Genomic DNA, 66,759 nt, shown 5'->3' with positions numbered 1-66,759 from the left:
GTCCATGGGCTGAGTTCCGTTTCCATCACGAGCACCTGAGGTGACTAGCAGGGGCGATGGCCAGCTGCCGCTTTCCCTTTCACAGGCGGCCCTGACGTGCTGCCTCCATTTTTCAGCCCCGGGATTATCAAGTAGCAAGCATAGCAAAATCTTGACACGAAGTCTTGAGGACTGGAACATCTTCCTTTCCTTGTTAGGATGTAACTTACCACACTGGGCAGAAGCCTGCTTTTGTAGTGGCAGTCAGCCATGACCATTTTTTCCCAGAAGAAGAAACCCCACCTCACAAAGGACCAAAGTGTAGGCCTGCTGGCAGGACTGTCCACAGGTCCCCAGACATGTTCCATTGCTTCAGTTCTTTACCTAAAGTCAGTTACAGATGGGTTCAATTCTTAAGAGGAGTGAATCCTAGTAACTGGCCTGAATTCAAGACAAATTTAAGAAAATGAGCCAGGGTGAGCTTGGGTTATTGGCACCAGTGCAGGACCATGCCCTACAATGACATCGAGTCCCACCAAGGCTGCCGGACTGGACTTTGAATCCAGCAACTCAGAGAATCCCACTTGGAAGTGCTTCCTTGGTGTCTAATGTGTACACTACTACCTTATTGGATTCATCTAATTTCTAACATGTTATCCTGGGATGCAACATTTTTATTTAACTCAGGTTAACTGGGGTCTCCACAGCCTCTCACAGGGACACTACTGGCACCTCAATCAGCATTATTTGATAGATACCTGATACTGGAATGGTCAGGATGTTTCCTCTATCCACTGCACCTGCTATCCATTAAAGCTAGATCAGACAATGTAGATATTTCACTTTAGCACAACTCTACAGGAATCCAAGCCAAGCCAGTTAGCTGAACCAGTATAGACTGGTGGAGTACACCGATGATGACAGGCAGGCAGTCGCACTGACAGCTGGTGTTACTGGAAGTCGACTGACATCTTGAAGATCACTTCTAGACATTTTAACTTTACTTTTCACACACAGCTGGAGTTCTACAGATAACACATCATGTAACTGAAGGGCAGTTTGAGTATTGTTATCTCTTACAAGCTTTAGTTACTAGTTTGACCAGCCTACCAACCAGACCATTCCATCCAACAACAGCAGAATACATATTATTCTTGCATATTATATCTCAACACTTCTTTCCATTTTTCTAAGTCTCAACGCATATTTTTGGTTTCCTTTGGCTACTTGTACCCTGTCTACAGCTTCAGCTTTAGAACAGGGTGGGTGGAAGGGGAGCCTGACTTACTATGGACAGATAATGTTGCCGGACTCATGCCTGTGGCGTTGCCAGCCTGTTCCCGAATGCCACCACTCTCAGAATGGAGCGTTTCCCACAGAGACAGGCATACCTGCTCCGCCCTATTCCAGAGTCACCCAGTTGTCAATTATACAGAAATTTCAATGGTTGGATGACCTCTGAGCATTTTAATATGTCTTATCTCTCCTGAAGGAATTTGGATTTAAGTGAACACTTAAAGTGATGAATTCGTTTTCTAATCACCTTCCTGGTTCTGCTCCCCAAAGGACTTGAGGGTGCAAAGGACCTTGCTTTTCTCTATCTGGTGTTCCATTCTTAACCAGTGGTTTCATTGCCCAGACCTGAGGTATAAGAATTTTCACCATTCAGTGTATGACCAAATACCTATTGAATATTTTACCTATTAGAATTAGGAGTTGAAATGTTGACTATGCCTCAGTATATACTTTAACTATTTAAGTACACAAGTTATTAATTTTTAATAGATTTTTTTACAGCAGTTTTAAGTTCACATCAAAATTCAGCAAAAAGCACCATGTCATTGCGTCTGCACTTGAGGTTCCCCCACCGTCAACATCAGTGAGCCTGTACTGCACGCCACTATCCCCCAGCACTGTCATCTGAAGTCTGTAGTTTACCTTAATCATACTTTGCATGATTTAAATCTTTTTAAACTTATTGAGACATTACCTAATATGTGGGGTATCCTAGAGAATATTCCATGTACTCTTGAGAAGCATATGTATTCTGCTGTTGTTGGATGGAATGGTCTGGTTGGTAGGCTGGTCAAGGCCTCTGTTGCCTTATTGGGCTTATCATAAACACATTATTGAAGAATTACAAATCAGTAAGAAAAGCACTAAGCAACAATAAAAATATAGATGAAAGAACTTTATAAAAGAAATGCAAATGAACAATAGACTTGGGAGGAAAAGTCCATTTCACTGCCAAAGAGATGCAAATGTAAAATAAGATACCACTTATTTTTGCCTATCATGTTGACAAAAAAATTTTTTAAGTGATTTACTCAGTGAATGCCATGATAGAAACTGGTATAATGTTTCTAGGAAGTAATTTAGTAACATTTGTCAAAAGCCTAGAAAGTTTCATATTACTTTACCAAGTAGTTCCACTCCTATGAATATATTCTAGAAGATACAGAAGTAAACAAATGTGAACAAAGATTTACATATAACAACATTTATTGTAGCAGTATTAATCCTGAAAATTTTGAATGTAAATTCTCCAACCATAAGATGAATACTTCAGTAAATTTTGGTACAAAGCAGATGAGAAATGGCTAGTCAAATGATTTAAAAAACTTTAATGACAGAAAATTGCTTATTACTAATTGAGCTCAACTTATTGAAACGTGGCCTACAATAAAAAATACAGAAAATAAATGCTGACAAGGATGTGGAGAAATTGGCACCCTCTTACGTTGGTGGTGGGAATGTAAAATTGTTCAACAGTTGAGGAAAACAGTTTGGCAGTTCCTCAAAGAGTTAAACATACAAATACCATAAAACTCAGCAGTTCCATTCCTGAGTGTACCCAAGACAAATGAAAACATACATCCACACAGAAACTTGTACACGAATGTTTATAGCACTATTATTCATGAAAGCCAAAAGGTGGGAAAAGACAAACAGAAGAATGGACACCGAATGGAGTATTATTCAGCCATAAAATGGACAAAGTACTGGTACATGCTACAATGTCCACGAGTCTCAAAACATAAGTGAAAGAAATCAAGCATGAAAGGTCACATATTTTATTGTTTTATAGGAAATCTCCAGAATAAGGTAAATCCGTGGAGACAGCCAATTAGTTGTTGCCAGGGGCTGGGTGAAATGCGATGGGAGTGCTTACTTTCAGGGTTAATAGCTGTTCTTCCAGAGTGAGAAAGTTTTTCAACCAGAGAGAGGTGATCATTTGCACAACACTATGAATGTACTAAATAACACTGAATTGTTCATATTTTAAAATAGTTAATTGTATGTTATGTGAATTTCCCTCAAAAACAAAAGCCCCAAGCAACGTAATTAAACACTTTCTGCTTTCTGACCCCACCTTCTCGCAAGAAAGAGAGAGCGTGGTAAACACCTCTCCAAGAAAACTGCCCCAAGCTGATGCTCTCCAACACAATGGTAGGTAGCCTTTGCAGCAGCAGAATGAAGTTAAATCAATGGGAAGATGTTAACCTGCTTTGTGGATGCCCACAGGCGTGAACCCTGTTGTGCGTTCGGTAACAGCACAAACCTCAGATTTAAAGTTTAGCCTGTCCGTTTCCAAGGCAAACCATGCAATATCACGGTAATCCAAGTCTATGTCTCGACCAGTAACGCTGAAGAAGCTGAAGTTGAACAGTTCTATGAAGACCTACAAGACCTTCTAGAACTAACACCCAAAAAAGATGTCCTTTTCATTATAGAGGACTGGAATACAAAAGTAGGAAGTCAAGAAACACCTGGAGTAACAGGCATATTTGGCCTTGGAGTACAGAATGAAGCAGGGCAAAGGCCAATAGAGTTCTTCCAAGAGAACACACTAGTCATAGCAAACACCCTCTTCCAACAACACAAGAGAAGACTCTCTACATGGACATCACCAGATGGTCAACACCAAAATCAGATTGATTTTATTCTTTGCAGCCACAGATGGAGAGGCTCTATACGGTCAGCAAAAACAAGACAGGGAGCTGACTGTGGCTCAGATCATGAACTCCTCACTGCCAAATTCAGACTGAAATTGAAGAAAGTGGAGAAAACCACTAGACCATTCAGGTATGACCTAAATCAAATCCCTTATACTATACAGTGGAAGTGAGAAATATAAGGGACTAGATCTGATAGATGAGAATCTGATGAACTGTGGATGGAGGTTCGTAACATTGTACAGGAGACAGGAATCAAGACCATCCCCAAGAAAAAGAAATGCAAAAAAGCAAAATGGCTGTTTGAGGAGGACTTACAAATAGCTGTGGAAAGAAGGGAAGCAAAAAGCAAAGGAGAAAAGGAAGGATATACCCATTTGAAAGCAGAGTTCCAAATAATAGCAAGGAGAAATAAGAAAGCCTTCCTCAGCGATCAATGCAAAGAAATAGAGGAAAACAATAGAATGGGAAAGACTAGAGATCTCTTCAAGAAAATTAGAGATATCAAGGGAACATTTTATGCAAAGATGAGCTCAATAAAGGACAGAAATGGTATGGACCTAACAGAAGCAGAAGATATTAAGAAGAGATGGCAAGAATACACAGAAGAACTGGACAAAAAAGATCTTCATGACCCAGATAATCACAATGGTGTGATTACTCACCTAGAGCCAGACATCCTGGAATGTGAAGTCAAGTGGGCCTTAGGAAGCATCACTATGAACAAAGCTAGAGAAGGTGATGGAATTCCAGTTGAGCTATTTCAAATCCTACAAGATGATGCTGTGAAAGTGCTGCACTCAACATGCCAGCAAATTTGGAAAACTCAGCAGTGGCCACAGGACTGGAAAAGGTCAGTTTTCATTCCAATCCCAAAGAAAGGCAATGCCAAAGAATGCTCAAACTACCGCACAATTGCAGTCATCTCACACACTAGTAAAGTAATGCTCAAAATTCTCCAAGCCAGGCTTCAGCAATATGTGAACCGTGAACTCCTAGATGTTCAAGCTGGTTTTAGAAAAGGCAGAGGAACCAGAGATCAAACTGCCAACATCTGCTGGATCATGGAAAAAGCAAGAGAGTTCTAGAAAAACATCTACTTCTGCTTTATCGACTAGGCCAAAGCCTTTGACTGTGTGGATCACAACTGGAAAATTCTGAAAGAGATGGGAATACCAGACCACCTGACCTGTCTCTTGAGAAACCTGTATGCAGGTCAGGAAGCAACAGTTAGAACTGGACATGGAACAACAGACTGGTTCCAAATAGGAAAAGGAGTATGTCAAGGCTGTATATTGTCACCCTGCGTATTTAAGTTATATGCAGAGTACATCATGAGAAATGCTGGGCTGGATAAAACACAAGCTGGAATCAAGATTTCCGGGAGAAATATCAATAACCTCAGATATGTAGATGACACCACCCTTATGGCAGAAAGTGAAGAAGAGCTAAAAAGCCTCTTGATGAAAGAGGAGAGTGAAAAAGTTGGCTTAAAGCTCAACATTCAGAAAATTAAGATCATGGCATCCAGTCGCATCATTTCATGGCAAATAGATGGGCAAACAGTGGAAACAGTGGCTGACTATTTTTCTGGGCTCCAAAATCACTGCAGATGGTGATTGCAGCCATGAAATTAAAAAGATGCTTACTCCTTTGAAGGAAATTTATGACCAACCTAGACAGCGTATTAAAAAGCAGAGACATTACTTTGCCAACAAAGGTCCGATTAGTCAAGGCTATGGTTTTTCCAGTGGTCATGTATGGATGTGAGAATTGGACTATAAAGAAAGCTGAGCGCCAAAGAATTGGTGCTTTTGAACTGTGGTGTTGGAGAAGACTCTTGAGAGTTCCTTGGACTGCAAGGAGGTCCAACCAGTCCATCCTAAAGGAGATCAGTCCTGGGTGTTCATTGGAAGGACTGATGTTGAAGCTGAAACCCCAATCCTTTGGCCACCTGATGCGAAGAGCTGACTCATTAGAAAAGACACTGATACTGGGAAAGTTTGAGGGCAGGAGGAGAAGGGGACGACAGAGGATGAGATGGTTGGACGGCATCACCGACTCAATGGACGTGGGTTTGGGTGGACTCCGGGAGTTGGTGATGGACAGGGAGGCCTGGCGTGCTGCGGTTCATGGGGTCGCAAAGAGTCGGTCACTACTGAGCGACTCAACTGAACTGAGCTGAGGGACCCCACAAAATGTCGGAGTCGCCAGGGGCTTGAAACCCTCGTCTGACCTAGATTCGCCTGGAGCGGCTGTGAGCCGGGGTAGCTCAGGCGGTGGTCGCAGAGCAGGCAGTGGAGATCGGGTCTCCCCACACACCCACCCAGGCGTACAGAAAGCCGAGCCGCACACAGGAAATAGGTTCTAGGTGCGTTTCTTTGTTTTAAAACCCCGGGAGCTTCTGGTGGGCAAAGGATTGTGGGCTGGCACGCCAGGCCCCTGGAAAGAGACGCAGGTGTGAGGAGGGCAGGGGCGGGGGTCTAGGGGAGGCAAGCGGCCCGACTGCCCGCCGGGCTCCGGGCCGCGTCCAGCGTCGCTAAGCCCTCGGCGTCTCGCGCCGTCCGCCCCTGGGCCGCCCCGCTCGCCTCCAGCAGCTCCGTGGTTTGTATCTTTCTTGCTCATAGAACGGATCCCGACAAACATGGGTTAATTGACTGAATGAATGTCCTTCCTATCAGGAGGAAAGTAGGACTATATTGGCGCCCGCGGAGACAGCGGAGGGAAACGAGGAGCGGAAATAGAGAACGTAAGCCTTCGGCTTTGCAAACCCCGCAGGCGCCTGGCGAGAGTAGAGCAAGTGGGCATGCTGGCCAGGCTGGAGAAATCAGAAGTCAGGGTCGTGGGCCGGGTCTCTAAGCGTCCGCAGTCCTGTAGAAGCCACCGCGGGTGGAGTGTCGGGGGCTATCGTTTTGTAAAAAGCACGGAAACGGAAGGGACCTGTGTGGTCCGTGTTGCCTTGGTCCAGGTTGGAAAGCGGGTCTTTTGGCAGCGTCCTTTGCTCGCATTTCTGCTTCCGGGTTCCTCTGTTCTGTGCAGCCTGGAGGAGCTTCTTTAGGAGGTGGGCGCTAGGCCTCCTCGAAGCTTTTGAGACCCTGGAGTGTGGCCTTGGTAAGTATTAGAGGTACAGCAGCAGCCGCCGCTAGCAGCGGGGCCTTCGATAGCTCAGTTGGTAGAGCGGAGGACTGTAGTGAGTGAGCTGTGGCAATCCTTAGGTCGCTGGTTCGATTCCGGCTCGAAGGACTTCGTACGATCTTTTTAACCTTCTCTTCTTCGCAAGAGAAAAACTTACCTAGAAACCCACTGAGTTTGCGCACTGCCGGAGTTCCTTGAAAGATGTATGCGGTAAACACTCGAGGTACGGTTATGCTATCTTGTGGGTTACATGCAAAGGAGTGCTAATCTGTGCTTTTAAATAAGGTTTATTATTGCTTATGTATAATTATTATATGCCTGCTTTAAAAAATCCGGTCCGCGGTCCCACTGCACTCAGTGCTAAGCCAAATGAATTTCCCCAACCGCGGCGGGTTCACTGGTCAGCGGACACCGCAGAACAACCTGTAAGGCAAAAGGAAAGCAGCCAAAAGCAGCTGGGGGATTAGCTCAAATGGTAGAGCGCTCGCTTAGCATGCGAGAGGTAGCGGGATCGATGCCCGCATCCTCCACTCGGTTTTTGCCCCATGCGTTGGAAGACTTCCCCAACTGCGAGTGGCTGAACCTTGTGGGTGTTTTGTAATACACAAAGGAGTACGGTAGGCAATGATCAGCTTCACACGCGGTCCTTTTTTTTGCAGGTGAGTCTTTTTCAGGGTCCTTTTTGATCCCTGCCTTTTTCTCCTCCCGGTAGCAAGGCCGTTAACCGTCTTACGAGAAGACACGGGTGGAATCCTCCAGCCGCGCCTGCAGGTCGAGCCCGCAAACAGCACCGGCTCAGGTACCCGCTAAACGTGCGAGGGAACCCCGGTGTACTGACCAATGGCAGCGTGCCTTACTGGGCGGGTAGCCAGCTGTGCCCGCGGCCAATAGGCGTGAGACTTCTTGTTTCCTGGCAGAGCGGGGTCCCGGCACCGCGGCGCTCCGGTTTTGTTTGGGTCCTGGGTGGAGGGCCCGGGTGCCGGGGCCCAGGTGGCGCCTTGCTAGCGGGAGAGGGAGCGGGATCACCGGCCGGGAGAGAGGTGAGGGGCTCTGCGTGGAGTGCGGGCCCTGGCCCCGCCCCCTTCTCAGCGCTCGGCGGCCCGCAGCCCCTCTGGAAGCCCACCCGGCTGGGCCACCCCGCCCCTCGCCCAGGCTGGTCCTGCCCCGCCTCCACTCCTGTGGCCTCACTTCTGACCCCTACGTCCTTCCTTGTTAGCCTCCCTCGAGTGTGAGTCCGCCCCTACCCATCCCAAGCCAACAAGCCGGGGCAAGCTCGGTCCTGGTGTGAGGGTCCTTCGGAGTCGTGGGTCGAGAAGCCATCCCCCGTCCCCAAGTAGGTCTCTATGGGCCACTTGTCTAGAGATACTCAGAATACCCATTACTGACCCACAACTACCAGGGTATCTTTTTCAGGGGCCTCGGTGCTTAGGGGGGCGGTGTGGAATAGACTCGTACCCTTAGGGGGATTAAGCTGCAGTCTCCATGTGAGCAGGTAGCCTTCTGCCCAGTTAACTTTGGCTTGGCAAAGGCCACATGTCTAGTTTTCTTTCATAATTAATAGGCATGGGGTAATAAAAAAAAGAACCAGCCCTTCCAGGGCTCAGGGAGCAGCAGAAAAATGCCAGGTCAGTACTTGTGAAAGCAGAGGAGTGGAGAGAGAGAGCTGTCCATCTCAAGTTAGAAACTTGGTTCTCTCCCTCCTGCTCTTCTCCAGAGCAGGGAGCCAGTCTAGGAACTGGAGGTCCAGAATGGCCCATCTTTCAAGCTGGCGTTATGTTGTAGTTGGTGTATCATGGCTAGATTTGGGCAGTTGGACCTCTCTATTTTCTCTCATCTTTGGGCTGCAAAGAAGCTTAGAGTCTAGTGTTTCTCGACATACTTAAGTCATTGAGTATTTCATTTTGGAATAGCCACACTGTGGTAAAATAGGGTCCTTTGAAGTCAGTTATAACCCTTAGTGTGGGGACTGAATATTGCTTATTCTTGGCCTTTGCTGGAGGTCCACATGTACCTTTTTTAAAGGGGAAGAGAGACTCTTCTTATGGTACTCCCTTAGAGGAGCTCTCATTTACCCAGAGATACCCAAAGAATACGTTTTCATTTTTCTTCCCTCTCCTCCCTACCCCACGTTTTTCCCAGCTCTCAGGGCCTGAGTGGTGCAGGAGGATGCTTTCCCAGCCCCACCATGGAGCTGCGCTGTGGGGGATTGCTGTTCAGTTCTCGCTTTGATTCAGGGAACCTAGCCCACGTGGAGAAGGTAGAATCTGTGTCTAATGATGGGGAAGGAGTAGTGGGTGGGGCATCAGCCTCCACCAGCAGCATTGCCTCTTCCCCTGACTATGAATTCAATGTGTGGACCCGACCAGACTGTGCTGAAACGGAATTTGAGAATGGGAACAGGTAAGAAAAAAGTAATGGAGGGTGGAAGAAGGAAGAGAAGGGGCCCTGCGTCTTCTGTTAGCCCTTTGAGAGTTCATGCCAGCACACCACCCTTCCTCTCCCACCCCATCCCCCTCCTCATTCTCTACCCAGTAGCCCTTTCCCAGTTTGGCTTGCTCCAGTCCCCACCTCCACCCCCCACCCCCCCACATAGCCCCTCTCCAACCCTCCTGTGTAGAATGATGTGTCTCTCCTACTCTGGCCCTCAGGTCATGGTTCTACTTCAGCGTCCGAGGAGGAACTCCAGGGAAACTCATCAAGATCAATATCATGAACATGAACAAGCAAAGCAAGCTGTATTCCCAGGGCATGGCTCCCTTTGTGCGTACACTGCCCACTCGGCCACGCTGGGAACGCATTCGAGACCGGCCCACCTTTGAGGTAAATTTTCCATGAGGAGGAAAGACAGACTTGGGTCCCTCTGGTGCCAGCTGGAGTCCATGATAAGCCCCTGCCTCGGGAAGCCCAGAAGGAGCTGGTTGTCATGGGGTGTCGCAGAGGGAGGGGTGTTGGTAAAAGTGATGGGGGTGTGAGGTCAGCTCCTGGTGGTCAACCCAGTAGGCTCTTAGTTCTGACACCAATGGCGTGTTGCCCCTCCCTCTTCCTCCTCTGCTCCTCAGATGACAGAGACGCAGTTTGTGTTATCCTTCATTCATCGTTTCGTGGAAGGCCGTGGGGCCACCACCTTCTTCGCCTTCTGCTACCCGTTCTCCTACAGTGACTGCCAGGATTTGCTAAGCCAGCTAGACCAGCGCTTTCTGGAGAACAGCCCTACCCACAGCAGGTGCCAACCCCATTCTTTTCCTGTCACGTAGTCCTGGACCACAGAGCACCTCTGCTACTCCTGGAGTTTGCCCTCAGAGCCCTGACCCCAAACCTCATCTGTTCTTTCCTCTGTACAGCATGTGGGACTTCGGGTGCCCCTGACAGATGTTTCTGTGTGACCTTGACCTTGGCATCCCACCATCCACTCATCACCTGCCTACTTCAAGTCTCTTAATATCCCAGGTCCCATCAGTCACCCAGAATTTAGCCAGCACTGCCACTGCGCAGCACACATTTGTTTTTTCCTGCCCCAAGAGAGGCCACCTCTCTGTGTCTATGCAAAGTAGTCTACCTTAGGGCACCATTAACTGGGGAATAAAACTTTAACTTCATCTTGTCCTGTTCCCTGCATTCTGACAATGTAGCTGCTGCTAAGTTTCTTCAGTCGTATCTGACTGTGCAACCCCATAGACGGCAGCCCACCAGGCTCCCCTGTCCCTGGGATCCACCAGGCAAGAATACTGGAGTGGGTTGCCATTTTCTTCTCCCCTGACAATGTAGACCCAACCCAAATCCTCAGGCTCATTTAACACTGTAGGGACTAGAGGGACTAGAAGGCCCCAAAGGTTAGGGTGAAGGACCAGATCCTACAAATCCTGGGCTGGTGACCATGCCCACTGGTTGGTAGGACTTCAGGGACTTCTGGCTTAATAACTTTCACACCTACAGCCCCCTGGATACCATCTATTACCACCGGGAGACCCTCTGCTATTCTCTGGATGGACTTCGTGTAGATCTACTGACGATCAGTTCCTGCCATGGGCTTCGAGAAGATCGAGAGCCCCGTCTAGAGCAGCTATTTCCTGATGCCAGCACCCCCCGACCATTCTGTTTCACAGGCAAGAGAGTGAGTAGAAATAGCATAAAGGTAGTACCCTGGCCTTGGCCCAGCCCCAGGCACCACTGGTAGGTTGAGGCCGTATTATCCCTCGGCCCCGTGGACACGACCTCAGCCTACTTTATCAGGCAGGTGTGACAGCTCCTATTCCAGTTGCATACTCAGCCAGCTGGAAATCCAAGGGCTGTTTCCACCTTGTCCCACCGCCATCCCCACATGGTTACCCTGGAATATAGAGCAAATGACCTAATAACTGCTCTCCTCTTCACCTCAGATATTCTTCTTAAGCAGTAGGGTACATCCTGGGGAGACTCCATCTAGCTTTGTCTTCAACGGTTTTCTGGACTTCATTCTTCGACCTGACGACCCCCGGGCCCAAACCCTACGTCGCCTGTTTGTCTTTAAGCTGATTCCCATGTTGAACCCTGATGGGGTTGTCCGGGGTCACTACCGGTAAGAGGCGTGCCCAGCCACGTGGATTGTTCCCAGTCCTGTTATAACCTGCATCTCAGTGGCAGCTGTTAGCCTCATATGTAGTGTCTGTGTTCCCAGTCCTCTTGCACCCTAACACAGGCAAGTCCCTGTGATCATCCAGTGAGACGAGAACAAATACGATCCCATCCAGTGGCACTTTCTAGGGGAGTAAAGCCAGCATATCCATAGGTGCATCTGGTAGAGGGAGCTGTCTTTTAGATTTCTGTAGGAACGATAACAGCTGACCAGGGAGAGGGCCAGCGTCAGTTGTCTTTCCTGTTGCAGCTTCAGCCTCTTGTTTCATAAGTCAGTTTCCTTTCCATCTGCCACGTGTCTCCTTCGCTGGCCCAGCCCTCAAGCCCCTGCTTTGGTCCTTGTCTCCCTACAGCACAGACTCGCGTGGAGTGAATCTGAACCGCCAGTACCTGAAGCCTGATGCAGTCCTGCACCCGGCCATCTATGGGGCTAAAGCTGTGCTTCTCTACCACCACGTGCATTCCCGGCTGAACTCCCAGAGTCCCTCAGAGCACCAGCACAGTTCCCATCTCCCTCCTGATGCTCCCCTCTCTGACCCTGAGAAAGCCAACAGTCTCCAAAACAGAGCTCACCTTGGGCGCTCATCCAGCGGGGATAAACCTGAGGCGTGGACACAGACTGAGGTAGCCGAGCAGAAGCCCAACAGCGTGTGGATTACATCACAGGAGTCAGCTGAGGTGGAGCAGCCGGCCCCCGATGCCATCCCCCCCAGAGAGAGCGGTGTTGCTTACTACGTGGACCTGCACGGACATGCTTCCAAAAGGGGCTGCTTCATGTATGGAAACAGCTTTAGTGACGAGAACACCCAGGTGGGAATCTGCAGAACGTCATGTGAGTGTGGGGAGTGTTGCAAGTCAGGAGATGAAGTTCAGGCCGTGAGCAGAGGGAATAAGGGCCTTCTGGCAGGAAGGCCTGGGGCTGGCAAGAGGCAGCTTATTCTGAGCGAGCTCCAGGGGCCAAGAAGGGGCAGCACCTCATTGTGTTACATCATGACCTCTGAAAGGTCAAGCTACTAGCATCATAGTTTTTCTAGAGTTTGGAACACCAGGGGAGAAGGAGAATTTTATATTATCGGAGAGAAGGGCTTAAAAAGAGGTAGACTCATACCTTCCCAACACCTAGAAATATTGTCAAACATTCAGTGAGGATGTAAGCAATGCTGACTACTGCTGATGGTTCTGAAGGTGTCTGTCTGCTGTGTGAAGGCACATGACCCCACACTAGGCATCTCTTCCTTGCCCCATCCTTTCTTTCTTTCTGTCTCTCCTTCTGAGTTGCCTTTTTCCTCACCCAAACAGGTGGAAAATATGCTGTATCCAAAGCTCATCTCCTTGAACTCAGCCCACTTTGACTTCCAGGGCTGCAATTTCTCAGAGAAGAACATGTATGCCCGAGACCGCAGAGATGGCCAGTCTAAAGAGGGAAGCGGCCGGGTTGCAATCTACAAAGCCTCAGGGATAATCCACAGGTTGGGTGGAAACTGAGATACAGTGGATGAAATAGCTGCCCAAAGAAAACAATAACCCAGTGTAGGGTGTGTGAGGGGCAGGGGATGGATGAAGTCTTCCCAAAGGACAGATTCACAGTTTGTGTGGTTGTCTTTAGTCTGGGACACTACCTTTTGGGGGACCTTTCTTCTGTGAAGTGCCAGAGTCAGTTGCTAGTTGCTGGGGATCAGCCCTTTCTACTTGTGCACACTCTACCCCAGCTGATTATCTCGTAGACCACCTAGTCTGTCCCCCATGGTTCTGTCCAGATTCTGTCTGATAAAGGTCTCCATGTCTTAGCTACACACTTGAATGCAACTACAACACTGGACGCTCAGTAAACAGCATCCCTGCCGCCTGCCATGACAACGGGCGTGCCAGCCCCCCTCCCCCGCCGGCCTTCCCTTCCAGATACACTGTGGAACTGTTTGAGCAGGTACGAATGCAGGGGATGAGTGGGGAAAGGGAAACCTCAAAGTCTGGAAAGGCCTTCACCTCTGCCACCTGACTCTCAGGTCCTCTGTGGCAAGGCTCACCACTGTCGCCGTCTCACCTCTCACCCATGGTCGTGGTTTTCCTCAGTTAATAGGCACCAGGCCTCTGACTGTAAAGGTATCAAGGGAATGAATGGGCACTACTCTGATCCTCAGCCCTGCCATAGAGACTCTCCTAGCACAGCTGAGTCACATTCTTTGCCTGTGAGCTTATCTTCCCCCTTCTATTGGATTAGTTCCCTCATGAGTTCAAAGCACCCCCTCTACAGAGGTCCTGATGATCCCGGTGTCCTGGGGCACATGACAGGAACAGAAAGAACTGTGGGTTACAGAAGACATCCCAGTGCCTTCTCCTGCTGGTAGAACTCCTGCCTGGGGCTATCCTGAAAGCCCACCTGCCCCTGCTCATAATGACGAGGGCCCCAGATGGGCAGCAATTTAGGGGACAGCCCTAAATCCACTTTGCGGTAAATAGCCTGAGCACCACAGTTGACATAGTCATTGAGCAAATGTGAGGCCGGCCTCTCCTTCCCTTCCAGTGGGCTGTGCATCCCAAGCCAATACAGCACCCATGTATGGAAACAGCTTCCTGGGTTGGAAGACCAAGACACTGAGCCAAATTGGACTCCCTACAGGTGGGACGAGCTATGGCCATTGCAGCTCTGGACATGGCGGAGTGCAACCCGTGGCCCCGAATCGTGCTGTCGGAGCATAGCAGCCTAACAAACCTCCGGGCCTGGATGCTGAAACACGTGCGCAGCAGCCGAGGCCTGAGCACCACTGTGAACATGAGCATCAGCAAGAAGAGAGGCTCTCGAACTCCACCCAGAAGTAACAAGTAAGACAAGCAGCGGGGCGGGAGAGGCTGGGGCACTGGAACAGGGCTCTAGAGCAAAGAGTTCCAAGGAATTTGTGTGATTCCCAACCAAAAGAACCATGTGGTGAATGTTTCCAGGGTGAATGCAGATGAGGAAGGTTACTGCATTTTTCGGAGAATGGGATCCTCTTCCCATTTATGTAGCACTACATACTTCCAAGATGTTGGAAAAGCAGCTTAGGGGATTTCCTCTTCCAGAGCCCTGCACAAAATCAAGCAGAACTAGGGTGGGGGTCCCCAGGGGTGGGTCTCACCTTCCTGTAGTTGTGAATGTCTTAGGGGCCCAGGGCAGCATCAGGGTGACAATGGGGACCTCACTGGGAGTTAAAGCTGCCCAGGGCCAGCCCACATGGCTCTTAGTGTATTCTCAGCAGGAGTGTGCACGTGTGAACAAGGGCCCCAGGCAGCCTGAGATGCCCCACGTTAGATTCCTTATCCGTGGACACAGATTCCTCCCTGCCACCTCGGAATGAGTCCCTGAGACTTTTCACCACAGAGGTGATGCTGTACTGGGCATCAGACCAGGGAGGACGATGCAAGACAACCTCCTGGCCCAGGATTAACTGGTGTCTGCTTCTTGCAGCGGACTGTCTGTTTCCTGCTCTGAAAACACCTTGAGCCGTGCACGAAGTTTTAGTACTGGCACAAGTGCTGGTGGTAGCAGCAGCAGCCAACAAAATTCTCCACAGATGAAGAACTCCCCCAGCTTTCCTTTTCATGGCAGCCGGCCTGCGGGGCTGCCAGGCCTGGGCTCTAGCACCCAAAAGGTCAGCCACCGGGTGCTGGGCCCCGTCAGAGGTAAGCTAGTCTGGGAGCCCCTGCAACAGGTGTTCGGTTGTTTGGGGCATTGCTGGGGGAAGTGAGAGCTTGAAGATGCACACTCGGCCTGGGACCAAGGGGTGAATCAATAAAATTAGTTTGTAGCAGAATCTGCAGCCTCTTCTGCGACCTTGGTGTTCCCTGCGGCACAAGCTCCAGACGGTACTGTGTGGCAGAGACGGGAGCCTGGGGTCTTGGGTTTCAGCAACTCCTGGGAGGCAGGAAGTGCCCAAGGAAGAATCACTGGCTAGAGCAGGGTCACGCTGAGACATGGAGCCTCCACGTCAAGGACAGTGTTGGTCTGTCTTGGGAGCAGGAAGGATAAGTTTCCTCACAGTCAGTCACAGCACCATGCAGAGATGGTGAATCCTACCCAGGGTCTCTACAGCTGAACTTGTTCCTGGCTTCAGAGCCTTTTCAGAAAGTGTTGGAAGGATGCCAGCTTTTCCAAAGAAAAGGGAACTACAGACAGCTTCTGTACTAGGCTCACAATTCAGTCCCTTCCAGCGGTGGCCACAGTCCCTCAACTGTGCCTCTAGGTTTGGCCAATAAGACCCTGCTTGACCAGAAATAGGTGGGCCTTTAAGGAAAAAGAAGAGGAAGGGACTTCAGAGCTGTTCCTTGGGAGTGACCTGGACTGGAGTAGGGCGACTGTTACAGTGCTATTCCCGGAAAAAGCAGTAGATCAGAAATCAACATTGTATGTGGCTTCTGGGCTACAGCAGTCTGGCCAGAGTATAGAGGTTTATACACTAGAAACTGAGCTTTGCTGGTCTTCAAGCTGCACTTGTCCTTGTCAGCACTTCACAGCTGCTCAGCTTGCAACAAAACTTTTGGTGCAGAGCAGAAACATGCCCTGGCGTCAGTGGCTGTGGAAATGACCACTGATTAGAGCAGCCACAGGAGCGAGAGCAGTGGTCCTCGCCAGCTTTGACCAATAAGATGTTGTCCCTGGCAGACCCCATAGTTACCTCTGCTTAGGTTCCAAGCCCCACTCAGAGTCTGTCTTCATTGAGAAAGGACACTTTTGTACACTGTTTGAGTATTAAAGCAGTAATAATGCCTTATGTTTAAATAGCGTTAAACAGTGAACAAAATAGTACCGCGTGTTTATTTCATTTAATCCTTACAAGGACCCTGAAGATAGGTGGTATTTCCATTTTTCTAATGAGGAAGCTGAGGGTGCTGAAGGTTAACTGGTCCAAGGTTGCACAGCTATTAAGTGGCAGTTATTCAAACTTATGTCTTTTTGCATTCTGGCATACTTGAGTTTCCTATCTTAAATTTGGATACTTTTTCTTCTTTTAATTTCTTTTGCTCTTAACTCATAGAAGGAATATGAACCCTAAATCTTCTTCCCTGACTACAAAAGGGAAACAGTAAAGAGCCTTTTCTAGATCATCACTGGAGGATTCTAGGCAGTTTTTAGTCAATATTTTATTAACATCTTCCCTACGCCACCCACCCCACCCCCATCCCAATGTAGAGTGCTGTATTAAGCTCCTTGAGTGAGAAACATATTCTGCTTCTTTGTTACTTCCCCCAAATAACTAATAGAAAATAGGCACAGTCAGTACAAAGTAACTGCTCTAGTGGACTGACTCGAAACTTCATAAGGGACACAGGGCTGTAAACACAGCAGAAAAGCGCACTGTAAGCAAGGAATGCGGGGAGCCACTGTTGTGGATAAACACAAGAGTAATCACCCAGAGGATGATCAGTTGAGAAGTGGTTTTGAGGAATGGGTGTGGTTTATGGTTTAATAGGAACATCCAGAGATGAGAGTGATAGCCAGGAGTGCTATGTGTAGAGAGGACGACAAGCAGGCACACTAGCTGATTCGAAGAGCAAACCCTTCCCTATGGAATCAGGAAGAAAGGTGGGAGGAAGAAGCCGAAATGTCTTGAGAACAAAAGATTATGTGTTAACAAAGACCTATGGCAGTGACTGTGTCTCTCATGATGGGAACAAAAGATCTGCTTAAGCGAGCTGTCTGAACTCTCTATAGAAATCAGGCAGGGATGGGAGAAGGGGTCCTTGCAGTGGTTTATACCTGAGACAAGTGCCTGTATCAGGGTCTGTGAAGGTATATAATAGAAACAAGTGGAGGGATTCACTGGTGGTGGAAGAGAAAGACTAAAGAGCTTCATGGTTACAAGCTAAAGGAGTATGTCATGACATTAAGACATTGTCTGAAGAAGAGTGTTGTTTATCTATTTTAGACATGCTTGGATGTCACAAGCTAGCTATATGGAGATGTCCTACAGGCAGAAAAAGGCTTCCCTAGTGGCTCAGCTGGTAAAGAATCTGCCCACAATGCAGGAGACCTGGGTTTGGAAGATCCCTGGAGAAGGGAATGGCTACCCACTCCAGTATTCTGGCCTGCAGAATTCCATGGGCTATATATAGTCCATGGGGTCGCAGAGTCGGACACATTGAGTGTCTTTCACAGGCAGAAAAAGGGCCAAAATGCAGAAAGGTGACATCAGGGTTGTATCTAAGAGTCCTCCACATTCAGGTGCAGGTGAAACCAAGTGAGAAGCTATATTCCCCCAGGTAAATTAGCAGCAGCAGCAGCAAATGAGCTTAGAAGCAGAAAGAGAGCTGGTCTGAGAATCAGGACACCCTGTGGACTTGCATAAATATTTGTAGGAACAAGAAACTATCTCTGAATTCAGGAGGTCAGGAAGATTCCTAATAATGCCAGACAGGAATACTGTAAGGAGCTGAAAGAGCAGACCCAGAGATCTTGACTCCTGTGTTCTCCTGAGCATTTCCTGGTGCTCCAGTTTTTGCCACTTCCATCTCAAAGTCCTTGATAAGACTCCAGGATGGGAGACTGGCCTTGGCTTGGGATAGGGACCTCTGATGCATACTGTGGTACTGGACTTGGCATCTTCAACTCACCTTGGGAAAACTTCATTTTGTCCTGTGCTGTAGCTTTGTGACATCTCCTGGTTCCACACACCTGGCTCTGGGCCCTCACCACATCTAGGCATCTTTTGTCTTCCAGGATAAGAAAATCATGATCCTCATCTCTCTGAGGTCTAACTAAAAAGCATCTGTGAATACACCTTCCAAATCCCCAAGCTGGGATTGCTGAAGGTTTTTGTTTTTGACTTACGAACTTATTTTTAAGAAAATTCCCACTAATGCATAAAAAATATCCCATGTAACTGTAGGTTAGTTAATGGCACTCCTTTATTGGCTAGAACAGAACATGAGGTTGGGCTATCTAGAAAACTTCAGACAAGATTTAGGTATCCCAGCCAGCAGCTTAAGGCAGGGCCTCAGGGAACTAACTACTCTGGCTGGGTCTGTCCTCAGAGGCTGGGGGATGACATTTTAGAAGCCCAAAAGTAGCCAACTTGGGGTGAATAGAAATGTTGCAGGGACAGGAGGCCGAAAGAGCCTGAGTAGGCCTTGCCTCCCAGCACCCCCCTGGCTATAGTGCCAGAATCACTGGGGAATAGCCAATGTCATTGCTAAAGTGGGCAGTTTAGTGGTGTGAAAGCAGACGCAGACAGTTCAGAGGGCCTGCTGGGTAGAGGGCGGAGAATAAACGGGCTCCTCCTCCTGTTGGCTATGCATTCATGAAAACAAGCCTGGTGGGGCTGGGGGTGGAGAGAGACACCAGCGAGGTGCCCAGGACACATGACTGAAGAAGGCACTTGCTCTCAGGATCAGGCAAAGACCTGGACCTCCCTAAACTGCACCCGAGGCGCTCCCCTTCCGGCCTACACAGCAGGCTACTGGTGAAAAGACCAGGCAGGGGCTTAAGAGTAAAGCAGGGAGCCTTCAGCCATCAGCCTACCACGGCCACTCTAATCCATCCCAGCTCTGGCACTTAAAGCTGAGATTACCAGAACTCTTTCCTGGCCTCCGAGATGCCTTGTCTCAGCTGGCTGGCAGCTTCTGGTGGAGCACCTTAAGGCCAATGATGAGTCGAGGTTCCTTTGAGAACTGAGTCAAAGGACACAGGAAGCCTCCAGGCCTCCAGCTCCATCACCACTTTTACCTTTTCGCATGAAAACAAAAGTTTCATGTTAAATAGCCATATGCCCTTAGACTAAAACTTATCTGATGGCAGGAAATGTTTCCTAACACATCTGTTTATTCTCTTATCCCCTGGCAACATGCTTGGCACTTATTAAATGATTTCCAAATATTTGTTGAACAAATAAAAGGCAAGAAGCTGGGAGGTGAATGGAGGCTTCCCTGCCTATCCACCCCTCAAAGGGCATTATTCAGGTCTGTGATCGTCCTAGGGATCCAGTGAGACCTGAGTGCTACTTGGAGGGACAGTTCTAAAGATGTCTGGGGAAAGTGGGGATGATGCCGGACCTAGGCAAAGGGTACACAACTGCTCCAGAATTGTGAGCCCTCAGAATATCCATTCTGACTCACACAGTGGTGAGATGCAGTCTAGCTCTGCGTCTCGGGCCTCTGCCCAGGACTGACCTGCTGCTCCCAGATGGAACCTTGGGGCTGATGACCATGCTGCACCCTCTTGAAACTAGTCACAGATATACAGCTGGTCCCATCATCACTTGTGCTCAGCCTTAAGCTGCCGTTTCTATAGTTTAGAACCAAGAAGAGTTGGAGCTCTTCCCTTTAATTCTTGTCACAATGAGACTAGATAAGCATGGATGACACCAGGGCCCAGAAGTCAAAACACGAGAAGCTGGGCTGTGTGCTTACACTGCCAAATTTACAAGCAGGCCCTGCCACATCTTAAGACAGGCTTTTAAGTGCTACCTTTAAATGCCTCCCATTTTTCAGATCAGGCCTCTCTCCTAAACCAAACTTGTCTCCTATCCTGAAACTCTCTTTAGCGGCAGGATTCCAGGTATGTATCCTTAATATCTTTCCCTTGATCCCTACATTTCACTTGGCATTTTTTATATTGTTTGCCCATTTTGCTTTGTATCTTCTTGAGTGTCACTTGGTTCCTTACTGGAACCTACAAACATCCCAGAGGCCTTCACTCTCTCGCTTGCACTCTTTTATCCTTTCTTGGGGTAGGGTGAAGCTTCATCCCCTAACACGGTTCCAGCATCCTTCTGTGTCAGATCATCTATCTCCTGCTGTTTCTCCCTCTGTCATGAAGTTCGTTATCTGAAGTGACCCGAGTGCACTGTCTCTTGACGTCCCTGTTTTAACTGAAGCCATTACCAAGGTCTAGGCTCTGCAGCATCTCTGAGTCTTTGGTGGTGGATAATGTTTCAAGTTATTTAACTGTGGCCATGAGTCCCTGACTTTGGTTGTTTTGCTGGCATCACTGTGCCAACTCTTACTAGCTCCCTAAGGTCTGGTGGTTTTGACTCCTGTCTGTGGTCTTATACTCTAATTAGAACCCAGCATCTTGGCAACCTCCTCAAAGCTAGAGTAGCTTCCTTCTGAGATCTCTCCCTTTCTTCTTGTCCTTTTTCATACAAGTATCAGTTTTTTAAAATTTGGTTTGGGAATGTTCCAGAAGTACCCTTGTCACTGCTAGTGTAGACAAGATAAAACTCCTGTTACCTACTTACTTTTTACATGAGACTTTTTACATGTAACACATGTTGCTTTGTCAGAAGTCAGCTGGCATCCTGTAACCAGCATCAAATTCAGCTCCATCGAAGTTAATGGCTCATTTGGTTTGAGAACATTTGGTACCTGCTGTTACCCTATGATGAGGAGGGACCTGCCATGCCTGAGCACCTCCCTGCCCTTTCTCATCACCACCTACCCAACTGGGATCCCACCTTTCAGAATCTGTAGCAGTGAGGCTCTAGCCACAAAGAAGGGACCAAGAGAGCTGCCCCATAAGAGTATAACCATATGCCCTTAGACAGGGATTGTTGAGTCAGCCCATGGTCTGCAGTGGGTGTCTGCTATCCAAGCAAACAAAATGTTTAAAGTCTTTGTTTTTCCAGGCAGTACTTTACAGGCCCTGAGATATAGTGTTGGAAACATAGTGTTGGAAAAGACCAGGTCCCTACCCTCAAGAAACTCAAAGTTTCAATTAGAATATTAGCTAACATTTATTGAGCGCTTACTATGTGCCAGGCACTGTTATAAGTACTTTACATATACTAACATTTAGTTAAGGAGACAGAAACCATAAACAGTTACTCGCCAAGGGAAAGAAAGAAAAGTGAAAGTGAAGTCACTCAGTCGTGTCTGACTCTTTGCGACCCCATGGACTGTAGCCTACTAGCTCCTCCATCTACGGGATTTTCCAGGCAAGAATACTGGAGTGGGTTGCTGTTTCCTTCACCCGAGGGAACAAAGAACAATTAAAGAAAAGAGAACAGTTAATTTTACTCTTAATGGTCAGGGAGGCTTTCATAAAGGTGACATTTGAGATGGGACATGTAAGATGTCCAGAGTTCACTGGAAGAAGAAACAGGCATTGCAGAGGAACAGCATAGCCAGTAGCCATAGAGGCTATAGCAGAGGATCAAGTCAGCATCCTACTGAGGGTGTGTAAACTGGACCTAAAGTAGGTGGGGCTTTGAATGCCATGTTCAAACATTTGAACTTTATCCTGTAAAAGACCTTCAATATCTCCCCCTTGTCTGAGCCAAAATGATTTTTAATCAGGTCTGTATTTTAGAATAATAATTTCTGGCACCTGTGTGAAGGATGGATTATAAAAGGGAATAGACTCAAGCTAGGGAGGCCAGTGGAGAATATTTTTTTAAAAGCCTGGATGAGAGATAAAGATTGTATCTGGACACTAATGGCAAAGGTGAATAAAGAGGGAATTCAAGAGAAGGCAGTGGATGAACTGTCCAGTTTTGGGTTAAATACAAATCTAAATGTGAAGGAGTCGAAAGATGAAATGAAAGTTTCTAGCAGATTTTTCACCAAGATAGGGAGAAGGAAAGGAAGCAAGGGATGAGACACTGGGTCATGAGACACTGCTAGGTAGAAACAACCAGTAGACAGAACTGCAGCTCAGGAAAAAAGGGCGAGAGGGAGACTTAGGAGTTTTGACCACATAGAGCAGGAGAGGATAAAATGGTGACGGATACTGGCATTTAGGGACAGGAGAAGTAGTTGAAAAGGTGCATTTAGAGGGAGGAGAAAAAGCCAAGCTCAGTAACTTAAGAATGAACTGGTATGAGTAGGCTAGTTAGCTACAGAGGTAAAGCAGGACGAGGGCTGGATGAACAAGGAGAGCTGGAGTAAGTGATGAGGTCTTTCTACCCATCTTAGATTTACTTCAGAAGAGGGATGCTGGTGTGATAACAAGCTGGAAAACAGGCATCTGCTGACAAGGGAAAGCCAGTGGGGAAGTGGAATGACAATATCTCACTTATTTGCCCTTTTATCTGCTTGTGTCCCTTCCACTCAGAGCCCCGAAGCCAGGATAGGAGACGGCGGCAGCAGCCAGTGACCCATCGCCCTACTTCAAGCAGCCTGGCCCCATCCCCAACTCCTGCTAGTTCTAACCTAGCCTCTTCACACATGGGCTCCTGCCTACTGCCCAACTCACTCAGCATATCAGGTCTGTACTTACTGCCACTGAAATCTGGGTTGGTCAACCTCCTTCCTTCTCTACCTCCCAGGGTGTAGGCCAGAGTCCTGACTAGGCTTGAAGAAACCCCTCCAGCTCTGCTGCCATATGACCTGCACCTCCTTCTTGACTTCATGTTATGCAGGCCACTCCAGACCAGGGCCGTCAGTTATTCTCCTGGATTATCCTAAATCCCTAAACTAACATCCATGTCCTTGTACAGGAAGCTGGCATTCTATGAATGTCTTTGTATAATAAAATAAGTTAGCACTTACTGAGCGTTTACTATGTGGCAGGCACTGCTCTAAGCACATTATCTCATTTAATCTTATTTTTACAGTTGAACCTGAGGACTTTTCCTACCTGCTATTTATTCATACTCCCTGACTCCAGGAGCTGGGCAACATTAGACGAAATTGAAGAATGAAAACAGCATAGACCTTTTCACCCATCATCACCACACATACTATGGGATCGTGTCATTCACATAGAGAGCCTAGACCATCTGCTTTCCTTTTAAGTTCTAGACCCAGCCATGTAACGGACTGGATGGGAATGATTTCTAAGACTCCAGTCTGACATCTTCTGCCTCCCTCAAGGCCTGCTACTCCCAACCTGTTAACTCTCTTCGGTGGGTAGCCCTGAATCCACCGGTCTTGGTGCTGCTTGATCGTTAAATGCTTACACACACAACTGGGATAACACTAACAAATTCAAAGCAGCTCAGCTTGAGTGGGTTCTGAGTCAAGCCCCAAGTTGCCATTCCACCCCTTGGACCAGACGAGAGCATGCAGTGCTTCTGAACGAGGGGCAGTTTTGCACAACAGTGGACATTTGCCAATGTCTGGAGAAATTTTTTGGTTGTTACAGTGATGAGGAGGGAGGAGAAGAAATGCCATCTGCTGGGTCGAAGCCAGAGATGCTGCTAAACATCCTGAAACACACAAGGCAGCCCCCCACAACAAAGAATAATCCAGTCCAACATGTCAACAGTGCCAGTATTGAGAAACCCGGATGGAAAGGAAGTTACCTCTTCTCCATGGCCCCGTCCTGATCCCAGCTTCCTTTGTTCCCTAGGGAGCAGCTGCTCATTCCTGTCTTCAGGAGACAAGACAGAGGCCGTCATGGTGATTGGGAAAGGTCTGCTGGGGGCTGGACCTCGGATCCCCTGTATTAGGACCCGACTGCAGGTAACATTCTGGGGTCTTCCCCAGCCCCCGGCTAACAACACTTGGCAGAGCCCAGCAAGGCGCTGTTCACCTGGGGAGCGGGAGGGAAGATGCCCAGCCCTGCTTTACATCCTTGCCCCACAACCACAGCAGAGAGCTGTTCTGATGCCTGAATGCCTGTCTGTCGAGTGCCCCCTGTCCCCTTCAGCCAGGTCTCTTGCTTGCTTCCAATCCCAGCATCCCTGCCAGACATACCCTCACCTCAGCCTGCTAGCTTTGGCTTTGCCTGCCCCTGCCCTTAGCTTCTCCTCTCTTTCTGCCCAGACCTGCCCGAGGAGACTTCCCGCCAGGAGGGGTCCCGGATTCCCCAGGTAACACATCTGGTTGCTGCTCCTAGGACCAGCTGTGCCACCCACTCCGATTCAGTCCAGATCCCCATACTAGGCTGACTGAAGTTGGGTATAGGCAGAAGCTGCCTGGATGGGTGAAGCTTAAGCTGCTCTGGCAGGGGCTGAGGCAGTGAAGGCTCTGAAGTAGACCTACTAATACTCCAACATCTTTCCACATCGTGCTTTTCTACTCCTCCAGATCTTGGCTGTGGTATAGCCATGAAGGTTAAATGCTGGGTCCTTTCGCCTCCCCTAGTTAAGTAAAGCTTGGACTGTATAATCATAGACTGAACCCGAGTTTTTTAGCTATTATCCTGCCTGACCCTCTCAGCTAGGCATAGTGCCTGAGAACTCAAGGTCCTAGTACCCATGCTGACCCGTATATTAGACTCGTGCATGTGGAAACTAGAAGGAAACCTAGAAGCAAGAATGTCCATGGAAGAATCCAGCCTCTTAGCCTCCCCCTGTCCATACAGGCTAGGCCCAGGTTGGCCCAGGGCTCACCGCCGACTCGCAGAGGGATGAGAGGCTCTCCGGGCCCCACATCCCCTCTCCCCCAGACCAAGAAGAGCAGTGAGCTGGAGCTGGGACCCCGCTGCACACCACGGTGAGCACCAGTGTCCAGCCCCTCATTCCACCTCTTATTCCCATTTCTGCCATTCAGGACCATTTTCTTCCTCCCCTTCTCCCTTTGACCCTTTAAGGACTAAATGTACCTCCAGTAAGAATCCAGTCGCTGACTTTTTTTCCATCATGCTCTCATTCTTCACTCCAGCAGACAAGAGAACAACTTCCAGCCAGGGCCTCGGGCACCCCTATCAGACCACTGTGCAGTGCCCAACCTACCTAGCCTCCCCCATCTTGTCTGTCTCATGTCCCAGCCCCTGGCTAAAAGACCAGAAGAAGGGCTGAGTTTGCAACCCTGATTCCTCTCTTTTCTCTGTTGCAGGCTGCCTCAAGCCAGGCCTCCACGGCCCCGCTCTGCCCCCGCCTTTTCTCCTATTTCCTGTAGTCTGTCTGACTCCCAGTCTCGGATTTGTTATAGTGGGGGGCCCTTGGGCCAAACCGATGTTTGTTTTGTCCCTAAATCTCCCCCATTCACTGTTTCTCCCCGGGTCTGATGCCTTCAAGCCCAGGATATGACCCCACAATGGGGAACACAGTGACAAATGTGCTAGTCCCCTTTTTCAGCTGCTGATTCCACGTGACAACTCTGTGTAACTTCTTAGAACACCCACCACACTGTTCTGAGACATTACAAAGCATCACCTTGAGACAGGACAAAGCAGGGACCTGCCACCCCTTCCCTCCCTCCACAGCACAAGATTTTGGGACCACAAAAATATATATATTTTTTTATATTGGGGGGAGGGAGTAGAAAAGAAAGTAGCCCCTATACTGGGCCCTATTCAGTGGCAGCTTCTTGTTCCATAGGGTTAAGGAAGACTTTGAGGAAATAAAAGTTGTTTGGAAAAATCCAGGTGTAGTTGCTTTGTATGCTGTGATGGGTAGAAGGGATGAAGTGAAGTGTGAAGGCCCCTCACACCCTCCATCTTGCCTCAGACTATGTCCTGGAACCCTAGAAAAGAGGGGGAAAGACCTGAGGTAAGGAAAATGCTGCAGCTTTCCTCTGGGGCTATCTTTCAGAATCAACTCCCATCCAGCCTGTTCCCCCTTACAGTCCTCACCCACTGTTACAGGTTGGTTTACAAGCCCTTCATACAACCTCCCCCCATCCCACTCTTATCTATGACTTAGGTCTATAGTAGCCACCCCCTACATAAGCGCCCTGTGCCCCTGAAAAAGAATTCTCTATTTCTGCAACCCCTCACAAAAAAATTATGCCTAAAGACCTAACAACCTTGGAAAAGGACTATTTTAAGTGAAGAGCCCAAATCCTCATACTTGGATGGCATCCTCATTACCTTTATTACTTAGGGTGTCAGTACCTCCTTGCACCCATACTATCAACTTGGAAATCGGGAACCACATAAAGATGGGGACTGAGTGGGTTGACGGTACCCACCCCGTTCTAGCAGGGAGCAGTTTAAGGGGGCTGGACACTCGCTACTTTGTGCGGATAAAGGGGCCCAGTTCTGGACTGTATCACGCTTGGCCCAACACGTTCCGATTTGAAGTCTCGAACCCTGCAGGCCCTGGCGCAGCCTTCCCGCTCACTCTCCAGGGTCTAGGCGCTACAGCCCCGGACCGTTACCTGGGGCAGAAAAAGCGCCACTCTCATTCCTGCTTCTTGGGATTGTTGACGGCCACGTAGTGATAGAGAACGACAAGTAGGAAGAGCGACACGCCCAGCATGTTGGCGAAGATGGCGAGCTGCACGTCCGTGATCATGCTGAGGAGGAGAGGAGGGCCTGAGACGCGGGCCAGCGCACTCCTCGCCCAAACCAGGACCCGTCCTTGCCCCCGCTGGTCCAGTCACCGCCTATGGGTCGGGGATCGCGCCTGCGTGCCTCTTACCTGATCAGCTGGGGTCGGCTCCGACGCGGTCTGGGGACGAGCTTGAGGTAGTAAACCTGGACCGGAAGTTTGCAGCGCCAATTCGGCTCCAAACCAGGCATTTCCGGTTGTGAGGCTCGGTCGGTAAGGCCTCTCTAGCCTCAGCGTCTCGCCTGCTCCCATGGCGCTCTCGCGAGGGGCGGGGTCTTGGGTCGGGCCGAAGAGGGAGGGGCCGTCGTGTGGGTCGCTGGGCTGACGTGCACTCCAGACTCCGCGCGGCGCAGCTGACTGCAGCTGGCGCTTCCCGGAACGCGGTTAGCGGCCTTAGGGCAACCTCGCTGGAGCTAAGGAGTGGGCTAGAGTGAGGGTGCGGCGGCCGGGCCGGGCGAGGAGCTCGGCTTGAGTCTAGTCTGTGCCCCCCTCCTCTCCTGTCCCGGGCCCCCGCGCTGCTGCTCATCCTTCGCTTCCCGGCCCGGCCAGGTGCTTCCTTTGCGCCCTGCCCTCAGGGTCCCCTCCCTGGCCCTGGCGGCGGGGAGAGGGATGAGAGGCGGTGTAGAATGGGGACTGGAGTGGGGCGGCCGGGTCCCTCTCCTTGGCGCGCCAGCCTTTCTGCCCCACATACGCCAAAAAGAACGATCCTGCCTGTGATCTGACCGATGTCTCCCTTAGTCGGACTCCCTCCCTCCATCCCACCCCAAGAGGTGGGCGTCGGAAATGGGGCGGACCCTCCTGGAATCAAAACCCAAACCGTGGGACTTCGGCCAAGTGGGAAATCACCCCCCGGATGTCACGGAGGGGGGAAAGGAGGAAGGGCTGGGAGCGGCAAAAGGGGTCGTGTGGGTGGTAAGCAGAGTGGGCCTCCCAGGAGAAAAAAGATGACAGTGGGTAGATGTCCGAGGGTCTCTCCTGAGGGAGAGGCAGCCCGGGGCTTTACAACCCTCTGCCCAACCCAAACCTACTCCCCCTCACTTCTTGCTTTCCCTCAGCTTCACCATAAAAGGGAACGGCACTAAGCCAGGCTGGGGCCGGGGGCTGGGCTGTTGCTCTGGAGCTGTCAGGGGTAATGGAAGCCAGTTGCTTTGCGGTAGAGGGGGGCCAGGGCTCAGGGGACGCCTCTGGTTCTCTGAGCCAAAGAAAACTACAGGAGCTGCTATGGGGCTGGAACAGCTGGGTGAGGGGGCTGACTCGCTCCCTGAGTGCACAATGAGCTAAGGGTGCACTCACTAGCCGGGAGTGGGCTTCCCTGACTTGGGACCATCAGCAGTTTATCCTCCACACTCCAGCCCAGTGACTCCTAAACTCCGTCTCTGCCTTTAGCGGTCTGTAGTTCCCCGGCCTCCCCTACCTCATCACCCAGCCCCCACCCAGTATTTCCCAGAAGTTTCCTATTTAGAATCCCAAGCCCATGTTCCCTGCACATAACAAAGTGAAACCTCAGCCGTGTACTCACTCCCTCACATGTCCCTCAGTGAGCAGTCTGTTCCCAGCTCTGCTCTGGGAGAATGAGGGTCTGGGTCTTAAGGGATTACACATGTTATGCTTTGCATCTCCTAGAAATTTAAAGCAGATCCAAGTGCAGCCAAACATTTAGATCTACTGTTGAAACAGAACTAGATCCTAGAAAGTACACTTTCTAGACTATAAAGAACATGAGGGAAGACCTTGGAAGTGTTTCAGCTTCTCAAGGCTGTCCTAAAAACCAGCTGACCAGGGTGCAAAGTAAACTAGACTCTCAGAGCTGAAGGGGGCCTTCAAGGTCATTTTATGAGGCAGGAAACTGGAGCCCAGAAGGTAATTGATTTGACCAAATTTCTACAAATGGCTAAAGACAGTGTCCCCTGATTCCTGCTCCTGTTCCATACTCCCAGTCAGATAGAGGACTCACTAGATTGGCCTAGGGTCAGGGACAAGCGGAATAGGATTTGTTTTTTAGAATCATCCAGAAATGTCCTTCACCTCCCAGAACTTCCTGTGCCTGGTTCAGGGAGTCTTAATCAGCCTTGAATGGGTCACTTGGCCTAGTGCCTGGAGGAACTTTTTAACCAAGTTAAAACTGGTCTCCAGGGACGTCCCTGGTGGTCCAGTGGTTAAGAATCTGCCTGCCAGTGCAGGGGACACGGGTTCAATCCCTGGTCTGGTAACATTTCACATGCTGCAGGGCAGCTAAGCCTGTGTGCCGCAGTTACTGAGCCCATGTGCTGCAACTACTGAAGCCCGCACACCTAGAACCCGGGCTCCGCCACCTTCAGAAGCCACCACAACGAGAAACCCTCACACCACAACAAAGAGTAGCCCCTGCTCACCGCAACTAGAGAAAGCCCGAGTGCAGTAACAAAGATCCAGTGCAGCCAAAAATACATAAATAAAATCAGAACGGTCTCTAGGACTAAGCTGTGCATGCGTGCTAAGTCACTTTAGTTGTGTCCAACTCTTTGAGATGCTGTCGACAGTAGCCCACCAGGCTCCTCTGTCCATGGGATTCTCCAGGCCAGAATACTGGAGTGGGTTGCCATGCCCTCCTCCAGGAGATCTTCCTGACCCAGGGATCAAACCCACATCTCTTATGTCTCCTACATTGACAGGCGGGTTCTCTACTGCTAGCACCACCTGGGAAGCCCAGGACTAAGCTGCTGCTGCTGCTGCTAAGTTGCGTCAGTCGTGTCCGACTCTGTGCGACCCCATAGACAGCAGCCCACCGGGCTCCCCTGTCCCTGGGATTCTCCAGGCAAGAACACTGGAGTGGGTTGCCATTTCCTTCTCCAATGCATAAAAGGGAAAAGTGAAAGTGAAGTCGCTCAGTCATGTCCGACTCTTAGCGACCCCATGGACTGCAGCCTACCAGGCTCCTCCGTCCATGGGATTTTCCATGCAAGAGGACTAAGCTAGGAACTAACAAATCGAAAAAATCTTGGGTGAAAACCATGAGGGAAGTGAGTCAGGTGAAGCCTTATCCTGGGGGGCATTAGGGGAGAGAGAGGATAGGGGGGACAAAGAGTGGGGAAATGTGGAGCTTAGTCTCTGTGATTAAGGTAACATTTTCAAGAAGTCATGGTCAGGATTAGGCTCAGGAGTGAAAAAGCAACAAGACCTGGAAAAGGGGACTGGGTTCTGAGTCCAGGGAGGTTGGCTCCTAAATATGACACCTGTGGGAAGGATTGGAAGGAAAAGGTTCATGTATGTATTTGTGCTGGAGTGGACCTTTGCCTAAGAGTCCCCACAAGCTAGAATTCCCCTCTGAATTTGTATGACCCAAGGCCCGGTTCATATTATTCCCCCGTTTTTCCTCCCACTATTCAGCCTTCGGACAGAGGGCGGTAGCCATAAAACGTTCCTTACTGCCCATGCCCCTGTTTGTCCTGGCCCCGATGTAGGAGCTCACCGCTGTCAGTGATGGTTGACTGAATGAGTTAGTCCCCTGCTGTAGCCAAGATTTCCTATTGGCACTAGACCTTTGGCAATTTCCTATCTTGGAGTGGTTATAAAATAGACCTTGTCCTACTGCCCCAGGGACGCTTAGCCTTTTTTGGTCTCAAGAATTCTCTTGCCAGTCTCTGGAAATTTATGGCTGCCTATCAATACCACCGCTGCCGCCACTGCCTTCCCTGAAAACTTAGTCTCCAGTGCAGCCTGCTTGTCCAACACCTCAGGCCTCCCCAGTGAACCCAGGAATTGTCTCCCCCCCAACACCCGGCAGTGAACCCAGAGCCACTGATTTCTTTGAGATCTCATAAACATTCATGTCAGTCCCTAGATTTTGGCTCCTAATTACAGGACTAAACAAAATGCAACCTACGGCCATTATATCTCAAAGCCCGCATTTTTAACTTGACACACTTAAGATACAACAGATTTTTTAACTTGAGGGGACAGGCAAAGGAATGGGTGACAACTGGGTGGTGACAAGATGGCTGGGATGACTTCAGGTTGCCAGAGGCTGCTGGAGGGGAAGCAAGTTAGCTTCCTACCGGGGCCAGAGGCCGGGCCTAGAACTTATGTGGAGACCAGGGAAAAGCCACAGCCTTCCAGTGAAAGCAACTTTGAAATCAGGACCTTCCAAGATCATTTCCTTCAAGTCTCCCTAGGTTTGGGCCCCTCACCTCTAAGGAACATCCACAGATTTCCATTTCTAATGGTTCCAGTGTTTGCTTTCACCATCACGCCTTTATGGCAACATTTCTGCCACTCATCAGGATCATATTCTGGGCCATAGGACCCCAGGGCTGCATCATTCAGAGTCACATTGACACGGTGGCACCCATTCTCATGTATGTGCTAAGTCTCTTCAGTCCTGTCCAACTCTTTGCAACCTTTTGGACTGTAGTACACCAGGCTCCTCTGTCCATGAGATTCTCCAGGCAAGAATATTGGAGGGTTGCCATGCCCTCCTCTAGGGGATCTTCCCCACCCAGGGATCGAACTGTGTCTCATGTCTCTTGCATTGGCAGATGGGTTCTCTACCACCAGCACCACCTGGGAAGCCCTACCCATTCTCATAGTTTCCAACTATTGCCCTACAAATGATTCTCAGAATCAAGACCCACTTTGCTAACCATCTCCTTTGGATGTTTATTTCCATCAAGATGTGTTGTTGTTGTTCAGTTGCCCAGTCATGTCCAACTCTTTGCGACCCCATGGACTACAGCATGCCAGGCCTCCCTGTCCCTCACCCCCGGAGTTTGCTCAAGTTCATGTTCATTGCATCGGTGATGCTGTCCAGCCATCTCATCCTCTGAAGCCTTCTTCTCCTCTGCCCTCGATCTTTCCCAGCATCAGGGACTTTTCCAATGGGTTGTCTGTTCGCATCAGATGACCAAAATACTGGAGCTGCAGCTTCAGCATCAGTCCTTCCATTGACTATTCAGGGTTGATCTCCCTTAAGATCGACTGATTTGATCTCCTTGCTCTCCAAGATACTTTCAGGAGTCTTCAGCACCACAGTTGCTGCTGCTGCTAAGTCACTTCGGTCGTGTCCAACTCTGTGCGACCCCAAGGACGTCAACCCACCAGGCTCCCCCGTACCTGGGATTCTCCAGGCAAGAACAATGGAGTGGGTTGCCATTTCCTTCTCCAGTGCATGAGTGAAAAGTGAAAGTGAAGTCGCTCAGTCGTGGCCCCATGGACCTCAGCCTACCAGGCTCCTCTGTCTATGGATTTTCCAGGCAACAGTACTGGAGTGGGGTGCCAGCACCACAGTTCAAAGGCATCAGTTCTTTGGTGTTCTGCCTTCATTACAGTCCAGCTCTCACAACCATACGTGACCACTGGGAAGATCATAGCCTGGTCACTCTCCTCTTAAACTTGGAATGCCCAAACTAAGATCATCTTTCTTCCCTTCAAACCAGCTCCTCTTCTCAACTTTCCCATCCTGGCTCAAACCCTGGAATCTTCTTCCTTCATCTGGTCCCTCATTCCCCAGGCACTCACCAAGCAGCCACAACCTGCTCTCCCAGGTTGGCATCACTTTGCAATGTAGAATTTGGAAGGGACCTGAGATGACAGACGGATAGCAGACCCACAGTGGAGTCAGGGGATTCGTTCAAAGTGATAACACTATTTAGAGGAGAAGCCGGAACCAGCATTCTTGTGCTCTAACACTCAGTCCATTGCTCTTGCCGAGAATATCTTCTGTGTGTGTATTCACCCCCATACTAAAAACTTGTAACCCAAGCTCTTAACCAGTCTTCTGAGGCTCTCTCTGATTTTTTTCACAATTGACTTTTTGACACAGAGAAGAGCTAACACTTATGTAGCATTTACCACGTGTCAGGCACTATTCCAAATGCTTTACATGGATTAACTGAATCCTTACAAAACTAGGAAGGAGGAGAGTACTATTATTCCCATGTTACAGATGAGGAAACTGAGACAGACCGCTTTTGCCAACCTGAAATCTCCCCTTCCCTTTTCTCTGTGGTTCACTTTTCCCTCCAACATGGATCATGTTCTCTTTCTTTGAACAGCTCCTCTCTGACTCCCCACAGCAGTCAGCTGTCTTTCTCCTCCTCTTAACCGGAGCGCAGTACCCATCTGTCTGGCCCCCTGGCCTTCTGTCCGTCCAGCCTGTGTTCATTCTCTCTTGTGTCCTTTCCACCAACAGGACCAGCTCCTTACTGAGTCCTTCGTGGGCCTTTGCTCCCTGGGCACCTTGTCAGCGCCCACACCCCGCACTCTCGCCTGATTTCAGTTTAGTACTTCTGCCTCTGTCTCCCAATTGGCCCACCATGCAGGGAGACCTGGACAGAACCCAGTGCTGAGGGCCAGATGGTGAGGGGGGCCAGCTCACAGATTCAGACATCTCACGAGGAGCCTACCGGACAGGCTGGTGGTTGAGTCAACTTCCTTGCCTGCCTCAGAGGCTATCAGACTTGGCTCCAGGGTAGGGAGTGACTTCCTTTAGGCTAAACAGATAGGGCCCAACTCATCTCCCTGCCTCCCCTCCCCCACTCATGGCTTTCACCAGGACAAGCCTGACACCCATGATCACTTGGCCTTTGGAGAATGAAGTCTTTCTCCTCTTGCCCATGTCCTCTCCATGTTTGACAGAAGCTGCTCTCCATTGCTGGACTCCTTTCTTCCTCTGGCTTCTCTGAATTTCCTGCCGGCCTCAGTGGAGTCCTTCTCCTTTTGCTCCCTGGTCCAGTAGCTTTTGCTCCTCTCCTCCTCTTTCCTCCCAAGCCACTGACCGGGGTACTATTTAGATTCTAATCTGAGCCATGCTCTTGATTTGCGGTGTTACCTTGGACAAGTTACTTTCCCACTCTGGGCCTCAATTGTCACATCTATAAAAGGAGGCAGCTGGACTAGATGGTGAGTGGCGGTTCTGCTGAGCCCCTGCAAGTTCATGCTCCCTTTTACGGCTCTCCTCTCCACCTCTCCTAGGGCTCCTCTCCTAGGGGGGGCCCTGCCCTGGCCCCAGGAGAGCTGTGGTTCCAGCTCCCGTTCCCTGTCTAAGTGACCAGCCCTGGGCCTCCTCCCCAGCTCTGGCCCCGGCTCTGCTCCATGTGGCCTGTCTGAGAGGCTGGCCCCAAGCCCGGCGGCAACTCCACATTTCTCTGTTTTTCCTTTTTTTTTTCTCTCTCTTTCCCGGAGTTAACAAGAAGCAGATGTGGCGCACGATGGTTGGAGAGGTGGGGGGAGGAAGGGGGAGGCTGGACCGCCAGCCAGACAGGGGGGGAAGGGAGGGGAGTGAGGGAGAGAGAGGCGGGAGGCCAGGGCCCGCCCCACAGCCACTCTTGCGCCTCTGAGCAGCCACAGGGGCAAAGCCCTGTCACCCCCAGGATCTGGTCACTGGGGAAAACCGACAGCAGAGACCAGAGGAGGGCCAGATGGAGCGAGGGGGTGGAGGCCCAGGAGGCAGCATCTGAGAGAGCCAGGGACCAGGCGCAGGAGGCCAGGGTGTGTGTAGGGGGGGCACAGAGAACAAACTCCCCTCAGAAGTGGAGAAGAGGAGAGCGGAAGGAATCGAAGGAGGGACAGACAGGAGCCTGAGGAGGAAAGAGGAGGGGGAGAGAGGTCAGGCCAGGCAGCCAAGAAGGAGGCGTGTGGCTGGGGGCTGCCGGCAGGAAGCTGGGGACAGGACCTGCTGTCCCTCAGAGCAGCGGCATCCCCCCCACCCCTCGCTCCAGGCAGAGGCGCCAGTGGTCAGGCCAGGATGTGCCTCTGAGGGCCGCCGCGGAGCGCCCCCACCATGGCCCCCGGAACCCTCTGGAGCTGCTACCTCTGCTGCCTGCTAGCCACCGCCGTGGGGGCAGCAAGCTACCCTCCTCGCGGCTACAGCCTCTACACTGGGAGTGGCGGGGCCCTCAGCTCTGGGGGCACCCAGGCCCAGAGTGCCCCCCGACCTGCCAGCCGCCACAGGTAGGAGTCTGGGTCACAGCCCAAGGCTGGAGGTAGGTGGGAGGGTGGGTGTCCTGGCCCCTGCCCCGGGTACGTTCTTCTGGGCTGTCCACACTAGGGCAAAGGAAGGGGGAAGAGGAAACCCAGCCACCAGGTGGCTCTTTGCATGCCCGCCTTCCTTCAGGGCCCCGTGGAGTAGATAGGTACCCCCCCCCCCTACCCCATCTAACCTCAGGGGGAATCACTTCCACGTTAGGTGCCCAGGGAAACTATCCTGAGAGCCACGGGCTAGGCCTTCCTGTCACTGCCAGCCCACACCAGCCTGGGAGTCTCGGCAGACCTCTCATCCCATGCTAGGGCCCCCTCAGCCCCATGCAGTAACCCACGCTTCCCACGCCACTTCTCTGCTCCTTTCCTTTCTCCAGCGGACATGGACTGGAGGCTGGTGGGGGGAGGAGGGGAGCCAAGAGTGTAGAACTGAAAGCCCCAGGGTGGGCAGGGCTCATCAATGGCTTATTCTCTCCTTGACCCTGAGCTGGACCCCTGCCTGCTCCGACCACTCCCCTGAGGGGTGAGGAGAAGCCAGGGGATCACCAGGGAACCTGGCCAGCGAGCTCACGCAGGCCACACCAAGCTGGGGGTTGAGACAGAAAGGGACATGAATGAATGCGTGAATTCAGACGCTCCCCAGGCGCCCCAGCCATGAAGATCAACATCCCCGTAGTTGTGGTTTTGCCTTCTGGGCCTCCTGTTCCCATCTTGAAAAGTCTTTATTGCCTCCTACTACACGGGAAGGCGTGGGGGGTGGGGTGGGGTGAGGAGCTGTCCCTGCCAAAGCCCTAGCTCCCCCTGGTCCCCAGAGGCCCTTCATCTTGTGACCCTCCCTCGGCCCCTCTGGTAGCCCCTAGGCCTCCCCACGGAATGTGTGTCTCTGGCTCTGAGACCCAGGTGGGGTTGTCCCTGCAGGAACTGGTGTGCCTATGTGGTGACCCGGACAGTGAGCTGTGTCCTTGAGGATGGAGTGGAGACCTTCATCAAGCCCGACTACCAGCCCTGTGGCTGGGGCCAGCCCCAGTGTTCCCGCAGCATCATGTGAGGATGGGTACTTGGTGGGGCCTGGGCTAGGGCCACCAACCTGGGGGATTTGTACAAAGCAGGTAGCCAGGGGCAGGACCAGGGTCTCCGTTGAGAGCCATTTGAGATGCTGAGGCAACTCTTTGGCTGGTTGGATACTGAGGGCAAACTGACTTGGACCACCCTGCCAGCCTTGGGAATGCATCTTCTGGGCCTGGCCACATTCAAGGAGAGGAGTTCAAAGCTCCAGCACAGGACAAGGGGAGGAAGAATAGGGATTTGGCCTTTGGCCAACCGGCTGACAACTGTCAACTGAGCAAGGCCACATGCTGGCCAGTAAGGGGGACCCAGCCTGAGGGACAGACCTAGCCCACGAACAGCGGCCCATCTCTGAGGACAGGGGCCAGCATCACTGACTGCAGGAGGAGTAAGGGGCCTCCCTCTGCCTCTCCCAGGTACCGCAGTTTCCTCCGCCCTCGCTACCGTGTGGCCTACAAAACGGTGACAGATATGGAATGGAGGTGCTGCCAGGGGTACGGGGGCGATGACTGTGCAGAGGGCCCTGCCCCGGCGCTGGGCCCTGCACCCACCACCCCGCGGCCCCGGCCCCAGCCCGCCCGCCCCAACCTCTCCGGCTCCAGTGCGGGCAGCCACCTGAGTGGGCTGGGAGGGGAAGGTGAGTATGGGAGTTGCTGGGGAGAAGAATGGGGACAATGCTGGGGAAAAGCATGGGGCCAGGCTGCTACGGGGAGACCCCTGCTCCAGGTTAGGGCTGGGGGCTGGGGGGTGGAGGAGTGCGCAGAACAGAAGATAGTTAATGAGATCCCTAAGGTTCCTTTCCACATTTGAGAGCAAGAGACAGAGAGAATGTCTGTGTGTGGGTTGTGTGTATGTGTGTGTGAGAGAGAAGAGAGATTGAGTGAGACCCAGAGAAAAGGAAGGCAGAGAAAGAGAATGTGCTCGCACACGCCCACGTGTGGCCAAGATACTTCCTAGTTGGGAACAGCTGCGGGAGGAAGGGGGAATTCCTTGGACAAGCTTGGTCCAAGGGGATAGACACTTGGGACTACAAGTCCTAGCATGCACTGCAGCTGACTACAGGTCCCAGGCGCCCCAGTGGCCTCTAGAGACTGCAGGTCCCGGAATGCAGCAGTCCCCGTTACCCAGCACTGCAGATGTGTTGTGTTGCCTGCCAGGGAGATAGCCGTGCTGTAATTATGGAAACAGGAACTGCTGGCTGACTCTTCCAACACCCAGCCAGATCCCCTGCAGCTTGCCTCAGATTTGTGTTTGTCCCTGTGGTGATGTGAAGAGGGGCCTCCCACATTCACATTTCACTCACCCTGCGGAAGCGATGTATTGTCAGTTCCTTTTTTTCAGCTGCAGAAACAGTTTCCATAAAGTTAGAAGGCATTCCGGATGATAGAACCATATTAAACTTGTAATCCATGGCCCAGTTAATTAACCTCTCTGGTCCTCTATCTCCCAGTCTATCAAATGGGAAGAGCTAATGGGCTTCCCTGGTGGCTCAGATGGTAAAGAATCTGCCTGCAATGAGGGAGACCTGGGTTTGATTCCTGGTTTGGGAAGGAAGGAATGAGGAGGAAGAAATGGCAACCCACTCCAGTATTCTTGCCTGGAGAATCCCATGCACAGAGTAGCCTGGCGAGCTACAGTCCATGGGGTCACAAAGAGTTAGACATGACTGAGCGACTAAAACACACAATCGTATTTGTGCAATGCAGTTGTTGTAAAGGGGAAGGAGCCATGGTGAATATTTGACTTAGAGGCATTCAGTGAATGGAGTTTCTCTCCATCTTTTCTTTTTTGGGGTTTTGTTTTGCTTTCTCTTTCCTTCCATCTTTTCTTGCCCAAGTCACCCAGCTAAGGAATGGCCAAATCAGCTGGGACTCTGCCCTTTCGCTGGAGCTGGGGAGAGAAGGTCCCTAGGAGGTAGGCACTGAACTCTGTGGTCCAGCCCCTCAGCCTTATCCCTCCCCTTCTCTGCCAGGTCCTGGGGAGTCCGAGAAGGTCCAGCAGCTGGAAGAGCAGGTGCAGAGCCTGACAAAGGAGCTTCAGGGCCTTCGGGGTGTCCTGCAGGGACTGAGCGGGCGCCTGACCGAAGATGTCCAGAGGGCTGTGGAGACGGCCTTTAATGGGAGGCAACAGCCGGCAGATGCAGCGGCCCGCCCGGGTGTGCACGAAACCCTCAATGAGATCCAGCAGCAGCTGCAACTCCTGGACAACCGCGTCTCCACCCATGACCAGGAGCTGGGCCATCTGAACAACCATCACAGCGGTGGCGGCAGCAGCAGGGCTCCGGATCCCACCCCGGCCCCTCCTGGCCACAGTGAGGAGCTGCTGCGGGAGCTGGAGCAGCGGCTGCAGGAGTCATGCTCCGTGTGCCTGGCGGGGCTGGATGGCTTTCGACGACAGCAGCAGCAAGACAGGGAGCGGCTGCGAGCGCTGGAGAAGCTGCTGGCCTCCGTGGAGGAGCGGCAGCGTCACCTCACGGGGCAGGCCCTGGGCCGCTGGGCCCCTCAGGAATGCTGCCCTCCAGAGCTGGGCCGGCGACTGGCCGAGCTGGAGCGGAGGCTGGATGTTGTGGCTGGCTCGGTGACAGTGCTGAGCGGGCGGCGAGGCACCCACCTGGGAGGAGCATCTGGGCAGGGGGGCCACCCGCCAGGCTACACCAGCTTAGCATCCCGCCTGTCCCGCCTGGAGGACCGATTCAACTCTACCTTGGGCCCCTCGGAGGAACAGGAGGAGGGCTGGCCGGGGCGTCCTGGGGGGCTGGGCCACTGGCTGCCTGCTGCCCGGGGAAAACTAGAGAAGCTGGAGGGGCGGCTGACCAATGTGAGCGGGGAGCTAGGGGGGCGGCTGAATCAGCTGGAAGAGCAGGTGGCAGGGGCAGTGCAGGCATGTGGGCAGCTCTGCTCTGGGGCCCCTGGGGAGCAGGACTCCCAGGTCAGGGAGACCCTCAGTGCCTTGGAGCGCAGGGTGCTGGACAGTGAGGGGCAGCTGAGGCTGGTGGGCTCAGACCTGCACAAGCTGGGAGCATCTGGGGAGGCCCAGCAGGCCGTGCTGGAGCAACTGCAAGGGGCGGTGGGCCTGCTCCATGGTCGCGTCGATGCGCTGGGCGAGACAGCTGCAGAGTTCGCACTGCAGCTGAATCTCACAGCTGCACGGCTGGGCCAACTGGAGGGGCTGCTGCAGGCCCGTGGGGAGGAGGGTTGTGGCGCCTGCGGAGGTGTACAAGAGGAACTCGGCCGCCTGCGGGATGGTGTGGAGCGCTGCTCCTGCCCGCTGTTACCCCCCCGGGGCCCTGGGGCCGGCCCTGGGGTTGGGGGACCGAGTCGTGGGCCGCTGGATGGCTTCAGTGTGTTTGGGGGCAGCTCAGGCTCAGCCCTCCAGGCCCTGCAAGGAGAGCTCTCTGAGGTCATTCTCACCTTCAGCTCCCTCAATGACTCGCTGCATGAGCTGCAGACCACCGTGGAGGGCCAGGGTGCTGATCTGGCTGACCTGGGAGCCACCAAGGACCGCATCATCTCTGAGATCAATAGACTGCAACAGGAGGCCACAGAGCATGCCACAGAGAGTGAGGAGCGCTTCCGAGGCCTGGAGGAGGGACAGGCACAGGCCGGCCAGTGCCCCAGCCTAGAGGGGCGATTGGGCCGCCTGGAGGGAGTCTGTGAGCGGCTGGACACAGTGGCCGGGGGACTGCAGGGCCTGCGTGAAGGCCTTTCCAGGCATGTGGCTGGGCTCTGGGCTGGGCTACGGGAAACCAACAGCACCAGCCAGACACAGGCAGCCTTGCTGGAGAAGCTGCTGGAGGGGCAGGCTGGCCTGGGCAAGCGGCTGGGTGCCCTTAATAGCTCCCTGCTGCTGCTGGAGGACCAGCTTCACCAGTTCAGCCTGAAGGACCTCACCGGTGAGCGGGCAAGAGGAGGCACTGCGGGAAGCGGGGGGAGGACCTTTTTCAAGTCTTTTCTTTCTCCTCCCCTGACCCTACAACAACCTAGCCTTAACCTCATTTACTTGCTCTTTGCCCTGCTCTGCATGATTTGCATACCCACCGCTGTCCCAGGGCTTGGCTTGTCCACAAGAGATGACCCAAGGTCCCAGCTCCCCACCCTCCTTGATGGCTCAGACAGGCCTGTGGGTGGAGGTGGGGTGCTGCTCTGCCACCTAGGTACCCAGCGTGGGCCGCAAGGGGGCCCATCACCCTGTCCCTGGATCCACCACCTTCCTTGTCTTTTGGAAACTCATTTTTATGGCTCCCCTTCAACCCAGTTTTGTCACCGTAGGGCCTGCAGGTGAGGCTGGGCCACCAGGGCCTCCTGGGATACAGGGACCCCCTGGCCCCGCTGGGCCTCCAGGACCTCCAGGCAAGGATGGACAAAAGGGGCCCATGGGGCCACCAGGTGAGCGGGCTGAGATCCTTGCTGCAGCCATGGCTGCCACCCCCCTTGGCAGCCCTGGGCTTGACATTCTACTCTGAACTTAACAGAGAAGAGGGAAAAGGGTGAGGAACTGGGGCTCCTACGTGGCTTTCATTGACTAGGAAAGTAACTAGGAGATAGGATAGTCAGCGTGCCGGCCAGTTGACTGTGGGTGGCCTCCCTGCTGTGTTGAAGGCTGTGGCTGAGCCTACAAGGTTGACGAGAATAGATCCCATCTGTCTCCCCATTTCTGCTTTGGGGGACTGCATAGCACCTGGCACAGTGGGAAAGCAGGTGTTTGCTGAGTGACTCAGCGAGAGCTGCCCTAGTTCTCACTGCTTCCTTTTCTCTCCCCACAGGTCCCCAAGGTGAACAGGGTAAGTTCCCCTCATTTAGCGCTGGAGGGAGGGGACCCGAACCAGGATTTGGAGGATGGAGGGCCTCAGGCAGCCCTGGGTGGGGTGGAGACCGAGGAGTAGAAGGGGGCTGCACTGAGCATCCACTCTGACACCCTCCCCCCACCCCCAGGACCCGAGGGGGCACCAGCAGCCTCCATGCCCCGGGTAGCCTTTTCAGCTGCCCTGAGCTTGCCCCGGTCTGAACCAGGCACGGTGCCCTTCGACAGAGTCCTGCTCAACGATGGGGGCTACTATGATCCAGAGACTGGTGAGCCTGGAAGCGGGGAGCTGGGCACTGGGGGGATCAGGGAGGCTGTGTCGTGACATGTCCCCATTCTTGCCCTTTCAGACAAGCTGGATCCTTTCATTCTCTGGTTTGGGGAGACCCTGTTCTCTCCTTCATTTATCCCTTCTCACCACAACTTGGATTGAGGGGTGGTTGGGGAGGGGAAGGAGCCTATCCTTCCACAGCTCTTTCTGGGGACCTGCTATTGCCCAGGCACTCCTCAAGTGCTGGGGATGCGGAAATGAACAAAAACACAGACTTCCCTGCCATCTGTGGAGCTCAGGTCCTGGTAGAAGAGAGGTAGAAAAGACCCAGAGGGTCCCTCCGTAGTACAGTTCTGGAAGGGCTCCCGGACGCCTTCCCGGCCCCTGCCACCTGTCCCCCTCCTCACTGTCACTCTTGTCCCCAGGCGTGTTCACGGCGCCACTGGCCGGGCGCTACTTGCTGAGCGCGGTGCTCACGGGGCATCGGCACGAGAAGGTGGAGGCCGTGCTGTCCCGCTCCAACCTGGGCGTGGCTCGCATAGACTCCGGTGGCTACGAGCCCGAGGGCCTGGAGAATAAGCCGGTGGCCGAGAGCCAGCCCAGCCCAGGAGCCCTAGGTGTGTTCAGCCTCATCCTGCCGCTGCAGGTCGGAGACACGGTCTGCATCGACCTGGTCATGGGGCAGCTGGCGCACTCGGAGGAACCGCTCACCATTTTCAGCGGAGCCCTGCTCTACGGAGACCTGGAGCTCGAACAGGCGTAGACGGCGGGGTGGGGAAGCTGGGGGGATCGGGTCCCACCCGCTCGAAGTGTCTACGCGGCCAAACAGCCAGCCAGGGGGCGGGCTCCTCGGGGTCGCGCCTGGGACGCGGTGCCGACCCCCGGGGAGCCGCAGCAGAGGCGCCCCGAGCCAAGCGGCGTCCTCCCCATGGTTGGAGTGCACCGGGTCGGGGACTCTGGGGTCCCCTCGTCCAGACCGTTGGCCTGATCGCCGTCCCTGCAGGACCCGGACTGCGGAGGGGCCCATCTTGGCACCCTCTGCTCCCCCAAGTGGCCTCCAGGCCGAGTCCCTCGGCTCCAGGGCTCTCGCGAGGGGAATCCGGCCCCCACCGCCATACTAAACTATTCAGGAATAAAGACACTTGGTTTTTCTAAAAAAACAAACAAACAAACAAAAACTAAACAAGCCGTCTGCTCTACTATGTGTTCATGGGTCGACAGGAGTACACAGGGGACGGGGTGAGGGAGCCCCCGATCAGATTCGCGCCCTCAGCTCCGGCGGGAGGAGCTCTGCCGGCACCTGCTCTGGACGCGCGAGCGCGAAGCAACTCCTCAGCTTAGAGCCCCAGCCAGGCCCTCCTCCTGATCACGCCCTTTCCGCCCGAGTCCGCCAGAGGGCGCCGGGACCCGCGACCTCGGCGCCGCTGGGCGGGGTCTCCCGTCACGTGACTGCCGCGGCCCACCTTGCGTGCCCCGGCTGCTCCGCGGCAGAGGCGAGGCCTCGACCTGGGATTGGCCCGACCTCGGGGGCGGGGCGGGGCAGCCGGGACAGCGCGAGCCGCGGCTGGGGATGCTTGCGGGTCAGGCCGCAGCTGCGAGGCCCGACTCAACCCCGCGGGCCTGGAGTCTGGAGATTGGCTGGTGCGGGAGCGGGCGGCGCACGGGATGCTTTTCTGCTGTACTTTCTCTTGGCGTTCAAGAGGTTGCCTAGCTACGCTTTAGAGAGCTTTGCATCAGCTCCGAGTCCGTCTGACAAGTGAGGAAACTGAGGGCAAGAAGTGGAAGACGTAGCCATCTCCTGGGCCACGCAGATTGCCAAGGAGAGGCCGGGTACCGAGACCTTGGGGTCTGCGCTCCCAGGTCCTCTGGAGTGGGTGGTCGTGGGGAGCAAGGGCCCGGCTCCGTCCCCTGCACCCCACGGCACCCCTCGCCGCCGCCGGAGGCTCCCTGGAGGAGGAGTTCCGAACGCGGAGGAGGAGCCAGACTCTGGGAGCCGGGACACCATTCACCCTGATAGGAGGCAGAACCAGGGAGGAACCCCGTCAGCCAGGCAGAAAGCTCCGGGAGCAGCTTCATGGAAGAGAAACAGATTCTGTGCGTGGGGCTAGTGGTGCTGGACATCATCAATGTGATGGACAAATACCCAGAGGAGGACACGGACAGCAGGTAGGGGCGCCCGGGCCCCTTGGTGACCCCAGGGGCCGCTGCAGCCCCGCGTTGTGCCATGCGGCCAAGACTGCAGGGATGCGAAGCCGGGGCCCCGCAGCGAGGCTGTGAGAGTTGCCTTGGGAGCCCGTGCCTCATGCCCTCCGCCCGGGACCTGGGGAAAGAATTGAGGCCTTTAGTATTAAGCTCCAGGCTTTGGATAGCATTGTGTTCTCCACTTCCCATTTCCAACCCTGGGACCTGTCAGACATCATTATCCCCATTTTACCAAGTAGACTAAGCAAGTAGAGACCCTGAGAGACACAGTGACTTAACTGAAGGGCGCACAGCTAGGAAGGTGCAAAAGCAGTGCCTTCCATTTTAACAAGACCTGTGCACGTGCCTATCACCAGCATTTACTTCTAATTTATTTACCACTTATAGATCTCATCTGTTTCTTTGAAAGTGTTTTCGAGGTAGCTTACAATAAGAAGTATGTGCAGTTAGACTGTTCAAAAACATTGAAAACCATGGTCTTTGAGCTTCATTGTATCTCAGGGCTTGCTGGCGCTGCAGGCAAATTTGGAGATGCTATGAGTTATGGTCCAGCTGGTTCATAAGCCATACAGACTTTTTCCTTGTGCTGAATTCCAAAAGGAGTTTACCAGAAGTCCTTTTTACAGTACTCAGTGAACAACATAGTGGAAAACATCCTTCTTGGTTGTCTGGTGGAAGTTGAAGAGTCATTTGTTGGTTCCTATATTTACTCTTGATAAGAACTGCACCATTACACATCATCCCAAGACACTCCAGTGCAGTGGAATCTGTGACTTTCTCTTGGGGTAGTCTAGTGCTTAGAATACAGAGAAGAATTGCTTCTTGGCTGTCAGTTGTCAGAGCCAAGAACTGGATAAAAGGCGAGTTCAAGACTGAGCTTGGGAAGACGCTACAGTGCCAGTAACCATGAGGCTCACTGAGGGAGAGCGCCGGGAGTTCTTCAGGCCTTGGATCCATACAGCACTATCACAGGCATTATTACATGCTTTCCTCACAGCAGCCCATGGGAAACATGTAAGGATCAGTCCTGTTCTGTCTTTATAGATGAGGAAGCTAAGGATTTGGAGAAATGAGACAGTTTTTGTAAGGGGCCACATAGCTAATGAGTGGCATAACAGTAGTAAAACTCACGTGTCCTAATTCTAGGTCTCCAGCCCTCTACCCTCTCAGGTGCTCCCTGTTCCTTTGCTGCTGCCCATCTCATGGAGGTGACCCTTTGCTTTGGGCTGCTTTGTTTGCCAGACGTTAGAGCCCCCGGCAAAGGGTGAAGGCACAGTGGGGGCTGGGCACAAGGGTGTGCTGCTATATGGACCTCACCCACCTGCCAAGGTCAAGTCGGCCCCAGGACTTGGTACACAGTGAGAGATAGGCTTACTTTCAGGAGAACAGTGAATTCTAGGGCTACAGGTTCTCCACGAACTGTGGGGGACCTCAGGGGAACCTAGAGTGCCTGCTCCACTAGAGCTGAGTCCCAGTCCCTTTGAGCTTGCTTGTCAGGAGGCTGGGACCAGAGCCTACTAGTCCCCCCTGATGGGGGCCGGTTCCAAAGGTGGGCACTAAGCGAGGTGCCTCTCTGAAGAGACCCTTCCCATGTCCTCCACGCCCCCTGCCCTTCAGGGGGTGCCTCCCCATCCCCCAGACCCATGGTTCTGCTCCTTTGTGGAGCAGTTTGCTTGTCTTCAGGGCCTCTCTCCCATGCGCCCATCCCACCCAGTCCGGCTCCTGGACTCTGTTGTGCCTCCCAGATGGGCAGACCTGAGTGGGAACCCAGGCCTTCCTAGCGTCTCAGCCCCTCCTGTCCCAGGCTCTCTCCCTGGGCAGCGGAGAACTCTCAGGAGGTGCTACCTGGAACTCGGCCAGAGCCCTGAGGAATGGCCTAGCCTCTCAGAGTCCAAGCCTAAAGGGCCTTCCAGAAAGCATCTTCATGCTCAGCAGAGTGCTTCTGCACAGAAAGTTGGGCGTCCGTGTGACTTTGAAGGGTTTCCACAGAATAAAGCTATAGCCCCTTTCTCTGAAACCTCCTCAGGCTGGGACCCAGTTAAAAATACAAAGCATTTGGAGTGGTTTGGGGTCAGGAGACCTGCATTCTGGTATCAGCATTGTCCTTAACTGCTGGTGTGATTCTGAGCAAGTCCAGTCCCTCCAGGCTTCTTCTCTCTTCGCAGCATGAAAATTTCTCTAAAGCTCATAGCTTGAGAAATGTTGGATCCTTTACAGATTAGTATCCTTTTCTCATGGGATCATGGCCCCCTTTTCCAAAGGCTAAAGGGAACTTCAGTGTTAAGTTTTGTGAACAAATATACCTTAGTCTAAAAATTCTACTTCATTTATTTCTCTTAATTAGTGGTTCTTTGGTGCTTGTTCCCCTTATGGTAAGCTACCGCAGTTATTATTGTTATCCTTTTTGAAACTGGAAGAATAGAAATAACAGCCTGCCCTGTTTACCTCACAGTATTATTGGAACACAAATGAAAAATCATTCCAGTGCTTTGACTGTATATGTGTGAGTTATCATTTTTGTTGATGATGACAGCCCATCAGGTGTATCCTGACTTCGTTTCCTTTTGCTAGATTTTCAGTAAAGATGGAGAAAAACAAAGGGAAATAAAAGGCAACTATGCGCTGGAAGGGATGGTTAACTAACCTTACTGTAGTGATCATTTCACAGTATATACATGTATCAAATCATCCCTCTCTTCACCTTAAACGTACAGAATGTTATATGTCAATAGCATCGCAATAAAGCTGAAAAAAAGAAAAACAAAGATGGAGAAACACTTGTCTTCACTCAACAGTCTTTTTAACTTTTGACAAGTAAAAGTTACCACGCAACCCCCCACCCCACCTTCTTAAATGATCAGTGTCCAGGTTTGCTTCTTGTCTTAATCATTTTAGTCTAAATTATTACTGAAATGGCCTCTCCTGAGATAGGAAAAGCAGTAGATTTGCCACCTTTGGGAAGAGGCAGCTCTCCAGGAGGAGGCTTGATGGGAGGAGGGGGAAGGTGGGGAACTGGGTCACTGTTACAGAGGAGGAGGTAACCTCGAGTCAGTGGAACCCTCAAACTGTGATGACACCGAGGGAGTGCCTTCCTGATGCCATAAGAATAGTGGGAGACAGATATTAATCACTGTGGCTGGGGAAAAGATCTGGTCCTCACCTGAGCCTCTTCCCTTCGCTGAGCCTCAGGCTGGCCCGGATGCTTTCTGAAGGGGACCTCCTGGCTTTTTCATTCTGGGGGCCCTACCCAGGGCTCAGTCTGCTGGAGCTGCAGGGACCCTCCTTGTGTTTTGCAGGTGCTTGTCCCAGAGATGGCAACGTGGAGGCAATGCATCCAACTCCTGCACTGTCCTCTCCCTGCTTGGAGTCCCCTGTGCCTTCATGGGCTCGCTGGCCCCGGGCCACGTTGCTGAGTGAGTGGTGGGAGCAGGGAAGGGTGGCCCTCAGGGTGGGGGCAGAAGGAAGCCTTGGCTAGTTTTGGACAGCCTTGGACAGTCTCTGAGAAATGGTTTGTGACCTCCAGAAATGGGTGGTGGTGCGGGGGGCGGTGGGGAGTGGAGGACCAGCATCCCAAACTTTCCCTGGTGTGGCTTATCTGCTACTCAGTCATTAATGTTGCTCTTGTCAAGGTTTCATTTTCACAGGCTGTTTCCTTGGCCACTCCCTGGAGCCTGCTTCAGCTTCCCACCTTCTCCTTCCTTGCTTCCAACAGACTCTCTGTGGTGGATATGACTTTGCCCTTCTCATGTCCCTTGTCCGGCCTGTGCTTGTGGCAAAAGGCGGTTAGGGATGTGCTGTACCCACCCTCCCTCCAGGACGTCCTGCATCCGTGGTCCCAGGGTCCAGGCCCACAGTTTCTTTCTTAACTGAGGGGGCAGGGCCAGTGTTTGTGTCCCTGATGTTCACTGAAGCAGCGAGAGCTTCCTGCCCAAGGACACCCCGATGCCACGTGCTAAAAATGGGCCCAGACCCATGCTTCCATTGGCCAGAAGGCTGCCACCCATAGTGGCCCATGCACTTGCTCTGTGTTGGCTGCTGCAGGGACCCAAGAGCTCTTTGACCCCTGGCACAGCCAACTCAGCAAGCACTTATCAGGAGGTGAGGCCCACACTTTGCCCACTGTGGGCACAGGGGCAGGCTGCCAGGTTGTTGGCCTGGAAAGCACAGCCCTTTGAACGCTGTTAGAGCCCAGCCCCAAGTTGCAGCCAGGTTCCCTTCCCTAGGAACCGGCATGGAGCAAATATTGGGGCTAGAGCCTGCCCTCTGGGGTGGGACAGAGGGACCCAGAGCCAACAGCTGCTCACTTGCCAACCCTTTTCAGCAGCTGCCTTTCCTCCCAGCTAGAGCGAGACCAGCCCTCTTGCTCTGGATGGCGGGCTCAACTTTGAGTAGCAGTCATGCTGTTAAGTGTGCCATTCCAAATTCTCCCCACATGCTCAGCAAACACCGCGTGAGCACCTCCCGTGTCCCTGGCACTGTGGGGACTAAAAGGTATGTGGCAAACCAAATCCAATTTTCCATCCATGCAGTAGAAAAGTGTCAGTCACTCAGTCACATTCAACTCTGCAACCCCAGAGATGGTAGTCCCCCAGGCTCCTCTGTCCATGGGACTCTCCAGGCAAGAATACTGGAGTGAGTTGCCATGCCCTTCTCCAGGGGATCTTCCCCACCCAGGGATCAAACCTGGGTCTCCTGCTTTGCAGGCAGATTCTTTACCATCTAAGCCACGTGGGAAAGCTACTGTTTAAAGGATCCTTAAGGTGTAAGACAAAGAATGATGCCCTGATGTGGTACCTTTATACCAATCTGTATTTTCCAGCTTGGGTGTTGCTGAAAGTGGGGTCCAGTCATAGTGAGAAAGGCCAGGATGGTGGCTGCACCACTGGGTGTAGTTGCCGGCTCCTGGTGACAGGACTCTGCATTTCCAAAGAGCTGGGAGGGGCGGGGTGGTCTCCTTGTTTTGCTGGTGCAGTCTTCCTGAGGGACTGCCCCCACAACTCATTCTGATCAGAGGGGATTCTGAGCAGGAGTTCTGGACCCATACTGAGGGGCCTCAGGCACTGGGTGGGCTCACCATCGTGGAAGGCGAGGGCAGTGAGTGGGCCCCCCGGCCCCCGCCAAGGCAGCACCACCTCCTGGCTGGGCATCATGAAGGCAGGTGTGGAATGAGAGGAATCACATGAGGACAGGAAGGACTTCCAAGAGAGGAGTACCGGGGGATGGGCAGGCAGAGGGAACTGGGGGACAAAGTTCAGTTCAGTTGCTCAGTCGTGTCTGACTCTTTGTGACCCACGGACTGAAGCATGCCAGGCCTTCCTCTCTATCACCAACCCCTGGAGCCTACTCAAGCTCATGTCCATTGTGTTGGTGATGCCATCCAACCATCTCATCCTCTGTCGTCCCCTTATCCTCCCACCTTCAATCTTTCCCAGCATCAGGGTCTTTTCAAATGAGTTGGTTCTTCACATCATGTGGCCAAAGTATTGGAGTTTTAGCTTCAGCATCAGTCCTTCCAGTGAATATTCAGGACTGATTTCCTTTAGGATGGACTGGTTGGATCTCCTTGAAGTCCAAGGGACTCGAAAGAGTCTTCTCCAACACCATAGTTCAAAAGCATCCATTCTTTGGCACTCAGCTTTCTTTATAGTCCAACTCTCACATCATACATGACTACTGGAAAAACCATAGCTTTGACTAGACAGTCCTTTGTTGATAAAGTAATGTCTCTGCTTTTTAATATGCTGTCTAGGTTGGTCATAGGAGAAGGCAATGGCACCCCACTCCAGTACTCTTGCCTGGAAAATCCCATGGATGGAGGAGCCTGGTGGGCTACAGTCCATGGGGTCGCTAAGAGTCGGACATGGCTGAGTGACTTCACTTTCACTTTTCACTTTCATGCACTGGAGAAGGAAATGGCAACCCACTCCAGTGTTCTTGCCTAGAGAATCCCAGGGACGGGGGATCCTGGTGGGCTGCCGTCTCTGGGGTCGCACAGAGTCGGACACGACTGAAGCGACTTAGCAGCAGTAGCAGCAGCAGGTTGGTCATAGCTTTTCTTCCAAGGAGCAAGTGTCTCTTCATTTCATGGCTGCAGTCACCATCTGCAGTGATTTTGGTGCCCCCAAAAATAAAGTCTCTCACTGTTTCCATTGTTTCCTGTCTATTTGCCATAAAGTGATGGGACTGGATGCCATGATCTTTGTTTTCTGAATGTTGAGTTTTAAGCCAACTTTTTCACTCTCCTCCTCTTTCACTTTCATCAAGAGTTCTTCACTTTCTGCCGTAAGTGTGGTGTCATCTGTGTATCTGAGGTTACTGATATTCCTTCTGGCAATCTTGATTCCAGCTTGTGTTTCTTCCAGTCCAGCGTTTCTCATGATGTACTCTGCATATCAGTTAAATAAGTAGGGTGACAATATACAGCCTTGACATAGTCCTTTTCCTGTTTGGAACCAGTCTGTTGTTCCATGTCCAGTTCTAACTGTTGCTTCCTGACCTGCATACAGATTTCTCAAGAGGCAGGTCAGGTGGTCTGGTATTCCCATCTCTTTCAGAATTTTCCACAGTTTATTTTGATCCACACAGTCAAAGGCTTTGGCATAGTCAATAAAGCAGAAATAGATGTTTTTCTGGAACTCTTTTGCTTTTTCCATGATCCAGTGGATATTGGCAATTTGACTTCTGGTTCCTCTGCCTTTTCTAAATTCAGCTTAAACATCTGGAATTTCACGGTTCACATACCGTTGAAGCCTGGCTTGGAGAATTTTGAGCATTACTTTGCTACCATGTGAGATGAGTGCAATCATGTGGTAGTTTGAGCATTCTTTGGCATTGCCTTTCTTTGGGATGGGAATGAAAACTGACCTTTTCCAGTCCTGTGGCCACTGCTGAGTTTTCCAGATTTCCTGGCATATTGAGTGCAGCACTTTCACAGCATCATCTTTTAGGATTTGAAATAGCTTAATTGGAATTCTGGGGGACAAAGTATCACCTTGTAATTATTAATACTGCCTTGTCTTGCATGGTGCAGGCCACAGTGCCCTCACCTGCTTGGTTCAAACAGGGTACATATCCTCAGTCCCAAAATCCACCCCATCTAGCGAAATCTTTCCTGCTTGAATCAGACTGAAGGCCAGGGTCAGTCAGGATCTAAAAGAATGTCCGTGAGGGTTTTCCTCCCTGAGCTCTGGCCATGCTCTCCCACCTCTCCTGCCCCCCTAAACCTGTGACGAACCCCAGTCCCTTCCTAGCCTCTCCACTTGCACCCCAGGGCCCCCCGTGGTCCCATCACCTACCCTCTAATCCCCAACCCCCCGCCGAACTGCACCTCCCCGGGTTACTCCGCCCTGGCAGTTTTGTCCTGGACGACCTTCGCCGCTATTCTGTGGACCTCCGCTACATGGTCTTTCAGACCACGGGCTCCGTCCCCATCTCCACAGTCATCATCAGCGAGGCCAGCGGTAGCCGCACCATCCTACATGCCTACAGGTTTGTACACCTGTCTGCACCCTGCCAGCTGCTGCCGCCACCATCACTCAGCCCCCAGAGCAGGACCCTCCTCTCCAAGGCCTGTGTGCTCCCCAGTGGAAGTGCCGCTCCCCACTGGAAGGTCTGGAAGGCCCGGGCTACTTGGAGTCTCTAATCTGTGTCTCCTTGCCCTTCCCTTGGCTCGGGCTCCCCCCCACCAAGCTTCCTGGTGGCTGACTTCAGGCAGCGGGGCGTGGACGTGTCTCAGGTGGCCTGGCAGAGCAGAGGGGAGACCCCGTGCTCTTGTTGCATCATCAACAACTCCAATGGCTCCCGTACCATTGTACTCTACGACACGTAAGGCCCCCTGGCCTGGCCCGCCATAGCCCACCAATCAGCCTCCTCACTTGCCATGCAGGCATCCCAGTTGCCTGCCTTTCGTGGCCTCCCTCTTTGTACCAGAAATTGTCCCTATGCCATACTGTTCAGTGATTTTTGAATTGTTTTCAATTAGGGGACAAGTGAGGTGGGAAGGGGTGAGCTTTGCTCTGCCTGGTGACTTAGCCTTGGTCAACACCAAGGAGAAGCAGGCAGACCTATACAAAACATAATTTATGATGTGATTCCTCCATAATTAGCCAATCAGAAGCCTGGGTGTGGGGGTGGGGTAAGTCGTTCTGAGGGCAGGGGGATGGGAGATGTGATTCAAACCATCTTGATCCCTGAAGGGGGCACACTGGAGTTTCCAGGGTTGCCAGCCTGCAGCATGGCACCAGGAGCTGGGGTTTGGGTATTCAAAAAAGATGAGCCACTCCCAAGGGTCCAGCATAATAAGGCTAGACCAAATGCCACATACCATCCACAGCCATTGCTGAAAGAGGGAAGAGGGACATTGGGTCAGCAGATAAGGGCCATCTGATGATTTGCTTACCTGGTGGCGGGGGGGTCATTTTAGGGTCACAGGCTGCCAGGGAGAGACTTATCTCTCCCAGATTCCCTCCTGAAAAATCTCAGAGGTTTAGTTTCCTGAGAACCTAGTGTGTGTGTGCCAGGTACTCTGTTAGGGCTGAGATGGCCCAAGCCCAACTGCCCTGGGGTTCCGGCTGACCCTACTGCCCAGCATAACCACTGGGCCTGGGGGAGGGGCAGTCATTCTAGGACAAGATTTGTAACCAGTGGCCCTGGGCTCTTTGTGTCCCAACGAATGAGTGGGTAGGCATACATCCTAGAGGCAATCTTCATATTGGGCAATGCTTGGTCATCTGCCCATTGAGCAACACTCTGTAGCAACTTTGATCAGGGACACAATATGGCTGTTCACAGGAAGGGAGGGAGAGAAGCTCCAAGGAGAACTGTCTATTGCCTACTGGCCTCGGTCCAGGCATAACCACACACATTATCTCTAGCTGCAGCAGGCCTGTTAGGCTAGGGGTCAGCCCCGTTTACCAATGGGGAAGCACCTCAGAAGGGACAGTTAGGCAGCTAGTTAAATCGAGGGAGGATTCAGTGCAGAACAGGGAGGGGAGGCCACTGGCTGTGTGTAGGTCTCTGGCTAAGGAAGATCAAGGCAGACCCTTCCCAGGTTTCCACACCTAAGTCAGCCAAAAATCAATTTATCCTCAATCACCAACCTTGATCTCAGGATCATAACATGGAGCTGCCAAACTCAGGACAGTGGTGCTGACACTGCTGGGGCAGCCAGAAGTGAGTAGAACCAGACCCGAGCTCTGGGAAGAATGGCGGTCGCCTTTGTAGTTTCCCGGGACACTGCATGCTGGGAGCTGTGTGGGCTGCTGGCAAGAGGAATTCTGGGAATTGTAGTCCCTGGTGCTCTTAGAGCATTTTGGGAGATGTGATCTCCAAAGCATGTGGGATTGGCCGCTTACTTGACACATGCAGTGGATGAATTTGCCTTTAGATAATATCACAGCCTCAAACACAGGAAGGGGCACCCTAGGAAACTGCCTCCAATCCCCTGTCTGGATGGAGCTCAGTGGAGTAAGGAGTGGTCTCAAGTTTAGCCTGGAACAGGGTAGGGCTGAGCCTCAGAAGCATGTGCTGTAGATCCAGCTTCCTGCCATGCTGCAGGCAGTGCCAGGCATAGGGGCCCTAGCAATGAGTTAGAGATCCTGGCTCTGGCTGACTTCACCTTGCGCCTTCTCTGTTCTGTGACTCAGGAACCTGCCAGATGTGTCCGCTAAAGACTTTGAGAAAGTTGAGCTGACCCAGTTCAAGTGGATCCACATTGAGGCAAGCCCTGCCCTACCTGTGTATTGAGGGCCTCAACCTTCCAGCCCCTCCGCATGTTCTGCCTCCTTGGTTTTCGAACCACCGAGTTCCTTAGAGATAAATGAGCCCAGCACTGCCCAACCCATCCCCTCTGTGTCCTCATTTATGTTTTCAAGTGGGTAACTGAGGCCCAGAAAGATTCAGTGATGTACTCAAGATCACACAGCAGGATATAGGCACCAGAAGCAGGAGGCTGGCTCTAGGCAAAGTCTGGTGCTTTCTGTGTTACAGGCTGCCCCACCTCCTCTCCCACAGCAGGAGCCAGGCTGTGGGAGACCTGATCTATTAACTCTGGGGAAGGCAGGAATGAGAGGCCCCAACCCAGCTCCCAAATAAAGGAAACTAGAGTCTTCATTCCAAGAGAACTTTTAGAGTCTAGATGGAAGGAGATCTTGAGAAGTCCTGAGTTCTAGTCCTAGCTTTGTCATTTAATTTATTGTAGTCCTTAGGAAAGTCTGTCTCTTTTTTTGGTCACACTGTGTAGCATATGGGACCTTAGTTCCCTGACTAGGGATTGAACCCATGCCCCTTGCATTGGGGGTGCTAAGTCTTAACCACTAGACTGCCAGGGAAGTCCCAGGAAAGTCTCTTTTATTCTTTAGTCTTCTTATCTGTGAAATGGGAGGGCTGGTTGATAAGGTCTCCAAGGTCCATAACAGCAATGGAATTCTGAGACTTAGGATGAGTTCCCGCTCAGCAGCCCTGGCTCCTCTCCCCCCACCACCAATAGTTCCAGCGGGAAGGGAAGAATGAGCCCGGCTGGTCCTGAGCTTCCTGCCCTGCCCTGCTCTGCTCCAGGGCCGGAATGCATCAGAGCAGGTGAAGATGCTACAGCGGATAGAACAGCACAATGCCAGGCAGCCTCCAGAAAGCAAGATCCAGGTGTCTGTGGAGGTGGAGAAGCCGCGTGAGGAGCTGTACCAGCTGTTTGGTTATGGAGATGTGGTAAGTGTCCCCTGCAGCACCCACCCCCCACCCCACACACTCCCCCCAGCTCCCAGCCACATCCAGCTTAATTTGGTTCTTAAATGGAGTCTGAGTATTTCCTTGTCCTGCCTTTCACACATGGTGATGTTGGCAGGTGGGGGCAAAGCAAAGAGACAGAGGTCTGTGCTTTGGGCTCTTGCACAGACCTCCACAGTAGCCAAGAAGTAGAATTTCTCCACCCCAGGGGGCTCATGGGTATGTCCAGAGGGATTGGACAAGGCCAGGACAGCCAGCCACAGGGCCAGCCTCTCCTCAATGGGCCTCCTGTCTTTTCCTCTTGTCAAATGACAGGATGGCACCATTCTCCAAGGTGCCCTCCAACTATGGGGTGGGAGCCACTAGGGGGTGAGGGAGGGTGGGAAGGGGACTTGCCCATATAAGCTTGGAACATAAATGGAATCTGGGTGATAATCCTAGCACCATAGTGAAACAGGTTGGGCTCTTGGCTACACATTAAAAAAATGTGGATGCCTGAACCCCACCTTCATATTTTTTTTTTCAATTTGGTTGATAGAGGTGGAGCCTGAAGTATTTTTTAATAAAACTCCTTGGTGATTCTAATGCGTAGCTGGTGTTAAGAAAGCTCTAGAACCCCCCAGCCCTTTGTTTTAAAGATGAAGAAATCAGACTTAGAGGGCATAGTTGTATGAGGAAAGCCAAACAAAACCAAAACCCTCCTGAGAGCTGTGATTTAACCCGCTTATGGTAGACTGCACCCCAAGATGGCGCTCAAGACCCACCCTGGGTTTTCAATTGTGAGGAGATTCGTTGATCTTAGAACAATAGGCTGGGACGTTTGTGTCACAGCTTACATGGCTGCTTTCCAGCATGTCTTGAGCGAGTGAGAAAACCCTTCGTGAGGTACAGCGGGGCACTACCTGAGGGCTTAGGCGGCCATGTTGGAGGAGCAGCGTTATAATATCAATGCCAGGCGGCTGGTGGTATGGGGCAGCTGGGGCTAGAGCTCAGATAACCATCAGCCTCTCTTCCACTGCCCACAGGTGTTTGTCAGCAAAGATGTGGCCAAGCACTTCGGGTTCCGGTCGGCAAAGGAGGCCCTGAGGGGCCTGTATAGCCGCGTGAGGAAGGGGTGAGCAAGCTCGCAGAAGCCAGGCTGCGCCCCGGTGCGGGTGTGAGCAGTGAGGGAGCCTGGCATCCAGGGTCTGCCCTGGGAGGGGGACAAGGCTGGGGCCAGGGCTTGGCTAACAGCTCGCTGAGAGGAGGGTGTCGCAGGGCAACGCTGGTCTGTGCCTGGGCGGAGGAGGGCGCCGACGCGCTGGGGCCTGATGGACGGCTGCTCCACTCCGACGCTTTCCCACCGCCCCGCGTGGTGGACACTCTGGGGGCCGGAGACACCTTCAACGCGGCGGTCATCTTCAGCCTGTCCCAGGGTGAGTACCCCAGCAGGAGGCACAGGGCTGGGGCCTACCCCTGCCCCGAAGACTCGGCTGACCTGGCCACTTGTCCCTCTCCAGGGAAGAGCATGCAGGAGGCACTGAGGTTCGGCTGCCAGGTGGCCGGCAAGAAGTGCGGTCTGCAGGGTTTTGATGGCATTGTATGAGTGCCCTGTGGCAGCAGGCACCGGCTCACACCCCTCCCCAGGCTGGCGTCACTGGCTCCTGTTGCCTTCTCCTCTGCGGCCAGCCTGGCATCGGGCTACCCTTCTCCCTGGGCTGATCCGGGTTGCGGGAGGGCTCCACCTGTGACCTGGCATCTCACTTGGCAGAGTCGCAGAGCAAATAAATCTTCCCAGAGCCAGCTTCCAACTGGCAGTCTGTGGGTTTTCAATGACTGAGCTTCTCTGGCTGGGGATTCCAGAGGTTTTCCTCCAACAATCCTTTGCCCTCTTTTTCTCTATTTCCCCAAGTTCACCTCTTGTCCAGGCCCAGAGGAGGGCCTGTGGAGACCAGAGCATCAGGAAGCGACCCAGGCTTGCCATGAGCTGTGCCCTTGCTGGAGGTCCAGGTCTTCCTGGTGAAGAGCAGCCACCAGTGTGGGTGTCAGTGCCCAGGAGGCAGGGATAGAGGGCCTGACTTGGAGCCCTCCTAGTGGAGGGGAGACTTAACCCCTGCCCCCCAGGGAGCCTTCCCAGTAACCACAAGCCACGAGACAAGCCCCTCTGGGTGCTGGTGCTGTCACAAGACTCCAGTGGCCACAAGCATGTCCACGTGGCTGAGGCAACCTGACAGGCCAGCAGGCAGGGAGCCTACTCTGTGGTTTGGTGGAGCCTCTGCAATCCAAAAATATCTCCCCAGTAACTTCCCCCAAGCCCCACTCTGGAAGTTGCCTTGGAGTCAAGAAGGTGCCTCGGCCACAAATGTGACCCAGGATACAGTGGTGCCTTCCCTGGGAGAGACCCAGACTGAAGGCATGTGGGAATCAGCAAATGTCCATGTGGGAGTTGGGGCAGCAGGGTGAGGCCATAGAATGTGATCAAAGGTATGGGTTTTAGGGTCAGACAAACCTGAATTCAAATCGGCCACTAATTAGCTACGTCACCTTAGGTACGGGTTTCCCTGATAGCTCAGCTGGTAAAGAATCTGCCTGCAATGCAGGAGACCCCGGTTTGATTCCTGGGTTGGGAAGATCCCCTGGAAAAGGAATAGGCTACCCACTCCAGTATTCTTGGGCTTCCCTTGTGGCTCAGCTGGTAAAGAATCTGCCCGCAATGCGGGAGACCTGGGTTCAGTCCCTGGGTTGGGAAGATCCCCTGGAGAAGGGAAAGGCTACCCACTCCAGTATTCTGGCCTGGAGAATTCCATGGACTGTATGGGGTTGCAAAGAGCAGGACACAACTGAGTGACTTTCACTTTCACCTTGGGTATGTTACTGAATTCCATCTTCCCCAATTTCTTTATCGTCAAATAGAGATCATTGCACCTGGTCATACAATTATGGTGAGGATGAAATCACAATCTATAAAATGCCCAGCATGATGCCCGGTGTGCACTAGGCACTCTGTAAATGGCAGTTATTATTAATATTTTCGGGTGTGGGGAACGATACAGGGTGATGGAGCAGACCTGCCCTGAATACAGGAGGGTGCATCAGCGGTTGGGCCCTAGGGAGAGGCTGAGCTCCCTTCCCCAGTTGTCTGCAGCTGGCTGTGGCCTAGTGCTGAACTCTTCTGTGTCTCATCTGGGAACACTGGGTAAACTGAATTCCTGCCCTCCCAAGAGGCCTATCCCATCCCTGACCCCTGCAGTCTGAGGCCAGGGCACGCTGAGCCAGAGGATCAATGGCCCAGGGGGATGGGTTCATTCAGTTCTTTATTGGTCATCTGGGCCCTAAAGCTGCCCTTCAACTTAGGGTCTCTCTGAACTGCACAGACTGAACTGAACTGCACAGAAAGACCTACCACCTACTGGGGCCAAGGAGGGGGCACAGAGGTGGTCGTCATCCTAATATACACACCCTACCCTTAGAGCTTATGTTCCAGCACTGAGACGTCTAGTGGTGCAAGCCTGTACCCTCAAGGTTTACATCTCACTATTCTCCAGCTGAATAGCATGAACCTCAAGCTCATTTGGGGAGTTCTTAATCCCCAGTGTTTCTCCTAGAAGTTCTTCTGCTCTTCCTCCAGCGTCCCCAGTCTCTACCTGTTCCCCAGTCTGCCCTCCAGGGCCTGGGGCTTCTCTTACAGCATCAGCCTGTCCCCCAGCCTCCTGTACAGGCTCCAAGAACTCCCTTCTGGCCTCTGCCTGTCCTCCAGCTGCTTCTCCAGGACTCAGAGCATCATGTGCTTCTTGTCTCGATGGGCTTTTAGCCAACAGAGGCTGCATCTCAACATCTTGTGGCTCTGGAGGCTCTCTGGGCTCTGTGTGTCTCAGAGCCTCTCCAGGGAAGTTGACAAGCTCTGCAGGGGTCATAAGCCCATCCCCATTCAGGTCCTGAGTCTCCAGCACCTTGTCCACTACCAGGATCACCTGTGGAAGAGTCTGTAGTGACTGGAGATGCTCCCAGGAACCCTGACCCTCCCCATACACCCTACATCCCTGCCATGCGGGCTCTGAGCCCTCCTTTTACAGGGGATTCACTAAAAAAAAAGTCATGATGACAAAAACAAAAGCAGACTTCCCTGGTGGTCCTCCCTGGTGGTCAGTGGTTAAGAATCCCCCTGCCAATGAAGGGGACATGGGTTCAAGCCCTGGTCCAGGAAGATTCCACATGCCTGGGGGTAACTAAGCCCACACACCACAACTACTGAAGCCTGTGCACCCTAGGCAGTGCTCTGCGACAAGAGAAGCCACCACAATGAGAAACCCAAAGACCACAACTGGAGAGTAGCTCCTACTTGCCACAACTAGAGAAAGGTCGCCTGCAGCAATGAAGACCCAGTGAAGCCAAAAAAAAAAAAAAAAAAACCCCAAACCCCCAAGGAGCTGGGTCTTCTTCATGGAGAAGAAGAAGGGCTTACCGGGTTGGTGGTGGGAGAGTCAGAAGCTCCAGGGGCCAGAGCAGCTGTCAACATGGACAGCAGCTCCAGGCCATCCAACTGTCCACTCTGGTCGTAGTCGTGGAGAGCAAAGAGGTAGAGGAGAACTAAGGAAGAGAAGCTGGATCAGAAGAGGCGTCAGGGGACAGCTGGATCAGGCAGGAGTCACGGGATGGCCTGACGTCAGTCCCAGCTCTGGTTGCCCTGAGCCTCCAGTCCACTGGCCCCATCGGCCCAGGCCCTTACCCTGCTCTCGGCTCATGTGCTCTGGCTCCTCTTCCATCCTCTCTAGTCCCTTTAGGTAGCTCTGTAGAAGTCTGGCAAAAAAGTGGAAAATCAGCCCACTAGACACCAGTCTGCAGCCCCAGGCCTGGCTTCACCCCAGCCTACTCACCGAAGTTGCTCCTGGCCTGGCTCAAAGGGGTTGGGCAGAGGCAGATGCTGTGCTTCAGGGTCTAACCTGGAGAGGGAGGGAAGGACTGGCCTTGCAAAAAGCCTCCCCGAGGGCCCAGCCTCATAGCCTTCTACTCCCAAGCTCCTGATAGAGATCACCTCCCAGGCCCAAAAGGAGCTGCTTCTCCAGGTTCCCAAAAGCCTTGGGGGGAGCCTCAGGAGCATGACCTTACTCCCCAGATTCTGCCTTTGCAGATTCCTAGCTTAGATGTTAAGTGAAAATCCCAATAAAATATCTGGTTAGGTGGTGGCTGGAGGAGGCCACACCCAGTAGACACAAGGTGGAGCCCCAGGAAACCAGCACAGTGGGTGGCAGGACGATGTGGATTGTGGCAACTCTTCTGTGATGTTGGTTGCTAAGGGACAGGTCTCTAGCTGAGCCCTGGTACTGCCCAGTTTTATATAGACCCAATGTGCTCTATAACAAAATGGACCCTTTTCACCCCCCACGTTGAGGTGTAGACATTGGTTTTAGAGTTTCAGTCTGCTCAAGGGTTTTTATAACGCTCAAGATTTTCTCGTAGTTCTGGACAGGGATCCCTGTTTGCTCAAGTCACTCCAGATGTGTGATGTCAGAGAGCTGTCAGGAGCTGTCATAGCAACTTTTGTCACTGCTGCCAGCCCTCGCTGCTGCTCGTGTATCCATCCCCCTGACCCCAGCCCGCATACCCCCTGCATAGTATTAATACACAAAACCTCGAAGAAGATACTCGAATAAAACAGAAATGATATGCTAAGGATCTCTATTTCTTTGGAGCTTCCACCGTAAGAAGCTCCTGATAAGAGCAGCCCCTTCCGAAGCGCATAACCTCACACCTCATTGGAAATGAGCTCCCACTTCCAAGTGAATCCAGAAAACATGTGTCGATGCCCACTTTGGAGAGGACACTCTGACAAGCACAATGCAGTGGTTGAGGTGGTAGGGATGACACAGAAGTCAAGGAGTGTATGCCCACTCTCCCAGCTCCCAGAGGGGCCCACACCACACCCTCCTGAGACTCCTCCTGCTCCCGGCCCATGGCCCTGCCCTCTGAATGCCATTACCTCATGGTGCCATCCTTGGGAGCAGCCTGACTCAGGGGCAGGAGCAGCAGCAGTAACGTTCTCATCATCACAGGTAACATCCTTCCTGTAACTGGAAGTAGGAACAGGAGTAGGGAAGCAGAGGGAAGGGGTCTGCCACAGAGTGGGGATCGATGGATTAGACAGCAACACCTCCCTCTGCCTCTGCCTGCCATCCAGGGGACAGGACTCCTGCACAGTGAGGAGCCACACAGGACATCAGCGATCCCCAATACATCTTATTTCAGATCCAGCACGTAAAGGGCATACTGCAGACCTGTGCTGGGAGAAGCCGAGCTGCAGACAGGAGCCACTCCCTGCACCCCACTCCTGTTCCCCCCAGAGAAGTGCATGCCCAAGTCACTCCAGACATGTGATGTCAGAGAGCTGTCAGGAGCTGTTATAGCAACTTTTGTCACAGCTACTAGCCCTCACTGCCACTCCTATAATCATCCCCCACTCCATCCTGCATACCCCTGCAGAGTATTAATGCACAAAACCTTGAGGAAGATACCCAAATAAAACAGAAACGATATGCTAATGATCTCTATTTCACAGGTAACATTAATGGGTGGCAGGGGAAGTGCTCAGAGAAGTGAAGTTTAAGCATGTCTGATATAGCTCAGTCCAATTATTTTACAGGTGGAAACTAGTTCAGAGAGGTTAAGAAAAAGGCCGAACTAGACATGCCAAGAGTGGGACTTCCCTGGTGGTCCCCTGGCTAAGACTCTACGCTTCCAATGCAGGGGGCCTAGGTTCAATCCCTGGTGGGGAACTAGATGCCACCAGGCCACAACTAAGAGTTTGCATCCTGAAACTAAAAGATCCCACATGCCACAATGAAGACCTGGTGTAGCCAATTCAATAAATAAATATTTTTTAAAAAGAAATGCAGAGAGTCACAAAAAGCCTTAAATAGGAAGGGAAACAAATTGTTGGTTTACATTTATTAAAAACTCACTGAAGAACAAATCAAAAGAAACTCAGACTCTTTGAAATAGGTCAACGCTCAGGTAGGGCTTGAAAACACAACAAATCAGGGTTAATATAACAGTGGTCCCAAGAACTGCTATTTACTAAACGTAGTTGGGGAAACCAGATCTCAGTATAAAGGAAAAAAAACAAAAATGTTCTTTTAGGCCTACACTGTGTAGGTCCATTGGCAGCACAATCAATTGATTAAATAAAAATAGTCAAATAGGGGATCAACCAAAGCACAGAGCAAGAAGCTTTCTCATTAGTCCCAGGATCGTGTACATACCATGTGAGTTTCTGAGGAAGCAGAAGCCCTCCAGAGCTGAGGCCTGAAACCTCAAACTCATTTCTAGGAAGATAAATCAACAGGTCCTTGATGGTCTACAGCAGACAATTAGGAACCCTCTGAAATAGTGCCCTATACTCTGACTGGCATTGAATTTTCCTGGAGAAAGGAGCATAGCTTTCAGCCAGTTCTCAAGGAGTTCCATGACCCTGACAAGGTTCAGAACCACTGTAAAGGAAGATATCATCTTCCTAAGAGATCTTCCTAGAGCTGGTGAGCATCTGGCCAACAGGTAGATGCTTGTGTAGCTATTACACAAATAGAGCTGTCTTGAGCATGGAAGACCACAAGTAGGTGAAGCTACTGAGAGTCATAGACACTGTCCCCATTTTTCTATGCATAAGTTGGCCCGAAAAGATACAGTAAGTCTACATGGTTTGTTGGTGTGGCCAAGTAGATGCACAGCTGCCTTAAGGCTGTTCATGAGGACTCCCCTCGTGATCCAGTAAAGAATCCATCTTCCAATGCAGAGGACGTGGTTTTAATCCCTGGTCCAGGAACTAAGACCCCACATTCTTTGGGGCAACTAAGCTCACATGCCTCAGCTACTGAGACCAAGCACAACAGAAGTTCCTTTGTGCTGCAGCCAAGACCCAATGTAACCAAAAATAAATATATAGATTAAAAAAAAAATAAGAATGTTCATGAACTTTGGCTGGCAACGTAGATCCTTGGGCTTTAGTTTTTGTAGCCAGGAGAGAAGATAGGTCTTGGACCCATCCAAGGGAGACAGAACTGAGCTCTCTGTACTGCTTGGGGACCTTTAGCGGTCCCGCCACAGGGAACACACCTCAATGAAAGGATGGACTAGAGAAATATCCAGGCTTCCATGTCTGGGAGTATGAGAATAAACATTCCAATGAAAGTAACTACAAAGCTAGATAAAAATAGAAAGTATATTTTTAAATGCATTTAGTTGGCAAGAAAGTAAGAAATACCCAGAGCATAAAGGCACAGTGGAAACAGTAATCCCTGGGGGAAAACTGTGCTTGAAGTCAACTTTTGCCTAGGGTATCTGCCAAACCAAGCCAACTGAACGTGAATTATCAGCTGAATGCTTCATGCAATAGCAAAGACCAGAGATAAAGAATGCTTGGGCCCATTCAATGTGAAGAGACTAACAGGAGATTCCTTACATATCGTTGGGATTCAAATAGCTATCCTCTCAAAATGTAACTTATACAAAGAAAAGATTGATTCTTTTTTAAATGCAATGAGTGAGTTAAATAAATTAGACACAGATGATGTAAGAATTAGTGAACTGGAGAATAGATCTAAATAAATGGTCCAGAGTACAGTTAATTGAGTCAAAGACATATAAAATATAAAACAAAGTAGCATGGAGGAGATAATAGAGAAAATTGGATTAAAAACAGAATTTGAAGAAATAGTAGCTGAGATTATTCTACTATATTGCAAAACACTAACACTCCCATCCAGGAAGCCCAACAATCTCAGGCAGATTAAATAAACAGAAATACACATCTAGAATTGCTGTTCTGAAAAAACAGAAAACCAAGAAAAAGAGAAGATCTCAAAAGTACTCAAAGTGAGAAGGCGAATCACCTAAAATGAAGAATAATTAGATGGACAGCTGATTTCACAACAGCAACAGTGATGCCAGAACACAGTAGTATAATATTTCAATGTGTCAAAAAAGGTGGGGGAAATTGCCATTTTAGATTTTTATTCTCAGAAAAATTATCTTTTAAGAATGAGATTAAACAAAAAATGTTTGACAAATTTTAGATAACAGAGAATTTACCACCAACAGTTCTCTATTAAAGGAAATTCTAAGAGATATAACTCGGGAAGAAGGAAAATGATCCCAGAAGGAACATTTGGAATGCATGGGAAAAGGGTGAAAGAAGAAATCAGAATGGGACTTCTCTGGTGGTACAGTGGATAGGAATTCGACTACTAATGCAGGGGACACAGGTTCAATCCCTGGCCTGGGAAGATTCCACACGGAGCAGAGCAACCAAGCCTGTGAACCATAACTATTGAGCCAGCGTGCAGCAACTACTGCAGCTCATGCACCTGGAGCCTGTGTTCCACAGAGAAACCATCACATCAGGAAGCCAGTGCACTCCCATGAAGAGTAGCCCTAGCTTGCGCAACTAGAGAAAGCCTGCTCGTAAAAATAGACCCAGCGCAACCATACACACACACACACACACAAATCAGAATGTGGGGAAATCTAACAAAGATTGTTAAACAATGATAATTATATTACTATATGGAGCAAAAAAGATGGTGGGAGCTACATTATTGGACAACATTAAGATATAAGGTGAGGACAGTTTTTTGGGAAGAGAGTGGACATAATGATCAACTGTTAACTATGCATGTAAAAATTTTCTAATAACTGCTAAAAGATAGAAATGAAATGTTTGACCTCAAACAAGCAGAAAAAAAAGGAATGGAAATTTTTAAAAATCGTTCCAAAGGAAGGCAGGAAAACAGAAAAAAGAGAAGCTAAAAATTAATTAAATGATTAAAAAGGAAGACAAGTAGGAAGCATAAAATAAGATAGTAAAATAGATCCAAGTGTATCAGTAATCATAATAAACATAAATTGTATAAACTCATCAGTTAAGAAATAGAGATTATCAAAATTACATAAAACAACATTCAAATCACATGCAATTTTCAAGAGATTAAGAGATTAACACAGAAAAGTTGAAAGCAAAATGGTGGGAAAAGGATACATAAAGCAATACTAGAGAAAAGAAAACCAACATAGCTTTATCAATTTAGAATAAATGGACCTTAAGGTGAAAAGCATTATTATAGATAAAAGCATGTCATTATAAAATACATGAAAATTTAATCCCCTAGGAAGGTATAATAATTCTGAACCTGTAGATACCTAATAACATAGCCTAAAAACATCTAAAATGATAAATGGCATAACACTACACACCTATTGTTATTTAGTTGCTAACTCATGCCCAACTCTTTGTGACCCCATGGACTGTAGCCTGCCAGGCTCCTCTGTCCATGGGATTTCCCAAGCAAGTATACTGGAGTGGGTTGCCGTTTCCTCCTCCAGGGAATTTGTTCAAACCCATAGAATGTACAACACCAAGGATGAACCCTATGGTTGACTGTGGACTTTGGATCATTATGCTGTGTCAGTTTAGGTTCTCAATTCATCATGTACCATTCTGGTGGGCGTAGTGATAATGGACAAGGCTGTGCGTATATAGGGAATTATATGGGAAACTTCTCAGTTTTGCTGCGAACTTAGAACTGCTCTAAAACAAAGTCTTTAGAAAAAAAGCTGGCATAAACTCAATCAGAAAAATCTAATCTGCTATTATGGGGGAGAATTTAACGTATATCAAACAGTATCTGAAAGATTAAATAGACTACAAATTAGTAAAAACGGAGCTGCTGTTGGTTTACTTTTCGTGAAGCCATGTCTGGACGCGGCAAAGGCGGCAAAGGTCTGGGGAAAGGCGGCGCTAAGCGCCACCGCAAGGTTCAAAAAAAAAAAAAAAAATTAGTAAAAACGTAGACAGATGATTGGATAAAACATTTACTAAACTTGAGCTAATGGACAAATAGAAAACCCAACTCCAGTCACTTAGCAAATGCATATTCTCAACACACGTGGATTATTTATAAAAACAGAAAAGCAGAAGGCCAAAGAATGTGACTCAACAAGTATTAAAGAATCAGTCTCATACTGTTATGAGATTAAAAGCAATTACATTAGGAATCAGTAACAAAAATGATGTAAAAAATCTCATTTAGGGAATTCTCTGGCAGTACAGTGGTTAGAACTCTGGGCTTTCACTGATGAGGGTTTGGGTTCAATCTCTGGTTGGGGAACTAAGATTCCACAAGCTGCATAGTACAGCCAAAAAAAAAAAAATTCTTAGTTATATAAAAACTGTAAAAGGCACACTTAAATATATATCAGAGAAAAATATCATAATGGAAATTTTTCAGTACTTAAAATTGAATAATATTGGAAACATTTACATCAAAGCAAGATACATAGCTAAAACAGTATTAGAGGGGAAATGAATTGACTTAAAAACTTAGAAGAAAGGCTAAAAGCTCATGAGTTAACTTTCCAACTCAAGAAGCTAGTAAAAGAGAATAAACCTAAAGAAATTAAAAGAAATGAAATAACAAAAGATAGAATAAATTCAAAATACAATAGAAAGGAGTATGCATCTATCTGTGTGTGCTAAGTCACTCCAGTCATGTTTGACTTTGCAACTCCATGGACTGGACTATACGTAGCCCACCAGGCTCTTCTGTTCATGGGATTTTTCAGGCAAGAGTACTGGAGTGGATTGCCATTTCCTTCTACAGAGGATCATCCAAAGCTAAACAACTGTGTTTCTTCAAAAGGAGTAATAAGTTAGAAAACATCCAACAATTTTCATTAAGAACAAAGAGAAAAGGCACAAATAAGCAACATTAGGAATTAAAAGCAGACATAACTGTAGAAATAGAAGACAGTTGTAAACTTAGCAGATATAGCCATTTTCCTAGAAAAACTTAACATCAAAACTGACATCAAAAGAAATAGGAAATTTTGTTTTGGTGTTTTTTTTTTTGCAAATTCTAAAAGTCCTACAACCTTTGAAGAAATTTAATTAGTGAGTATTAACCTATATTGTTTTAGGAGCTATAAACTATAAACTAAAGCTATAAACCTGAACTATTTCTAGAGTGTTGGGGGCCAGAGTGAGGCACTCGGCCCGTGGCAAAGGTCATGAGGAAGGAGGCTTGACATACGCAAAGGCGGGATCGAGCCTCAGGAGTCCCCCTGGAAATTCTCGAGCATCCACCCCCCAAAACCAGAGCCTGCCTACTTTACTACTTTGTGCTCTCACCTACACCTCTGACTTTACAGGGGGCTGTCCCCCACCACCTCTTTTGGAGAAGGAGTTAACTTAGAGCTCCAGTTAATAAAAACTCCTGGGTGTGACAAGACTGTTTTAACCTACAAACTCCTCTGAAGGTTCTCTAGCCTGCCTGACAGGCTTGTCCGGCCACATGTGATTGCTCACAGCCTCCCAACTGTGAGAGGCACGAGATGCTTTAAACCTTCTAAAAACAGGTTCCTTAGAAAAGTTAGAAAACCATTAGTATAAGTATAGTGGGCTGATTAGAAATTGTATTGGTGAAGGGTATTTCATTTGTTGAGCCAATGTTTGTTGCTAAGTCTCCACATCCCCTGCCCTTACACACATTAATGAATATATAGAAGAAATAAGTATTAACCTTTGATATAAATCACGTTAGACCTTAGGCTAAGTAAATTCTTTCCTTAACTAAAACCCACTATACCCTCACCCTATAGGAATGTAACTTTATTTGGGTGGCGTCTGTTTTAAGAATAATCACCCCTGGAGAAATAAGTGTCCTGGTCGACTGACCGCTGTCACAAGGAGAGGGTCATAAATTGTCAGCAGGCCCCCTGGCCAGAAGATGATGTAACACCCCTAAGACCTCTGTATACATTTGTGTGAAGCACCTGACTTTGATAAAAGTCAGGACTGCTGACCCCACGTGACTTTTGCATAACATCTCAGTGTATAAAAGTAGACCATGGAAAATAAAGACTTGGGATCAGTTTCTCAAAATACTGGTCTCCCCATGTCGCTCTCTCTCTT

The 66,759-nt window shown here is 51.0% G+C and overlaps 5 protein-coding genes and 2 non-coding genes across 13 annotated transcripts; 5 read left to right on the top strand and 2 right to left on the bottom strand.

Moving 5' to 3' along the window:
- Positions 1-6,749: 6,749 nt before the first annotated feature.
- AGBL5 (AGBL carboxypeptidase 5) lies at positions 6,750-25,900 on the top strand. 3 transcript variants are annotated; one of them, XM_055540715.1, is made up of 17 exons: positions 6,750-7,046; positions 7,151-7,293; positions 7,783-7,869; positions 9,210-9,470; positions 9,719-9,890; positions 10,130-10,293; positions 11,004-11,181; positions 11,447-11,625; positions 12,035-12,491; positions 12,981-13,150; positions 13,470-13,605; positions 14,299-14,501; positions 15,124-15,338; positions 22,705-22,857; positions 23,944-24,056; positions 24,901-25,031; positions 25,374-25,900. In XM_055540715.1, the coding sequence occupies exons 4-17, from the start codon at positions 9,256-9,258 to the stop codon at positions 25,543-25,545; spliced, it is 2,658 nt and encodes an 885-aa protein (XP_055396690.1). In that variant the 5' UTR covers positions 6,750-7,046; positions 7,151-7,293; positions 7,783-7,869; positions 9,210-9,255; the 3' UTR covers positions 25,546-25,900. The 3 variants fall into 3 exon arrangements, 2 of the variants coding, with proteins under 2 accessions (XP_055396690.1, XP_055396689.1); XR_008700498.1 differs by lacking the exons at positions 6,750-7,046; positions 7,151-7,293; positions 7,783-7,869 and adding exons at positions 7,929-8,110; positions 24,360-24,406 and having other exon boundaries at positions 25,374-25,512; XM_055540714.1 differs by lacking the exons at positions 6,750-7,046; positions 7,151-7,293; positions 7,783-7,869 and adding an exon at positions 7,930-8,110.
- Positions 7,090-7,178, top strand: TRNAY-GUA (transfer RNA tyrosine (anticodon GUA)). The gene is given in 2 exon segments: positions 7,090-7,126; positions 7,143-7,178. It is a non-coding gene; the product is annotated as a tRNA-Tyr (tRNA).
- On the top strand, positions 7,528-7,600 carry TRNAA-AGC (transfer RNA alanine (anticodon AGC)). The gene has a single exon. It is a non-coding gene; the product is annotated as a tRNA-Ala (tRNA).
- OST4 (oligosaccharyltransferase complex subunit 4, non-catalytic) lies at positions 25,751-27,062 on the bottom strand. The gene is made up of 3 exons (XM_055540716.1): positions 26,903-27,062; positions 26,640-26,777; positions 25,751-26,003 (listed from the first exon to the last, which is right to left on the bottom strand). The coding sequence occupies exons 1-2, from the start codon at positions 27,001-27,003 to the stop codon at positions 26,663-26,665; spliced, it is 216 nt and encodes a 71-aa protein (XP_055396691.1). The 5' UTR covers positions 27,004-27,062; the 3' UTR covers positions 25,751-26,003; positions 26,640-26,662.
- Positions 27,063-34,098: 7,036 nt separating this feature from the next.
- Positions 34,099-42,794, top strand: EMILIN1 (elastin microfibril interfacer 1). The gene is made up of 9 exons (XM_055540706.1): positions 34,099-34,276; positions 34,507-34,738; positions 35,684-35,809; positions 36,247-36,467; positions 37,803-39,722; positions 40,099-40,215; positions 40,593-40,610; positions 40,762-40,899; positions 41,327-42,794. The coding sequence occupies exons 2-9, from the start codon at positions 34,569-34,571 to the stop codon at positions 41,662-41,664; spliced, it is 3,048 nt and encodes a 1,015-aa protein (XP_055396681.1). The 5' UTR covers positions 34,099-34,276; positions 34,507-34,568; the 3' UTR covers positions 41,665-42,794.
- Positions 42,795-42,934: 140 nt separating this feature from the next.
- On the top strand, positions 42,935-55,459 carry KHK (ketohexokinase). Of its 5 annotated transcripts, none has more exons than XM_055540707.1 (9): positions 42,935-43,067; positions 46,400-46,516; positions 50,457-50,591; positions 50,793-50,927; positions 52,748-52,820; positions 53,658-53,804; positions 54,848-54,936; positions 55,080-55,237; positions 55,322-55,459. In XM_055540707.1, exons 1-9 carry the CDS (start codon positions 42,976-42,978, stop codon positions 55,405-55,407), a joined length of 1,032 nt encoding a protein of 343 aa, XP_055396682.1. In that variant the 5' UTR covers positions 42,935-42,975; the 3' UTR covers positions 55,408-55,459. The 5 variants fall into 5 exon arrangements, with proteins under 5 accessions (XP_055396682.1, XP_055396685.1, XP_055396684.1 ...); XM_055540708.1 differs by lacking the exon at positions 42,935-43,067 and adding an exon at positions 44,029-44,117; XM_055540710.1 differs by lacking the exon at positions 50,457-50,591.
- A 288-nt stretch (positions 55,460-55,747) lies between these two features.
- CGREF1 (cell growth regulator with EF-hand domain 1) lies at positions 55,748-59,866 on the bottom strand. Its single transcript, XM_055540713.1, has 5 exons — positions 59,779-59,866; positions 58,676-58,741; positions 58,528-58,598; positions 58,264-58,388; positions 55,748-57,772 (listed from the first exon to the last, which is right to left on the bottom strand). The coding sequence occupies exons 1-5, from the start codon at positions 59,856-59,858 to the stop codon at positions 57,326-57,328; spliced, it is 789 nt and encodes a 262-aa protein (XP_055396688.1). The 5' UTR covers positions 59,859-59,866; the 3' UTR covers positions 55,748-57,325.
- Positions 59,867-66,759: the final 6,893 nt, after the last annotated feature.

Source organism: Bubalus kerabau, chromosome 11, assembly GCF_029407905.1.
Source record: "Bubalus kerabau isolate K-KA32 ecotype Philippines breed swamp buffalo chromosome 11, PCC_UOA_SB_1v2, whole genome shotgun sequence".
In the NCBI taxonomy this organism is placed as follows: Eukaryota; Metazoa; Chordata; class Mammalia; order Artiodactyla; family Bovidae; genus Bubalus; species Bubalus kerabau.
This window is presented reverse-complemented; position numbering and strand designations above follow the sequence as displayed.

What these genes read in the sequence shown, in the direction of transcription:
- AGBL5 (XM_055540715.1), top strand. Translation starts at nt 9,256, where the DNA reads ATGGAGCTGCGCTGTGGGGGATTGCTGTTCAGTTCTCGCTTTGATTCA. An exon ending in GCCTCAGGGATAATCCACAG is followed by an intron (nt 13,151 to 13,469) that starts GTTGGGTGGAAA and finishes TCCATGTCTTAG; the next exon opens with CTACACACTTGAATGCAACT. An exon ending in CTGTGGAACTGTTTGAGCAG is followed by an intron (nt 13,606 to 14,298) that starts GTACGAATGCAG and finishes GACTCCCTACAG; the next exon opens with GTGGGACGAGCTATGGCCAT.
- OST4 (XM_055540716.1), bottom strand. Translation starts at nt 27,003, where the DNA reads ATGCCTGGTTTGGAGCCGAATTGGCGCTGCAAACTTCCGGTCCAGGTT. An exon ending in AGCCGACCCCAGCTGATCAG is followed by an intron (nt 26,778 to 26,902) that starts GTAAGAGGCACG and finishes TCTCCTCCTCAG; the next exon opens with CATGATCACGGACGTGCAGC.
- KHK (XM_055540707.1), top strand. Translation starts at nt 42,976, where the DNA reads ATGGAAGAGAAACAGATTCTGTGCGTGGGGCTAGTGGTGCTGGACATC. An exon ending in ACCATTGTACTCTACGACAC is followed by an intron (nt 50,928 to 52,747) that starts GTAAGGCCCCCT and finishes TCTGTGACTCAG; the next exon opens with GAACCTGCCAGATGTGTCCG. An exon ending in TATAGCCGCGTGAGGAAGGG is followed by an intron (nt 54,937 to 55,079) that starts GTGAGCAAGCTC and finishes AGGGTGTCGCAG; the next exon opens with GGCAACGCTGGTCTGTGCCT.
- EMILIN1 (XM_055540706.1), top strand. Translation starts at nt 34,569, where the DNA reads ATGGCCCCCGGAACCCTCTGGAGCTGCTACCTCTGCTGCCTGCTAGCC. An exon ending in CAGCCTGAAGGACCTCACCG is followed by an intron (nt 39,723 to 40,098) that starts GTGAGCGGGCAA and finishes TTGTCACCGTAG; the next exon opens with GGCCTGCAGGTGAGGCTGGG. An exon ending in CTACTATGATCCAGAGACTG is followed by an intron (nt 40,900 to 41,326) that starts GTGAGCCTGGAA and finishes TCTTGTCCCCAG; the next exon opens with GCGTGTTCACGGCGCCACTG.
- CGREF1 (XM_055540713.1), bottom strand. Translation starts at nt 59,858, where the DNA reads ATGTTACCTGTGATGATGAGAACGTTACTGCTGCTGCTCCTGCCCCTG. An exon ending in CCAGGCCAGGAGCAACTTCG is followed by an intron (nt 58,599 to 58,675) that starts GTGAGTAGGCTG and finishes CTTTTTTGCCAG; the next exon opens with ACTTCTACAGAGCTACCTAA. An exon ending in ACTCTCCCACCACCAACCCG is followed by an intron (nt 57,773 to 58,263) that starts GTAAGCCCTTCT and finishes ACTCTTCCACAG; the next exon opens with GTGATCCTGGTAGTGGACAA.